Source organism: Aegilops tauschii, chromosome 6 (genome assembly GCF_002575655.3).
Source record: "Aegilops tauschii subsp. strangulata cultivar AL8/78 chromosome 6, Aet v6.0, whole genome shotgun sequence".
Lineage (NCBI taxonomy): Eukaryota > Viridiplantae > Streptophyta > Magnoliopsida > Poales > Poaceae > Aegilops > Aegilops tauschii.
This window is the reverse complement of record NC_053040.3, coordinates 2141855-2213943: the sequence shown is the minus strand read 5'-3', so window position 1 is coordinate 2213943 and position 72089 is coordinate 2141855. Positions and strand designations below refer to the sequence as shown.

At 44.9% G+C, this 72089-nt stretch overlaps 3 protein-coding genes across 3 annotated transcripts; 2 read left to right on the top strand and 1 right to left on the bottom strand.

Moving 5' to 3' along the window:
• The first annotated feature begins 32478 nt into the window (after window positions 1-32478).
• Window positions 32479-34623, top strand: LOC120966421 (uncharacterized). Its single transcript, XM_040392447.3, has 3 exons — window positions 32479-33375; window positions 33495-34414; window positions 34584-34623. The coding sequence occupies exons 1-3, from the start codon at window positions 33166-33168 to the stop codon at window positions 34621-34623; spliced, it is 1170 nt and encodes a 389-aa protein (XP_040248381.2). The 5' UTR covers window positions 32479-33165.
• LOC109780636 (ubiquitin-like-specific protease ESD4) lies at window positions 34395-36186 on the top strand. Its single transcript, XM_073500690.1, has 7 exons — window positions 34395-34800; window positions 34943-35120; window positions 35237-35335; window positions 35435-35569; window positions 35678-35781; window positions 35898-35970; window positions 36082-36186. Exons 1-7 carry the CDS (start codon window positions 34703-34705, stop codon window positions 36184-36186), a joined length of 792 nt encoding a protein of 263 aa, XP_073356791.1. The 5' UTR covers window positions 34395-34702.
• Window positions 36187-37085: 899 nt separating this feature from the next.
• On the bottom strand, window positions 37086-39944 carry LOC109780629 (protein FAR1-RELATED SEQUENCE 5-like). Its single transcript, XM_073500564.1, has 2 exons — window positions 38285-39944; window positions 37086-38198 (listed from the first exon to the last, which is right to left on the bottom strand). Exons 1-2 carry the CDS (start codon window positions 39763-39765, stop codon window positions 37220-37222), a joined length of 2460 nt encoding a protein of 819 aa, XP_073356665.1. The 5' UTR covers window positions 39766-39944; the 3' UTR covers window positions 37086-37219.
• Window positions 39945-72089: the final 32145 nt, after the last annotated feature.

Below are 72089 nucleotides of genomic sequence, written 5' to 3'. Positions count from 1 at the left end.
CCCACTTTAGTTGGATCAGATTCGATGAAAAGGGTCCTTATGAAGGGTAAATAGCAATTGGCATATCACCGTTGTGGCTTTTGCGTAGGTAAGAAACGTTCTTGCTAGAAACCCATAGCAGCCACGTAAAACATGCAACAACAATTAGAAGACGTCTAACTTGTTTTTGCAGGGTATGCTATGTGATGTGATATGGCCAAAAGGATATGATGAATTATATATGTGATGTATGAGATTGATCATGTTCTTGTAATAGGAATCACGACTTGCATGTCGATGAGTATGACAACCGGCAGGAGCCATATGTAACGCCCACGATGCGGCTATATCTCCCACGTGTCGAGGCACGACTTAGAGGCACCGCATTGTGGTTTTGTCGCAAGAAGGGTCATCTTCACACAATCCCATGTAATGAATAAGAATGGGATAACGAGAGTTGGCTTACAATCGCCACTTCACACAATACATAAATATAATTCATACATCATCCAAAATACACACATAGACCGACTACGGTCAAGATCCAAATGAAAATAAGACAACCCCAAATGCTAGATCCCCGATCGTCCCAACTGGGCTCCACTACTAATCATCAGGAAAAGACACATAGTAACGACCACGTTCCTCATCGAACTCCCACTTGAGGTCGATCTCATCAACTGCACTGGCATCGTCGGCACCTGCAACTGTTTTGGTAGAATCTGTGAGTCACGAGGACTCAGCAATCTCACACCCGCGAGATCAAGACTATACAAGCTTATAGGAAAGGATGGTGTAATGAGGTGGAGCTGCAGCAGGCACTAAGCATATATGGTGGCTAACATACGCAAAAGAGAGCGAGAAGAGAAGCAACGGAACGGTCGTCATCTAGCAATGACCAAGAAGTGATCCTGAACTCCTACTTACGTCATTCATAACTCAAACCGTGTTCACTTCTCGGACTCCGCCGAGAAGAGACCATCACGGCTACACACACAGTTGATGTATTTTAACTGGGTCAAGTGACAAGTGCTCTACAACCGGACATTAACAAATTCCCATCTGCCTCATAACCGCGGGCACGGCTTTCGAAAGATAATACCCTGCAGGGGTGTCCCAACTTAGCCCATCATAAGCTCTCACGGTCAACGAAGGATAAACCTTCTCCCAGGAAGACCCGATCAGTCTCGGAATCCCGATTTACAAGACATTTCGACAATGGTAAAACAAGACCAGCAAGACCACCCGCTGTGCCGACAAATCCCGATAGGAGCTGCACATATCTCGTTCTCAGGGCACACCGGATAAGCTAAGCGTACAGGTACCAACGTAACCCAAGTTGCCAAGGGACAGTCCCGCACGGTGCTCTAGTTTGGACCAACACTTGGAGGAGCACTGGCCCGGGGGTTTAAAATAAAGATGACCCTCGGGCTCTAGAAAACCCGGGGGAAAAAGGCTTAGGTGGCAAATGGTAAAACCAAGGTTGGGCCTTGCTGGAGGAGTTTTATTCAAGGCGAACTGTCAAGGGGGTCCCATAAATCACCCAACCGCGTAAGGAACGCAAACTCAAGGAACATAATACCGGTATAATAGGAACTAGGGCGGCAAGAGTGGAACAAAACACCAGGCATAAGGTCGAGCCTTCCACCCTTTACCAAATATATAGATGCATTAATTAAAATAAGAGATATTGTGATATCCCAACATATCCATGATCCAACAGGGAACAAACTTCAACTTCACCTGCAACTAGCAACGCTATAAGAAGGGCTGAGCAAAAGCGGTAACTTAGCCAAACAACGGTTTGCTAGGAAAGGATGGTTAGGGGCTGACATGGCAATATGGGAGGCATGATATAGCAAGTGGTAGGTAGCGAAGCATGGCAATAGAGCGAACAACTAGCAAAGCAAAGATAGAAGTGATTTCGAGGGTATGGTCATCTTGCCTGCAAGGTTCTCAGAGTTGTCGAAAGCTTGATCCTCGTAAGCGTACTCAACAGGTTCCACGTTCACGAACTCGTCTCCCGGCTCTACCCAAACAAGAACACAAGCAAACGGAACCACAATCAACCACGAGAAATGCACAAGCAACATGATGCAATACATGAATGATTTGCAAGATATGATATGCGATGCATATGCGTGCTCCGGAAGAAAAATGATGAACAAGGCAGTAACTTGGCAAACCAAGCATGCCACTGGAAAGATGAGATGATTTTGGTCGAAAGCGATATAAAGATCACCGGAAACGGATGCACGGTTTGCAAATGGCAAGCAAAACAAGAATGACACGAATCTGCGATTAACAGCATGATAGCACCTAGAATGCAACAAGTAACAATGCTACAGCACTCCAACATAGCAACAAAGCATAAGGCAGTAATCTACAGGAGATGCTTGACAAAAGATGAACATTGAGCTACGGCTAGATTACACCACAGCAGGTTCAAACAAGCATGGCAAAAGTGCAAAAGATAACAGGTTCACAGACTTAGAGAAAATTACTGGACATGACTGAAACAACATCAGGTAGCAATGTTCAGAGCACGACATCAACATGCTACAGGAACTTAACATGGCAAAACGAGGCATGGAAGTATTCTACTAAATGCATATAACAAAAGTCCCTTACTGACCATAAGCCAAAAAGGACCAGAAGATATGATGGCAACCATGTAAACATAGCAAGTTTCGTTAACAGGTTTCAGACTTGGCAGAAAATAGAGCATGGCAGAAACAATAATATGAAGGCATCTTGGTGAGCTTGATGCACTCATCACAAAGCAATGCATGACAAAACAAGCATACCTACAGCAAGATGGCATGTTTATGAAGCTATCTGCTAGAAATATTTTATAGCAAAAGTAGAGCAAGATTGAGTCATGCTATGGCACTCCATAATTGCAAAAAAAGCAGGAATGGATCAATTACAACAATATCTACAAAACATCCTTACTGAACATCACCAAAATATGCATGGATCTCACTGTAGCATCAAGTTTACATGGCAACAAAATAACAGCAGACAAAGACTTAGAGAAATCACCAAGTCTCTGAAATCAGAAACATTATGGAGCCTAGTTTGCATGCTTGTGCTAGTCACCACAGAGATCACAAAAATACATGGCATACACCACGACTGACCTTAGTTTGCATGCTTGTACTAGTCACCACAGAGAGCCTAGTTTGCATGCTTGTGCCCGGACCGACCTTACACGTACTCTTACGTGAGACAGGTTCCACCGACTGACATGCACTTGATGCATAAGGTGGCTAGCGGGTGTCTGTCTCTCCCACTTTAGTCGGATCGGATTCGATGAAAAGGGTCCTTATGAAGGGTAAATAGCAATTGGCATATCACCGTTGTGGCTTTTGCGTAGGTAAGAAACGTTCTTGCTAGAAACCCATAGCAGCCACGTAAAACATGCAACAACAATTAGAGGACGTCTAACTTGTTTTTGCAGGGTATGCTATGTGATGTGATATGGCCAAAAGGATGTGATGAATGATATATGTGATGTATGAGATTGATCATGTTCTTGTAATAGGAATCACGACTTGTATGTCGATGAGTATGACAACCGGCAGGAGCCATAGGAGTTGTCTTAATTTATTGTATGACCTGCGTGTCAATGAAAATGCCATGTAATTACTTTACTTTATTGCTAACCGTTAGCCATAGTAGTAGAAGTAATAGTTGGCGAGACAACTTCATGAAGACACGATGATGGAGATCATGATCATGGAGATCATGGTGTCATGCCGGTGACGAAGGTGATCATGCCGCGCCTCGAAGATGGAGATCAAAGGCGCAAGATGATATTGGCCATATCATGTCACTTTATGATTTGCATGTGATGTTTGTCATGTTTACATCTTATTTGCTTAGAACGACGGTAGCATAAATAAGATGATCCCTCACTAAAATTTCAAGAGATGTGTTTCCCCTAACTGTGCACGGTTGTGAAGGTTCGTTGTTTCGAAGCACCACGTGATGATCGGGTGTGATAGATTCTAACGTTCGCATACAACGGGTGTTGACGAGCCTAGCATGTACAGACATGGCCTCGGAACACAAGCAAAACACTTAGGTTGACTTGACGAGCCTAGCATGTACAGACATGGCCTCGGAACACAAGAGACCGAAAGGTCGAACATGAGTCGTATAGTAGATACGATCAACATGGAGATGTTCACCGATGATGACTAGTCTGCCTCACGTGATGATCGGACACGGCCTAGTCGATTCGGATCATGTATCACTTAGATGACTAGAGGGATGTCTATCTAAGTGGGAGTTCATTAAATAATCAGATGAACTTAATTATCATGAACATAGTCAAAAGGTCTTTGCAAATAATGTCGTAGCTTATGCTTTAGTTCTACTAAGATATGTTCCTAGAGAAAATTTAGTTGAAAGTTGATAGTAGCAATTATGCGGACTGGGTCCGTAAACTGAGGATTGTCCTCATTGCTGCACAGAAGGCTTATGTCCTTAATGCACCGCTCGGTGTGCTGAACCTCGAGCGTCGTCTGTAGATGTTACGAAACATCTGACATACACGTTTTGATGACTACGTGATAGTTCAGTGTGTGATGCTAACGGTTTAAAATTGTGGCACCAAAGACGGTTTTGAAACGTCGCAGAACATATGAGATGTTCCAAAGACTGAAATTGGGATTTCAGACTAATGCCCACGTCAAGAGGTATGAGACCTCTGACAAGTTTCTTAAGCCTGCAAACTAAGGGAGAAAAGCTCAATCGTTGATCATGTGCTCAGATTGTCTGAGTACTACAATCACTTGAATCGAGTGGGAGTTAATCTTCCAGATGAGATAGTGATGGTTCTCCATAGTCACTGCCACCAAGCTATTAGAGCTTCGTGATGAACTATAACATATCAGGGATAGACATGATGATCCTTGAGCAACTCGCGATGTTTGACACCGTGAAAGTAGAAATCAAGAAGGAGCATCAATTGTTGATGGTTTGTAAAACCACTAGTTTCTAGAAGGGCAAGGGCAAGAAGGGATACTTCATGAAATGGCAAATCAGTTGCTGCTCTAGTGAAGAAACCCAAGGTTGAACCCAAACCCGAGACTAAGTGCTTCTGAAATGAGGGGAACGGTCATTGAAGCAGAACTACCCTAGATACTTCGTAGATGAGAAGGCTGGCAAGGTCGACAGAAGTATATTGGATATATATTATATTAATGTGTACTTTACTAGTACTCCTAGTAGCACCAGGGTATTAGATACCGGTTCGGTTGCTAAGTGTTAGTAACTCGAAATAAAAGCTGCGGAATAAACGGAGACTAGCTAAAGGTGAGATGACGATATGTGTTGGAAGTGTTTCCAAGGTTGATGTGATCAAGCATCGCATGCTCCCTCTACCATCGAGATTGGGGTTAAACCTGAATAATAATTATTTGGTGTTTGCGTTGAGCATAGACATGATTGGGTTATGTTTATCGCAATACGGTTATTCATTAAAGGAGAATAATGGTTACTCTGTCTATTTGAATAATACCTTCAATGGTCTTGCACCTAAAATGAATGGTTTATTGAATCTCGATCGTAGTGATACACATGTTCATGCCAAAAGATATAAGATAGTAATGATAGTACCACATACTTGTGGCACTGCCACTTGAGTCATATTGGTATAAAACGCATGAAGAAGCTCCATGTTGATGGATCTTTGGACTCACTCGTTTTTGAAAAGATTGAGACATGCGAACCATGTCTATTAGTATATATGCATGAAGAAAGTCCATACAGATCAAGTCACTACCAAACCTCATAGGACGACAAGGATGCGTACTACTTCAGAGTGGTGCGTAATCCTGTCTTGGAAGTCATGTTGCTAGACAACAATGAACCTACGAGCTATGGAGAAGCGATGGTGGGCCCGGATTCCGACGAATGGCTCGAGGCCATAAAATCCGAGAGGATCCATGTATGGAAACAAAGTATAGACTTTGAAAGAACTACTTGATGGTCGTAAGGCTGTTGGGTACAGATGGATTTTAAAGGGAAGACAGACAATGACGGTAAGTGTCACCATTAAGAAAGCTCGACTTGTCGTTAAGATGTTTTCCGGCAAGTTCAAGGAGTTGATTGCGATGAGACTTTCTCACTCGTAGCGATGCTAAGAGTCTGTTAGAATTATATTAGCAGTTACTGCATTATTTATGAAATCTTGCAGATAGGATGTCAAAACATTGTTTCCTCAACGATTTTCTTGAGGAAAGGTTGTATGTGATAAAACCAGAAGGTTTTGTCAATCCTGAAAGATGCCAACAAGTATGCAAAGCTCCAGCAATCCTTCTAAGGATTGGAGTAAGCATCTCGGAGTTGGAATGAACGCTTTGATGAGATGATCAAAGATTTTGGGTTTATACAAAGTTCATGAGAAACTTGTATTTCCAAAGAAGTGTGTGGGAGCACTATAGAATTTTTGATGAGTATATGTTGTTAACATATTGTTGATCAGAAATGATGTAGAATTTCTAGAAAGCATCCAGGGTTATTTGAAAAGTGTTTTTAATGGAAAACCTGGATTAAGCTACTTGAACATTGAGCATCAAGATCTATAAGGATAGATCAAAAACGCTTAATAGTACTTTCAAATGAATACATACCGTGACAAGATTTTGAAGGAGTTCAAAATAGATCAGCAAAGAAGGAGTTCTTGGCTGTGTTACAAGGTGTGAGTATTGAGTAAGACTCAAGACCTGACCACGGCAGAAGAAAGAGAAAGGACGAAGGTCGTCCCCTATGCTTTAGACGTAGGCTCTACAATATGCTATGCTGTGTACCGCACCTGAAGTGTGCCTTGCCATGAGTTAGTCAAGGGGTACAATAGTGATCCAGGAAGGGATCACATGACAGCGGTCGAACTTATCCTTAGTATCTAGTGGACTAAGGAATTTTCTCGATTATGGAGGTGGAAAGGGGGTTCGTCGTAAAGGGTTACGTCGATGCAAACTTTGACACTAATCCGGATGACTCTGAGTAGTGAACCGGATTTGTAAAGCACACACGGATCTAAATGTTGCAGACCCGTTGACTAAAACCTCTCTCGTAAGCATAACATGATCAAACTCTAGAACTCATTGAGTGTTAATCACATGGTGATGTGAACTAGATTATTGACTCTAGTAAACTCTTGGGTATTAGTCACATGGAGATGTGAACTTTGAGTGTTAATCACATGGTGATGTGAACTAGATTATTGACTCTAGTGCAAGTGGGAGACTGTTGGAAATATGCCCTAGAGGCAATAATAAAATGGTTATTATTGTATTTCCTTGTTCATGATAATTGTCTGTTGTTCATGCTATAATTGTATTAACTGTAAACCGTAATACATGTGTGAATACATAGACCACAACATGTCCCTAGTAAGCCTCTAGTTGACTAGCTCGTTGATCAATAGATGGTTATGGTTTCCTGACCATGGACATTGGATGTCATTGATAACGGGATCACATCATTAGGAGAATGATGTGATGGACAAGACCCAATCCTAAGCATAGCACAAGATCGTGTAGTTCGTTTGCTAGAGCTTTTTTAATGTCAAGTATCATTTCCTTAGACCATGAGATTGTGCAACTCCCGAATACCGTAGGAATGCTTTGGGTGTACCAAACGTCACAACGTAACTGGGTGGCTATAAAGGTGCACTAGAGGTATCTCCAAAAGTGTCTGTTGGGTTGGCACGAATCGAGACTGGGATTTGTCACTCCGTATGACGGAGAGGTATCTTTGGGCCCACTCGGTAATGCATCATCATAATGAGCTCAATGTGACTAAGGAGTTAGCCACGGGATCATGCGTTATGGTACGAGTAAAGTGACTTGCCGGTAACGAGATTGAACAAGGTATTGGGATACCGACGATCGAATCTCGGGCAAGTAATGTACCGATTGACAAAGGGAATTGTATACGGGATTGATTGAATCCTCGATATCGTGGTTCATCCGATGAGATCATCATGGAACATGTGGGAGCCAACATGGGTATCCAGATCCCGCTGTTGGTTATTGACCGGAGAGTCGTCTCGGTCATGTCTGCATGTCTCCCGAACCCGTAGGGTCTACACACTTAAGGTTCGGTGACGCTAGAGTTGTAGAGATATTAGTATGCGGTTAACCGAAAGTTGTTCGGAGTCCCGGATGAGATCCCGGACGTCACGAGGAGTTCCGGAATGGTCCGGAGGTAAAGATTTATATATGGGAAGTCCTATTTTGGCCACCGGAAAATGTTCGGGATTTTTTGGTATTGTACTAGGAAGGTTCTAGAAGGTTCCGAAGTGGGGCCCACCTGCATGGGGGTACCCACATGAACGTGGGTAGTGGGGGCAAGGCCCCACACCCCTGGTCAAGGCGCACCAAGATCCCACCTTAGAAGGAATAAGATCATATCCCGAAGGGATAAGATCAAGATCCCTAAAAAGGGGGGATAACAATCGGTGGGGAAGGGAAATGATTGGATTTCTTTCCCCCACCTTTGCCAACACCCCAATGGACTTGGAGGGCAAGAAACCAGCCCCCTCCACCCCTATATATAGTGGGGACGCACATGGGAGCAGCACCCCAAGCCCTGGCGCCTCCCTCCCTCCCGTGACACCTCTTCCTCCCCGCTTGCGCTTGGCGAAGCCCTGCCGGGATCCCGCTACTTCCACCACCACGCCGTCGTGCTGCTGGATCTCCATCAACTTCTCCTCCCCCTTGCTGGATCAAGAAGGAGGAGACGTCCCCGCTCCGTACGTGTGTTGAACGCGGAGGTGCCGTCCGTTCGGCGCTAGGATCATCGGTGATTTGGATCACGACGAGTACGACTCCATCAACCCCGTTTTCTTGAACGCTTCCGCGCGCGATCTACAAGGGTATGTAGATGCACTCCCCTCTCTCTCGTTGCTAGATGACTCCATAGATTGATCTTGGTGATACATAGAAAATTTTAAATTTCTGCTACGTTCCCCAACAAACAGTGGCAAAAGTAACAGTAGCAGTTTTTGTAGTAATTGTAACAGTGGCAACAGAAAAGTAACTAAGCAAAGATCAATATGTGAAAAGCTCGTAGTCAATGGATCAGTGATGGATAATTATGTCGGATGCGATTCCTCATGCAACAGTTATAACATAGGGTGACACAGAACTAGCTCCAGTTCATCAATGTAATGTAGGCATCTATTCCGTATATAGTCATACGTGCTTATGGAAAAGAACTTGCATGACATCTTTTTTCCGACCCTCCCGTGGCAGCGGGGTCCTATTGGAAACTAAGGGATATTAAGGCCTCCTTTCAATAGAGTACCGGATCAAAGCATTAGCACTTAGTGAATACATGAACTCCTCAAACTATGGTTATCACCGGGAGTGGTCCCGATTATTGTCACTTTGGGGTTGCCGGATCATAACACATAATAGGTGACTATTGACTTGCAAGATAGGATCAAGAACTCACATATATTCATGAAAACATAATAGGTTCAGATCTGAATTCATGGCACTCGGCCCCTAGTGACAAGCATTAAGCATAGCAAAGTCATAGCAACATCAATCTCATAACATAATGGATACTAGGGATCAAACCCTAACAAAACTAACTCGATTACATGATAAATCTCATCCAACCTATCACTGTCCAGCAAGCCTACGATGGAATTACTCACGCACGGCGGTGAGCATCATGAAATTGGTGATGGAGGATGGTTGATGATGACGACGGCGACCGATTCCCCTCTCTGGAGCCCCGAACGGACTCTAGATCAGCCCTCCCGAGAGAGATTAGGGCTTGGCGGCGGCTCCGTATCGTAAAACGCGATGAATCCTTCTCTCTAATTTTTTTCTCCCCGAATGTGAATATATAGAGTTGGAGTTGATGTCGGTGGAGCCTTAGGGGGCCCACGAGGCAGGGGGCGCGCCCTCCACCCTCGTGGACAGGGTGTGGGGCCCCTGGTGTTGATTCTTTCGCTAGTATTTTTTATATATTCCAAAAATATTCTCCGTGAAGTTTCAGGTCATTCCGAGAACTTTTATTTCTGTACAAAAATAAGTGCCGAAAACAACGTCAATCCGGGTTAGTTCCATTCAAATCATGCAAGTTAGAGTTTAAAACACGGGCAAAAGTGTTTGGAAAAGTAGATACGTTGGAGACGTATCATAGTCCTTGGTGACTACTGTTGCAAAGTGACGAATCAGTGTTACATAGACCTTTAGGCATGCCTTGATGAGTGCAACAAACCTGCTGGCATGGTGGTGATGGCAACCCCTCCGTCACAAACCCGTCGAGATTTGATTTTGGGAGCAGTAGAGAGTAGGAATCTTCGGGAATAAAAATTTACATTTTTCTTTTTTGTTGGATACAAAATCACCACCCGAGAATGATTTTCTTTCTTCATACGAGCAAATATTTCCGTGAAATAGGTCCGCTAAATCATCCATCTTTAGAAATTGTGAAGCCTGCATTACTATATTGGAAGCATTTATTAGCTGTGAATAATAGAAATATTTACTTTAGGAAACTACAGCTTGCGCGTAGTATCTATCTATATCTTTATACATAGAAATATGAAAATACTCAGAGACCAGTTAATCTCAACCACCAAACCAGGTCAATCCAATGAACGAGAGTGCTCCAATCGTGAGCACTAAACATGTTTAGCATGCATTAAAATATTATACCAAATATCATTGTCGACTCTAGTTATATAGTTAGCGCCTAAATAATATTCTACCTAAAATATGTGAGGAATCAATATACTACCGAATATCAAATGCAATGCATGTACACATTTAATAGTTTGGGAAACAATCATATAAATCATGGTCTATTCACAACCAAACTATGACTCCATATATTTTCACATCATTCTTCCATAGAAGAAACATTTTAGTTACTGAGGTTTTCTTTGATACAACTACTAAGGTTCGCTTTCATATTATGGAAACAAAGCTTAAAAAACTAGTTATTTATGTGGACTCCACAACTTTCTTCCACGACAACTAATACATGTATGTGTCCAATATTTTCATGGTGTCAATCTGAAATATTTTCAACAATTTGTGTCAACGTTCCCATGACAGTACAATTGCTTCTTGCATAGAAAAAACTTTCTTCCATTTAAACAGATTGTTCTTGTAGTATTACATTTCTATTGGATGTAGTAAAACTTTGAGAAAAAATAAATAGCTTCTGTCCTTCAAAATCTTGCTGCCAACTATATAAGAGCAGTGCTACACACACTACGCTTGCTAGCCGAAATGTGCACGACACTATATCACAGACCACCCACTGGCAAGTCTGAGCAGCCGTAGGCGCTTGGATCAGCTATCGTGCATGCGTCGTTCAGCAAAAAATCGTCCGTCAGGTAGTTCCGACTATATAAACCCAGAAGATTTACACATCTGGTGCTCATCATTACATGGGTAGATGAGAACTAGGAGGATCATTGGAATCATGCACTACCAGATTCCGATAATCTGCTCGTATAACTTTCTTCTAGTACACAATGGAAGCGGTTCGTACACAAGGGTCATGTCTCCACTTCCGATAACCTATGTTCACAATATATTTGCGAACTTCCAGGCTATAGTCGCGTGACAATTTTAATTTCCTATTTGTGATGGCATCATATTTTCACAAAAAGATAAACTAAAAAGACTTTGCATCATATTTTCACAACTATTTTTGTGGAGACAAACGCCCTGAGCAAGGCCGGCGACGTTGTCCTCCAGCGGCACATGGTCGTGGTGCCCCTAGACCCTTGTCGATGAGCGCATCTGGAGTAGAATGGTGGTGGTGGTTTCTAATCTATATCTATATCTATATCTAATATTAAGGACGGATTGTTTCTGCACTATTTTTGGTCCATTAGATGTTTTTCGTACGTTTTATGTTTCTCGTCCGTCCGTCCGTCGTCGTTTTACGTTAAGAAATAAAAATAATGCTTTCGCCGAGACTCAAACCCTTGCCCACATATGTTCAGCCACAATGCAATCAACCTAGCCACAGTGTTTTGCAAAGACAGAGGAATATTATCTTATATGCTCCTCTCCCGCGCGCCTATTGGGACGACCCATTAGCAGGGAGGGACTCCCCTTTTTCTTATTTCAATTTTTTTATTTTTTTTATTTTCCTTACTTAAAATAATTTGGGATTTCAAAAAGTTCCAAATTTCAAAAGAAAATGTGAATATTGAAAAATGTTTTAGAAACTGTGCACCCTATTAGGCCGGCCCATGATTGGGGAGGGACGCCACTGTTTTCTTATTTTGTTTTTTGATTTTTTTTCTTCTTTAAATAATTTGGGACTTCGGAATAGTTCCAAATTAAAAAATGTGACTTTTGAAAAATGTTTCATAAGTAGTAAAATGTTTATAAATTCTAACAAAAATTCTACACATTCAAAACATGTTCATGAATTTTTTAAACAATGTTCACAAAAAATAAAAATGATCATGCATTTCAAAAAAAGTTCATCGATTCAAAAAATGTTCGCTGATTCAAAATATTCATGCATTAAAAAATAATGTTTGTCAAACAAAAAATGTTCATTAATTTGGAAAAATGTTCACCCATTCCAAAAATGTGTGCCTACTTAAAAAAATGTTCACAAGTTATAAAAAATGTTCATTCATTCAAAAAATAATCATCGTGCTCTGTAAGAAAATTTTCCAATTACTCACAACAATATTCGTCGAGATGCCGTCAACCTCCTAGATTTTGTTGATGGTTTGATTGTTCTTGTTGGCTGCACACAACATGATCCGTGCCATCCATGGTCATGAACCAGATGTTGCAAACTCCATCATGGCCTCCGAACCCGCCCTCGCCCAACCAGCAGCAGCAGATCGGCCTCCCCTGGCTGCACCCCATGCCCTTCGTCGACTCCAGCCACCTTGCCGACGTCACCCAATTTCAGGTGGATTTTCTCGCTCGACGACCTCCCCAGAGGGGTGCTCTCAAACTGTACTTACTAATCTGCTCGACCCTCACTCTTGTTGAAGCAGCACGACTCACGGCGCACTGGCGATCACTGGAGACAAGGAACTACGGCGAGAGGAGGGATGCCGTGGCGCAATCCCGACACACCCCACTCACGCACTCTACACGTCCCGCGCTCCACGGCTCGCGCGCCCGACGTGCACGCACGCGCTCGACACGGCCAGGTCCAGCACCTGACGCGGTCACTCCTCCGCACACTTCGCCAACTAACACACACACACACACGCGCACGCGCGCGCGCACACACACACACGACCTGCACGAACCACACCTGGCGCACACGCACGCCGGTCATCATCATGCCGGTCACGGCTTATACATTCACCCCCTAAGCCGTGACAACAGGAACGTCGGGCCCTCGACATCGATGTCGGTAGGAAGAGCCTTCTTCGCCTCATCCGCCTTCTTCGGTTTCGTCCAGTCCCGCCAGAAATGCCCGCGGTGCCCGTGGCTGTAGCAGCGGCCACTCCGCTTCCCTCCGCCGCCCAATGACGTGCTGCTGCCACCATCATCGCCGTGGTCGAAGACGCCGCCGTGCTGACGCCGTCGTACCGCCCATTGAGCCGCCGTGAGAAAGAGCTGGTCGCCGCCATGTCCGCCGCCCTCCTGGGTACATCACCACGTGCGCTCGTCGAAGGCCTTCAGCCGATCGAGCGCCTCCTCGAATGGGATCGTCTCAATGTCGCAAAACAGCTCGATGCCGGCCACTACAGCGTACAGCCGGTCCGACACCGTATCGAGGAGCTTCTTTACCATGGCCGTGTCACTGAGTGTCGCCCCGAGGCTCGCGTACCTCGCCGCCATGACTCCGATCCTCCCGGCATATACGTCCATCTCCTCGCCATCGTCCATCCGCAGCCGATCGAACTCGCCGCGTAGGGTAGAGAGTCGCGCCGCCTTCACTCGATCAGCGCCTACGATTCGCACCTTGATGATGTCCCACACCTCCTTCGCCGTCGCCATGTCAGTTCTATCCAAAATTACATGTGACGGGCTGCTATAAGTGTCCGCCACTGCTAACTCAGATAGCAGTGGTGGCTGTAGTTTTATGCCCAGCATAAGTTAATTTTTCTGCCCTCCATTGGTAAGTTTCATGAGCATTTTTCTCTCTTTGGCCTCCGCGCGCGTTTCATTTTATTTCGATGGGCTGCTATAAGTGTCCGCCATTGCTAACTCAAATAATAGTGGCGGGTGTGATTTTATGCCCACTGTAAGTTAATTTTTCTGCCCGCCACTACTAAGTTTCACGAGCAGTTTTCACTTTGTGGCCTTCGCACGCCTTTTCAATTTATTTTGCAGTCTTAGCCTCAGCCCGCTCCATGCATGAGCTCTCTCCCTCTCTATCTCCCGCGAGCTCTCTCCCTCGACACCGCAGGCCGATTCTAGCAGCTTCCGGTGGCCGTCGACGGCACAAAGCACACCCCCATGACCGCCTTCACCCGCTCCGTCCGCCCCTCCGACTAGATTCATCGCGTGCGTCCTCGAGCGGTCACCCGCGACCCTCCCGTGGCTAGGGTTTCCTCCTCCGCATCGCCTCTACGTCGCCTTCGACTCCGGAGTGGCTCTAGTAGATCTCCCCACTCTTCTTCCACGCGATCTACTGTACCACATCCTCTCTTCCTCATACCATCTTCTCCGTTTCAGATCCACCATGCCACGGTCGCCGGGACAGCAAGGGTAAAGTGCTCTGCTCTGTGTCCCCGGTGCCATGGAGGACACCGCTCATCCCATCTCTCCTCTTCGGTTTCTTCTTTTTCTGTTTGCTCGAAGCTGATTCCATGACTGAATTTGCTTGCCTTAAATGATTAAGGAGATATAGTCATTGTGACACTGGTAGAAAATGGGCCTTTAGTCCCGGTTCGCAAAGGCCTTTAGTCCCGGCTGTGCAACCGGGACTAAATATGCGCGACTAAAGACCCCCCCTTTAGTCGCGCCTCTTACGAACCGCGACTAAAGGCTTTAGTCCCGGTTCTCGTGGCTAACCGGGACTAAAGGCCCGTCCACGTGGGCGCCAGGGGTCCGTCGGGGCGGAGGACCTTTAGTCCCGGTTCTCGTGGCTAACCGGGACTAAAGGCCTCCTCCGCAGGTTTAGGGTTTTAGCCCCCCTAAACCTGGTTTCTTTTTAATTTGTAGTGTTTTATTTCTTTTATATTTTATTTTGTGTTTTATTTTAATTTTGATGAAGTTTTAGTACACATATTCTACGCTACTATATACATGCATATGAAATTTCAAACAAGAAGAATTCAAGAGGAATATATAATATATATTCAATCTCGGGTGACCATATACAACTTCGAACAAGTTTCCATACACAATTAGGATGGATGACCATATACAACTTCGAACAAGTTTCAATCTCGGGTATGCATATAAATTTCTTCGTCCTCGGTATAGTGTTCTCCTTTAGGATTGATGACTTCCCTCATGAAAAATCCTGCTAATTCATCTTGAATTGGTCGGAAGCGAGCTTCTAGACTAAGCCTCCTCCGCAAGTTATCCGTCGCCTTGCGCACGCTATCCGATGCGTTCCGCTCAGAGGTGTGTCTCCGGATGTTCTCACAAACATAGTATCCACATAGATTGGTCCCCGGTGGCTGCTTATCCACATTAACTAACCTTCTAAAATCTAGCTCATGTTTGAATTCACCGACAATTTCTTCTGAGAACCGTCTCCAAACCCTACAGGGCAAAGAAAATTAAATGAATAACGGAGTTATTAGTTACTTGATATTAGGAAATGAACGAAAGAGACTGATCGATATAGAGCTCAAATGATTGAAAATAATTACTTTTGCAGCATTTTTCTCATGTCGGCCCAACGCTTTGGATCCGAATCCATAGAGTCCATGATTAGAACTCTGGAGGTGTGAAGTTCAATATTTAGCAGAATCCAGTGGAACCTGCGGACACGTTACATGCACAGTCATGCATAACTCATCGATTAGACATACCATGCATGGAGTAAACAAAAGAGAATGGGCACAAGAGAGAAACACTCACCCAAAATGGTAAGGAAATAGAATATGACTTTTGAGTTGATGCTTTCTAAGAAACTTGTACAAGTCTTTCTCCACGTCTTCGGGGTGATTTTGTAACACATGTCCATTAACGATATGTGGGTCAATGAACCCAACATCATGGATGTTTCTTATTTTGCATTCCCAAATCTTCAATCTGCATAATAGCGTACGCAACAATATAGTTAGGACAATATATATATATATATATATATATAGTGCAGGCAATGAAGAACGAGATGAGGTAGAAATAAATCACTTACAGAACGTAGCAACTCAGCATAGATTTGTCGAGGTCGCGCAGATTGAACAGCTGGAACAATTCACTCATATGAACTTGTACAGAGTACCGTTTGGTGTGATGCTCCTCTGTAACATCCGCATAAACATATTCTTTGTCGGCCCATGTTATGAATTGCTTGTACCAACGTAGCATATTTCGCATTTGTGGTGGTAGACTCTTTTCCCGCGCAGGCTCGACGAGAGGCCCATTCCGCACATATTGTAATGCTATCTCACATACTGGCGCATCCTCAAGGCCTAAGAAGGCACGAAGAGTCAAACCCATCTCGGACACTTGTTTCATGGCACTCGCTACAGTCAATCCAAGTGCTGCCGCAGCTGCTATGATCTCGGGGTCCTCTTCCGGACCGGCTTTCACTATGAGCAGGGGGATCGATTGTTTATTCTGCATCCCGAGCTGGTCAACTTGTTTCCCGCTTTTTTACTTTCTTCTTTCTCCTCCTTCAATATTTTTGCTTGCCTACGAAGTTCATGCCCATAGTCGTCAGGCATATTCAGCTCGGCTTGGGACGGTGTCGTCAAAAAATCCTTAGCCCACTTCTTTTGCTTCTCAGTGAATACTTGCTTGGGCTCAGGCTCTTTTATCGCCTTCATATCCGCCTTCCATTTCTCATAATGAGCAGACGCGGCCAATTTGGTTTCAGCTTCACTAAGTTCCCAAGGCCTTGGGAGGAGAGGCTTCAGTGATGGCTCCGGTACCCTTGTGGTCTTAGGTACATAAGGGTCCGGGTTAATAGTCCAGGAGCGGGTTTCCTTGCTGTCCGCCTGCTTCTGCTTCTTCGCCGGAGGTGGATTGGGGGGCGTCGTACCCGCCGGAGGAGGATTGGGGGGCGTCGTACCCGCCGGAGGTTGTGGATCGGGGGACGGCGTCGAATGGCGTGAAGGAGGTGTAGGTGAACCACCACGACCACGACCACCGCCACCACCACCACCACCACCATCGGAGGGGGGTGGACTTGTTAGCCTTGGCGCCTCGCCTGGAAACACTATGTACTTCTTTTTCCATAGAATGATCTGGCGCTTGACATCTCCAAGTCTTCTCTCCCCTTCGGGTGTAGCTTTGTCAATCTCCAGGTCCTCAAACCCTTGGACTATGTCTTCCACCGTGACACGAGCATAGCCATATGCAATGGGGTCCTTTTCTTCTTTATTTTCTTTTTCCTTTTCTTATTCTGTTTTTCCTTTTCTTATTTTCTTTTTCCTTTTCTTATTCTGTTTTTCCTTTTCTTATTTTCTTTTTCCTTTTCTTCTTCCTTTTCTTATTTTGTTTTTCTTTTTCTTCTTCCTTTTCTTTTTCCTTTTCTTATTTTCTTTTTCCTTTTCTTATTCTGTTTTTCCTTTTCTTATTTTCTTTTTCCTTTTCTTATTTTCTTTTTCCTTTTCTTATTTTCTTTTCTTATTTTGTTTTTCCTTTTCTTTTTCCTTTTCTTATTCTGTTTTTCCTTTTCTTATTTTCTTTTTCCTTTTCTTATTTTCTTTTTCCTTTTCTTATTTTCTTTTCTTTTTCCTTTTCTTATTCTGTTTTTCCTTTTCTTATTTTCTTTTTCCTTTTCTTATTTTCTTTTTCCTTTTCTTCTTCCTTTTCTTTTTCCTTTTCTTATTTTCTTTTTCCTTTTCTTATTCTGTTTTTCCTTTTCTTATTTTCTTTTTCCTTTTCTTATTTTCTTTTTCCTTTTCTTATTTTCTTTTCTTTTTCCTTTTCTTCTTCCTTTTGTTCTTCCTTTTCTTTGTTTGAGGAGGACGGCGGCGGGCGGGCGGTGGGAGGCAGGCGGCGGCAGGGGCAGGGGCAGCGGCGGGAGGCAGGCGGCGGCGGCAGGGGCAGGGGCAGGGGCAGCGGCGGGCGTTGGCGACGGCGAGGAGGAGCGGGCGACGACGGGGCAGGGCGTCGGAGCTCACTGGGGCAGGGCGTCGGAGCTCACTGGGGCAGGGCGAGGTCGAGGAGTCGTTGACGACGGCGAGGTCGGGGAGGCCTTGGCGACGGCGAGGAGGAGCGGGCGGCGACGGTGCAGGGCGCGGCAACGGCGACAGCGACGAGGAGCAGCCTGGCGGCGTCGAAGCGTCGGGGGGAGAATGTGGAAAAATCCTAAGTGCCACACTTATATAGGAAAAGCATTAGTCCCGGTTGGGGACGCCAACCGCGACTAAAGATACCCTTTAGTCCCGGTTGGGGACACCAACCGCGACTAAAGGGTACCTTTAGTCGCGGTTGGTCTCCCCAACCGGGACTAAAGGGTATTTCGCGCCGCTTTCGTTCCCGCGCGGAAAGAGCCTTTAGTCGCGGTTCGTGTCACGAACCGCGACTAAAGGTCCTTTTTCATATACTTTTCAGAAAATAAAACTAATTCATTTTAAAATCTTAAAAATACAATTATATATCAAAAAAATCAGAAAAATAAAACTAATTCATTTTAAAATCTTAAAAATACAAATAATATATCAAAAAATTCAGAAAAATAAAACTAATTCATTTTAAAATCTTAAAAATACAAATAATATATCAAAAAATTCAGAAAAATAAAACTAATTCATTTTAAAATCTTAAAAATACAATTATATATCAAAAAATCAGAAAAATAAAACTAATTCATTTTAAAATCTTAAAAATACAAATAATATATCAAAAAATTCAGAAAAATAAAACTAATTCATTTTAAAATCTTAAAAATACAAATAATATATCAAAAAATTCAGAAAAATAAAACTAATTCATTTTAAAATCTTAAAAATACAATTATATATCAAAAAAATCAGAAAAATAAAACTAATTCATTTTAAAATCTTAAAAATACAAATAATATATCAAAAAAATCAGAAAAATAGAACTAATTCATTTTAAAATCTTGAAAATACAAATAATATATCAAAGAAATCAGTTCATCGATCCCTTGAAGGTGTGACAAAAGGTTTGATACATCATTCAGTTCATCGACCAAATACAAATCATCCGGATTCGCCATCGTACGTTTTAATTCACATGATCCATTCAACAAAGTTTGGGACAATAAATTATTATAGATCAATTCTTCCCTTGTGTCCCTGCTTGCTTACGATTGTGCCGTATCCATGGAGCATCCTCATCATTTAACTTAATGCTTGGGTCAGTGTTCACTTTGAAGGGCGGAATTTCACCAAACATATTATAATCTTCTGACATGTCTGTCTTGTCCTCCACTCCCACGATGTTTCTTTTCCCTGAAAGAACAATGTGGCGCTTTGGATCATCGCATGATGTACTGATCGTTTTCTTATCTTTCCGTTTCCTCGGTTTGCTACTCATGTCCTTCAAATAAAAAACCTGAGCGACATCTTTGGCAAGGACGAATGGTTCGTCAAGGTAACCAAGATTGTTGAAATCCACCATTGTCATTCCGTATTGCTCGTCCACCTTAACCCCACCTCCTGGTAGCTTGAACCATTTGCACCGGAACAAAGGGACCTTAAATGTTTTCGCAACCAACTGCCGAAAGTCTTGATCCCTTATTTGTCTGTCCCGAAAGGTTACTGAGAGCAGGCCAATCGTTGATGGTCACAAAAAGCAACGCTCGTAGGTCAAATTCCTCTCCTTTGTGCTCATCCCAGACACGTACACCAGGTCTGGCCCACAACTGTAAAAGTTCATCAACTAATGGCCTTAGGTACACATCGATGTCGTTCCCGGGTTGCTTTGGACCTTGGATGAGCACTGACATCATAATGAACTTCCGCTTCATGCACAACCAAGGAGGAAGGTTGTAGATGCATAGAGTCACGGGCCAGGTGCTATGGCTGGAGCTCTGCTCGCCAAAAGGATTCATGCCATCAGTACTTAGACCAAATCTTATGTTCCTTGCGTCAGCTGCAAAATCTTTGAACACTCTGTCGATCTTTCTCCATTGCATTCCATCAGCGGTGTGTCTCAACTCCCCGTCGGACTTACGGTCCTCTTTGTGCCATCGCAACGACTTGGCATGCTTTTTGTTCCTGAACAGACGTTTCAACCGTGGTATTATAGGAGCATACCACATCACCTTGGCGGGAACCCTCTTCCTGGGTTTCTCGCCCTCAACATCGTCACCAGGGTCATCGCCTCTGATCTTATAACGCAATGCAGTGCATACAGGGCATTCATTCAAATTCTCGTATTCACCGCGGTAGAGGATGCAGTCGTTAATGCATGCATGTATCTTCAGAACCTCTAAACCTAGAGGGCAGACAACCTTCTTTGCTTCGTACGTACTGGCGGGCAACTCGTTATTCTTCGGAAACATATTCTTCAACATTTTCAGCAAATTTTCAAATGATGAGTCACCTACACCTTCCTGTGCCTTCCATTTTAGCAAATCCAGTGTGCAGCCCAGCTTTTTCAGACTATTATCGCATCCTGGATACAACGACTTTTTGTGATCCTCTAACATGCGATCCAAATTCTCCCTATCCTTGTCAGTTTCGCAGCGTCTCCGTGCATCAGCAATGGTCCGACCAAGATCATCAGCGGGCTCATCATGTGCCTCTTCTTCACCTTCACCTAACCCTTCCCCACCTTCAGCATCATCCTCCATGAAAGTATCACCGAAATGATCATGATAGTTGTCATCGATATCATCCCCTTCTTCATCTTCTTCCATTCTAACCCCTCTTTCTCCATGCTTGGTCCAACAATTATAGCTTCGCATGAAACCGTGCCGAAGCAGGTGCATGTGAACGTCTCTTGAGGAGGAGTAACCCTTCTGATTCTTACAGACAGCAAATGGACAGATAATAAAACCTTGCTGCTTGTTCGCATTTGCCACTACGAGGAAATCTTTCAAACCCGTAGTGAACTCGCCGGAGAGTCGGGGACCGTACATCCATTGCCGATTCATCTGCATTATTATTATATAAAGTATATAATTAACCATCATGCATTTGTTAAACTAACTAGCTAGAAATAATACAAATTAAACAATGAACTACACACATGCATATTTTATCAATGACACATGAAAGGTTCAAGTTGCTAACCGCGATCGCGGAGGAAAAATAAATGAGAAAGCTCAAGTGTGGCTCGGACACTTCATATCATGTTTGTTTCAGGCTCTCGGGCATTTCATCGAACACCTTGTGTGCATAGGAGGAACCAAAAGCAAACCCACCACCCCTTCTGAAAATTGTGAAGTGAGCTGAGTGAAGTGAAGTGAGCTGAGTCCTATATATAGGGATGGGCCTTTAGTCCTGGTTGGCCTGGCCAACCGCGACTAGGATGGGCCTTTAGTCCCGGTTGGCCTGGCCAACCGCGACTAAAGGCCTTCGGGGACCTTTAGTCCCGGTTGGCCAGGCCAACCGGGACTAAAGCCCCTCCCATCCGCCAGCTGTCGACCGAGCGCGCTGGGCCCAGATAGTTGGTCGCGGGTCTCCTCCCGAACCGCGACTAAAGACCCCTTTTGTCGCGGTTCGATTATTTTGGGGACTAATGGGGGCGTATGGAAGCCTCTTTTTCTACTAGTGTGATGTTCTATCCATAGCCAATTAGAAAACACAACTGCAATAATTCTAATCCGAGTAACCATATGTTGGTAGAAAAACTTAATATTAAGTCTGCACATGACATGGTAATTCCAATTCAGAGTTTCCATATGTCGGTACCAAAACAGGATATTAGGTGTGCGCATTGCATGCAGAGAGTACAACTTGCACTAGTTTCTACTGGACAAACAGGATATTAGGTGTACAAGATAGCATCATTTTCTTATCAACAAATAAAGTGAAAACACAACTTGCACTAGTTTCTACTGGACAGAACAACATGTTCCGTTCAATATAAACATGTTGGGGGCCATTTTCTCCATTGCTGATTTGTATCAAGATAGCCTAGTATACCAGTTTGCTGCTGCAATACGTTACCTGAGAGTTAAAGCACCGTTGGTAGCTAATATGCAGTGTTTGTTTTTTCAGTTTGCTCGAATCTGATTTGTGTGTGTGTGTGTGTTTTGCAGTTTCCTTTACACCCATCTGGTCTGGTGAAGTTGGACGACACCATCAGCACGGTGTTTGCCGCAGCCATGGACAAGGTGCTGTTGCTGCTGCAGCCTCCATGCCCCAACAAGCAACCTTCAACTGCAAATAGTATGTTCGTTTCTTCATCACGGTGGTACAAATGAATCCATATACTGAGCTGCTCAACTGATGTGATGTTGCTTGCTTGATTGATGACTGCTTGCTTGTTAACTAGAAGAAGAAAACCTTAATCTAATTGATGAGAATCATGTATTTTATTCATTTTAGACAAGTACTACTGCTTTTCTTTGCTTGTTTGCAGCAGCCATGTTTTTTAAAATTTAATTGTTAGTTTGGGAAGTTATTGGTTCAATCTAGTATGTCTCTACTCATCAGTCTTTTCATTGTCTCTTTTCCAGTCTTCATGCTCAGTACTTCTTCAGTCTTTTTGTTTCAGTATATGAGTGTTTACTCTTGGTGCAGTCTGTTGTCTTAGTTCAGTATAGTTGTGTTATAGCTCAGTACTTGTGTTGTCTTTACTTTTGTGTTATAGTTCAGTATAGTTGTGTTTTAGTTGGCCAGCGGTCCATTTTATTGTCATCTGATCAGTGTTAGGTGGACATGTGTTATAATATCATGGCCTCTTCTTGGTTCAGAACTTAAAATCCCCCAGGAAACCATAATGTATGCACATTTAACTAATGTCAGATATCAGAGTAATTGAGAATTTCTTTGCTTATATTTTGGTATTATGATTCAGAGATCATAGATGTTTAGATTGTTTATGATTTTTTCAGTTTTTTTCCGACGGCTAGGTGAAGAAGATGACCTCCCGTGCCATTGCTACGCAAAAACCATGCCGAAGATGGCCTAATTTTAGCTGCTCTTCGCCGGTGGGACGGCTGTGGTTGACCACACCGTAACCACTGAGTGGTTGCGTTCTGTAGCTGCCACCCTGCTCGGTGAGCTCCATCTCCTCAGAGGATTTCCCTGTGGTATGCTAGGTGGTTTGTGGCTATGTTGCCATGGCTTTGTTTTGGAATGTGCTCATTAAATTAGTGTGATGCTAGATTTATAAAGATTGTACTGTTGTTCCTATTGGGGTAGTTGTCACTGTTTTAGCTTATGGACTGGTTTTGATGAAATTGGTGTTGTCCATAATCTATTGGTGTTGTCCATAATCTATTGGCACTTGTGGTTATCTGCTTTCAAATTTGGGTTTCCCCAAATCCTCGCGTTCATAGTTGCTGTACCGGTATCTCTTGTACTTCTCATGGTGTTGTTGCTACTGGGTTTATATATTGCTAAGTCATAGCAATAGCCTTCTAGTTTATTGCTTTAATTGTTGTCCCTTGCTGTACTGGCATGTTTACACTTACTAGTTGCCAACCCGTGCTTCCGCACGGGCTAGCTTAGTTTAGATAGATGTACATAAGTTATACTCCCTTCATTCCATAATAAAGTGTGTATAGGTTTTTTTAACAGCTGGACATTGCAAACTTTAATCATGTTTAGAGAGAAAAATATATACTTTTAGAATACTAAATGCATATCATTGGATACATCATGAGTTAAATTTCCATATTGTATATGTTTGGTACTGTAGATATAGATAGTTTTCTCCATAAACTTGGTCAAAGTTAGCTAAGTTTGACTTTTTGGAAAATATATATGCACTACATTATGGAATGGAGGGAGTACTTCTATTAACATTTGTTATCTACAATTTTTGTTTGAAACAATCATTTAAATAGTAATTAATCATTGAGACTAATAACATACAATAATCACTAGTAGAAAAAGGACCTAATGTGAGACACATTAGTCCCGGTTTGATTTTGGCCCGGTACTAATGGTACCATTAGTGCCGGTTCGAACGGCTATGCATTAATGCCGGTTCGTGTTGAACCTTTAGTACCGGTTCGTGCCACGAACCGGTACTAAAGGGGTGGTGGCAGGCTGGCGTCAGGCCGGGGCCCCACAATCACCTTTAGTACCGGTTTGTGGCACAAACCGGTACTAAAGATTCAACACGAACCGGCATTAATGCATAGCCGTTCGAACCAGCACTAATGGTACCATTAGTACCGGGCCAAAATCAACCTGATCTCACGGCGGGAGAAAAAAAAACTATTCTCATGCATCTTCCTCCTCATGCATCATCCATCGAAGTAGATCTTACCAGTTGGACAATGAGACCCAGTCTCGTAGATTTTCCCCCCATATTTTATGGAAGAGGCGTGAGGAGAGGGAGGAGAGGGAGGGGGAAGATGCGTGAGGAGGAGGAGGAGGACCAGGTGGTGGCGCGCCTGCTAGATCCGAGGCGCATGGGCGCGGAGGCAGCCGCGATGGGCTCTGACCTCTTCTTCACGCACGGCGGCAGGAGCAGCTCCACCTCTCCACTCCCTCCATGCGTGAGCCCTCCACAACCCCACCCCCACGCCGAGGCAGCAGCCAGAGGCGGTCGGCGGCGGCGGCGTAGGCGAGCTCCCTCCCGCGCCCTCCTCTTAATTTCCTCTCCCCGACGGCGCCGGTGAGATCCATCCCGTGCCTTCCCACCCGTCATGTTCCCCTCCCCCACAGCAGCCCTCCCTGCTGATGGAATCCATCTCTTCTGCGCTCTTCTTCTTTCCCTTCCCTGCCTCCCCGGTTCTCCCATATATTTGCACATACTAAGCTCGCTCAACCACACAGGCAGCTTGATTGATTCCTATACTAGCAGCAGTAAGTTTGTGTCTAGGCGGCCTCCTGTATGTGTGATTTCGTGTAGTCATCTAGCCTAGTTAGATGCCACTGGACTCCCAGGTTCTTTCCTGTGTGGAACATGACTAAATTTTGTAATTTGCAATAGTTGTTTGGGTGACATCTCAGATTCCCTTTGAGGTCCTGTAGAGTAAATTGCACAAAACCACCACTTTGAAGGCTAGGTTTGCGAAAACACTACAATACATTTTTTTTTGCAGAAAACACCACGTCTATGGTAATCTTTTTGCAAAAAACACTGATTGGCGGATCGGGCTGAGTTAAGTGAGTTTATGACAAATGGGGCCCGCCAGTCAGGCTGACGTGGGGGTGGGGTTAATAGGATTGTCAGCTTACATTTGTCAGGAAAATAACAAGTGCAGACTTGGAAAGTAGAGGGAATAGAACTCTGAAGTTAAGCGTGCTCAGGCTGGGGGAGTGAGAGGATGGGAGACCGGCCGGGAAGTTAGACGATTTGGAATGAGTGATCCACACTTGAGTAGTTAAGAGGGATGATTAGAGACTAAATCATCAAATAATTCAAAAAATTAAAAATAAAAAAATTCAATATTTTTTTTTAAAATTTTCAGAAAAAATAAAAAAAAACCTTTAGTACCGGTTGGTAACACCAACCGGTACTAAAGGTCCCCCATACCACAGCGCGAGCTCACGCCACGTGGTGGGCCTTTAGTGGCGGTTCGTGCCGAACCGGTACTAAAGGGGGGGGGGGGCTTTAGTCTCCACTCTTTAGTGCCGGTGGCAGAACCGGCACTAAAAGCCCTTACGAACCGGTGATAAAGCTTCGTTTTCTACTAGTGAATGCATATTTGCTACCATGTGTCAAAAATGTTCTACTCTTTTGAATAAATTTTTTGTCATATAACTTACATATATGTATGGTTTACCAAATATGTTACACTAAGATTGTATTATCCTATTATATATTATAGAACTGGTCGATTCCTATACTCACACTGTACATATGTCAATGGAAGGATAAGATAGTACACAAAAATATGTCAATATTCACTAATATCTTCATTTGTGCATTTACTAATTGAGTCTTGCCGAGCCACATCAACCACGTAAACTTTCTTGCAAAGAAACTAACAAAGCAAAAGATATATCACTACAGCACGGATGACATTACGAGGCATTCTAAAACGCCTCCTTAGGACGCAAAAATGCCTCCGAATGTTTTTGTCAAAAATGCTAGAATTGGTCGCGAAGGGAAAGGCCACTCGAGGCATTTTTTTTATAATGCCTGAAAGATCTGGCATTCTGAAGTCGCCTGTACTGTTCTCGGGCGTTTTCTTGATTGAAATGCCACTAAAACCACCAACGGAAGTTGTATTTTCTTTGCTGTCCTGCGGCGCCCGTTGCCTTGCGCGCGTGCCTCTGCCTGCGTCCATGTATGTTACTGCTCTGAATCAATTATAACTGTATAATACATGTACACGCCTACACGCATCCTCCCGTCCATGTTTGTTGATCTGCTTTCCGAAACGGTACGGTACCCATCTTTCCTCCTTTTAAGTACGTTCAACTGTTACTTTCTATTTGGTATGGGACTAAAATTTAAGTTAAAATGTCGCGCTAGCAAAAAATCAAAGCAATCAGGATAAGAGAAATGTTGTTTCTGAAGTACAGAGCACACAGTTTTAACTAGTTTTATACGGAGATAAAAGAAAACCGATCTCTTCTCCAACGCCAGCGTTCGGCTGCCCCGGCGCTGAGATTAAACGACGACGCCCAGGAGCGCGAGTCTCGCGCGCAGCAGCAGCTCGGTCACCTGCCGCCAACGCACCAAGCTGCAATACGCGTCCAAAGCTGCATGAATCTGAGGCGTTTCCCAAAAATGCCTCCAAAGCTGCATCAATCTAAGGCGTTTTCTTAAAATGCCTTCAAAGCTGCATCAATCTAAGGCGTTTCCTTAAAACGCCACCTTAAAGCACGATTTTGAGGCGTTTACAGAATGCCCTTACAAAAACGCCTGCAATTGACTACTGTGGTGTACGTAGTGTATGATGGACAGAGTTACTATCTTTAGGACAATAGCTGTCCAACGGACTCAACTGGTACAGATATGAAACTCGACAGTATATGGAGGAGCTGAGTACCTGCGGTGAGTATTAAAATGTCAGCCACATCATTGACATCAACATACATGCATGATTTCGGCGCCGGACAAAACAGGGCTGATGTTACTATGTTACTCCGGCAACAGGGCATCAATTTTAGCAACTGTCACGTACAAAGTACTGCTTGTCTGTTGTAGTCTTGTTCGTCCTAATAAAAAGAAATTCAGCACTGGCCAGTACACGGTGGTGTACACATTGCAGTGCATCATCATCGTCTGTGCAGGGCCAGCACACACAACTCATGTTTCCTCCCCAAGCAAGCTAGATTCTTTCACAGTTACCCTGTGTTGTTGCACCTTGAGTCTCAAAGGTTGGGCTACCCCGTCCGTGATGCCACGATGACGCAAGCAGGCTATATTTCAGAGGACAATAAGGCATAAAAGTAAACAACTGAATTTTACCTCATTGCAAGATAGGTCAAAAATGTTAAGAAGACAGATTCAACATACAAACTTGTTACTTGAGCCAAATGTGCAGAAAATTTGAACAAAGAAGTTGTTAAATGTACCTTTCAGAATATCAGATCCAATGCATGGGAGTTCATGCCATACAAATTAAAAGGCTACTTATGGTACTCCTCGGATCACCCATGGACTTTTTTTCATAGGTATATAATATAACTATCTCAGAACCTGGCATGTGTGCATAATCATAAGTAAAAAAACTAAAAATACACTAATAAGAAAAACCTTAAAGGTAGAAGCTGTTTTATGTTGGACAGTTGGAATGTCATGTTTAGTTGACGTTTGAGTAACTACTACTTGCAAATATCAGGACACTGAATCAATACATATGGTACAGTAGAGTCTATGACCATGATCCGTAGCCAACAACAAAGCCTAGAGAAAGCCTAAAAATAATACAACAGGGATATTACTTTCAGTAATATAATATAAATCTCAGTATCCTACTATTATAGCAAACCCAGGATAGCATGGATAGCATGCCATCTTTTCAAGTTCAGACTGCAGCTCAATCTGTGACATATTACAGCAAATAGATACCAAGTTAGCTGTATGCAAACATGTGAAGAGGGAAGACCATGAGACCTACATTCATTTGATAACAAATATATAAAATCTGAAAGATGGCAATACAGAGTTGCAATATCAGTATTAGCAGAGTTACAATTAGACTGGTTTTCAGAATAAGAAAACACTAACGAACACAGGACTATAGGGACTTCAAAGGTACAAAATTTTGAACATAAGATAATTAAAACAGACTGAATATCACTCGTGAGCTTGTTTGGCATTGCCCTCCAAACACTAGGTGATGCTGCCGTCAAACACGCAAGAGTCCCCAATCGTGATAGGTAGCGACATGACAGTGCTAAGTATTACAATTATAACATAAGCATATCAAGAAGTGATACTGTGTATAAATAACTAATAGTGCAATAACGGATGGACACTCAGATTCAGAACGCCATATAACAGGTTAGCCATGTTTTACGGCCATGAACCACTCCAAATCTAGGTGTGGCGCTGCTGAATCCTGCATCACAAAACAAAAAATATAATTTTGAGGAACACACCATTCCATTGAAAATTATACATCATGCAAGGAAGTTTAATCTGAACCAAAACCGACACAATAGAACGAAAAGTTAACATCACATACCTGCTAGTTTCTCTTGCTTTACCTTGCAATTCGATGTGGTAAACTACTTTTATAGTCAGTTTATTTGTAGATCATTTTGGTATTCGCCTCACATAGTAGGTAGCTCCTAAATCTGATCTGGTAGATCTTGAAAGAAATCCTAAAAACCATGACATCATAATATATGTGAAATCAAATCAGTACACAGTTGAGTTTATTTGTAAGTAGAGTTAGCACTTGCTGCATGGTATAAAGAGAGATAGAAAGACATGAAGATGAAAAACCCTCTCTTGCCGCCGCCGCCGGCCTCCTCGCCTCCCTCCGCCGCCGTCGGCCGCCGGGCGAGCACCTCCAGGCTCTCCCCGCTCTCCCACCCCCTCCCCCTCCCCCCTCTCCTCCCCCACCCCCCCGCGGCGCGCCCGCGCGCGCCGGGGGGGGAACCGCTCCTGCTGCGCCTCGGTCCCTCCTTCCTCCCCTCCACCCCGCCGTCGCCGGTGAGCTCCGTCGGGCAAAGCCCGGTGGGCGCGGCGGCGGCGGGGCCCCTCTCCCCCCTGCTCGTGGGACGCCGGCGCGGAGCGGCCTCCTCGAGCTGCGGTGCTGGACTTCGCGGGGTTCAGCAGCTCGGCGGCGGGCTCGCGGGGCAGCCGGCTGGTGGCGGCGCGCCGGTGCCCTGGGTCTCGTGCGTGGCGGGGCGGCTGCGGCGCTCCCATCTCGGGAGGTGGCGCGCGGTCGGCCCCTGCTGGATCCAGCCGGATCTGGTGGTGGGGGTCGGCCGGCGACGCGTGGTGGTGGGGGTCGGCCGGCGACGCGTGGTGGCGGTGGTGCGTGCCCGGTGACTCCGGCGCTATGAGCTCGCCGGGCGACGCGGGTAGGGCAGCGGCCGGGTGTGGCCGTTGCTCCGGCCGTGGGCGGCGACGTGTGGAGGTCCGGCGGTGATGGACTCCCGGTGTCGTGGTGGTTCCATGGTGGCTTGGAGGATCTGCTTGCGGCGGCGGCTAGCTTCTCCGGCGTCGGCTTGTCTGCGATCGGACCGTTTCGGCCTTCACTCCATCTCCTCCGGGCTCGGTCGCTTCTCCCTTCAAAGGGCTGGCCCTTTCCCAGCTACGGTTCATCGCTCGTCTCGCGCCCGGTGCAGCAGGACCGAGCTCGTCTCGCGCACAGTGCCGCCGGACCGAGCTCGTCTCGCGCACGGTGCAGCAGGACTGACCTCGTCCCCGCCCCACGGTGCTGCAGGACCGATCTCGTCTCGCGCTTCGGGCTGCAGGATGGGTCGATGGATGCCAGTGTTGGCCGACCTGTTGGGTCCCGATGCTGGGGGTGGGCCAGGGGTGCAAAGGCGGATCCTTTTTTGCTCGTCTCTTTGGTTGGGGTAGCGGCGGGTCTCGGGTGCATTTGAGCTACATTTAGAAAATTGGTTCCATTTATTATGTAAGATACTGAAAGTAATAAAAGCATGAATCAAAATAGAAAATGAACCGGGCAAGATAATATGAAAGTAACCCAAGAACCTTCCTGTACTTCAAATAAGTTATCATTTGGCAAACATGCCATGGATAAGATGTAATCCTGAATATATCATATTCCCAATATTGAGCAGCGCATAGCATTTACTCCCTGCGTCCCAAAATAAGTGACTCAACTTTGTAGTAACATTAGAAATTAGTACAAAGTTGGAAGTTAGTACAAAGTTGAGTCACTTATTTTGGGACGGAAGGATTATAAGTTAGCGTTCACTTGCATGACCACTATTGATTGTGTAAAAAGACTACAAATAATTGCAACTCATAACTGAATTTGTGAAATTAACATTTAGTTGGTAAAAGCTTGGCAATCTCCAGACTTGAAAAAAATATATTACTTGTGCTGGAGCAGGCAAAGAATGCTAGAAGACAGAGCGAGGCTTTATCTTGACAGGTCCATTAGTGTGGCATGTAAATGCGAGTTAAATGAAGCATAGCTCTAGTTGAGGAAATGTGATGCTTGAGGTAATGCCAAAGGATTTATGTGATTTATATTACTGTGTACTTTGGTTGCCATTTTACTTTGGAAAATGCTTCTTTCCAACCGACTGATCTCTCGCTCTCGTAAATCTCCTCGCGCGCCGTCCGATCGCGAGAGATCCGACGGACCCGGTGTAGCGCCTGACGCGAGAGATCTATCGGGTCGGCCGTTTTCCCTCACCCGCACCCCCTTCCGAACACCGCAACATTTCCCCTTTCCCCTTCGTTCCTCTCGCCCTCGCTCCAAATCTCCGATGCGACGGTCGTCGCGGCGTCCAGCTCCCGGGGCGGCGAAGCTGACGCGAGGTCGACGAGGGGAGGCGCGTGAGGAGGTCCGCGAGGAGGCGGCTGAAGACATGGACGGCGACAATCTGCAGGACAGGTACCTCGGATCCTTCTCCAAAATAATACGGAAATCCGCAGCAGAAATTCGTAGTAGAAAGGCCAGACGATCTATTTTAGGGGAGGCGGATCGCCGGCTCGCCGGAGTTTTAGGGGCGGGCTCGTCGGTAGACATCTATTTTTGGGAGAGGCGGGGTGGTCTTTGTTCTGGATTTGGAGCAGGAGTTTTGCCAGAGCCCATACACTCTCTCCGGGATCTCGCGCTCGCAACTGCCTCTGTTTCAAGCTTGTTGCAATCTTCCACGTCTTTTGCACTGCACCTTGCTGAAGGTCATCAGTGATGGCATGTGTGTGTGTGTTGCTGCTTTTTTGACAGGTTTCGGTGGTGCTCACGACTAATGCTGCAATCTCGTCGACTGCATGTGGATTTATGCAGACGGTTGCTGCTGTTTTTATGTGTGTAGCAGGTCTGATGATGCAGAGATATGATTAGACGGTTTTTTGCATTTGTAGTACTTGCGAGTTGTAGATTTTAGTGTAGTTTTGTCTGTTGTTGTGTTTGTTCAGGAGGCAGTTGTGTTGCATTGCAGTACATGTTACCCCAGGATTTTTACCCATATTGCATGGAAATTGCAGAAGTAGTTGTTTGTGTTTGTTTTTATTTGATATCTGTTAGTGATAGCTATATAGGTTTTCCCTTTCAGAAGTTAGTGAAGATGCTACATTGCATTTTTTATGTGGCCTCCTAAAATGAATGACCAACCAGCATTTTCATGCAATGACCAAGTATATTTCAGATTTTTTTCACGAGTTTCAGATTTTCATGCATTCCTTCTCTATAGCTTTTAGTGTTGTTAATGGGTGTTCTGAACATTTCCTTTTTGTTCTTTTTTTTTGCAGTGATCCAAAAAGGATGATGATGAATCTTCCGATGGGTCGTTTTCAACGCGCTTTTCAGCTAGCCGTTTGCGTGAGGTTGCAGAGAAGGAGCTGAATGCTAACAAGAGGGCAGTGCTAGAGAAGTCGAGTTTTGGTTCGTTGTTGAAGATCAGACCATTTTCTGTACCTCTTGAGCTGATTGACTGGGTAGTTATGAGAATTGACACTAAGCATTCTTTGTTCAGGTACCTTCAAATCACCCTCTGGCCCATTTCATTTTGTTTGTGTCTCTGTTGCAATGTTCTTTATTTGGAATTGCATAGCAATGTTCTTCGTCCTCAAATTTGACATGTGCCTTTTGGTCAGCCATAAAAAGAAGACTATATTGTTCACTAGAGACATGGTGCAAAATTTTTTTAATGTCCCATCCGGACCAAGGGTAGTGGAGCTGCTGAAGAGGAACGAACGTTGCGAGCTGCGCGACATATATTGAGAAGGCACAAGGGCTCCAATTAAGAAATCCATTTCTGTAATCAAGAAAGCATCGGATAATGATGTTGTTACTTTAGAGAGGACTTGGGTTCTTTTATGCCTTGCTCTCGTGCTAGTTCCTGGCACCGGCAACATGGTCTCGTTGGACTACCTTGCTAGCTTGAAGGACTTGGATGAACTGAATGAGTTTGCGTGGGACGAGCATGTGTTGGCAACTGCGTTGAGGGAGGCGAGGAATTACCAACTAAAGAGGGAGGCTGGGGCAAGTGGCTTCTGGATAGGGGGCTGTCTACCTATGTTCGTGGTATGCCAAACGCAAATCATTTTTGTCTATGTTTTCATTGGTTCATATTTTTGCTTTACTTTATTTTATTTTATCCTGCTCGCAACAATCATATGTACGATACAACCTTCTGATTTGTTTTCTTTTTCAAAAATATATGTAGTTAATTTACATGGATTTCCTGGATGTGCCTCGGTCATTGATTAGTGAGGAGACGTTCAACTACTCGCTGCCCAGGGCTTGCTTTGTGTGCAATGCAGATTTTGAGCTTGTTAAAGAATTTGACAGGAACAAGCTCACCCTCGAGAAGGTTGATTTTGGAAAGCGCAATGTAAGAGCAGACCCAATCTTCCTTTTTTTAAAGATTTCTTTCGGTGATAAACATCTTATTTTCTTCTTTTTGGTGATTGTTGTATGCAGCATCGCCCTTTGTCTCAAACGCCATATGCAGTACTGAAGGCGGACAAGCAATGTGAGGGTCAGAATCAACATCATCCGGCAAATATCACTAATAGAGCTGACAAAGCCAACACTCAACTCAGTGTTGAGGGTGATTTAGGTGCCAAGTTTCGCGTCTCTCTGGATGAGTGGTTGCAGCCGCTCCCTTCCTGCCAAGAGTTAGAGGTAGAAATGCACTACCTTTTGTTAGTGCATGATTTTGCTTCTTTGTGTTCTTTTGATCTTCTTTTTTCATTTTTATTTATGCTTACCCCCATTTGTTTGTTTCTTATTTGCTGTGCCAGATACCTTTGCACTTGAAGCCTATATATGAGAAGCACAAAAATCTCTATACGGCAGAGTTGAAGAATGTTGTTACCTCTTTTGGGCAGGTCCTGCAGTCAACTTTCTGCAAGCGGTTGGGTCTCATGTTGATGGAAGCGCACTCCAATGCAGTGTCAAACCATGAGCACAGGAGTGAAGGTTTTGTCGCCCCAAGAGTCATTGCAACAAGCAGTGTCGAGCGCACGGGAGCGGTGACTTTTGGCACCCCAACAGCCACTGCAGCAGGCATTGCTATCCACTCTTCCAAGTGTCCATTATCGGATCCTGATTCCCGGGCAGAAGCAGGTGCTGATGATCAGAACAAGGCACAACCTGGTGGTGTAGTTGCTACTCCCAAAGTAGTGGAGACCGGTGCATTAGCTGAGAAGGTTGGGGTGGAAGCGGAACAGGGGGCGGGTCAAAGCACAAGCGTTGCTAAGCGTTCCAGGGCTGCTGCGTTGCAACAAGGTGAGAGTAGCAATCATTCTCATGGGAAGGATTGTGTGGAGCAGGAGGAAGTTATACATCAGGGCGGAAAGGTGACCCCCAAAGATGCTTGCAACATGGATCCTTCGAGAGCTTCTGATAAGGTTGAAACACCAGTTCTTTCCCAGGGCACGGTGCAGGCAATGATGGTAACTGCCTTGGAGTGGGAAGATGGCCCATCTTGTGCTCTTTTCTCGGAGGGGACCGAAGACTATGAGTGGATGAATCAAAAAGTAGACATACCAGTCAAGCATGTGCAGACAGCAAATGCTTCTAGCTCTGATGTGCAGAATTCAATCCCATCAGTGCCAAACTTTGACAACACTCCTCAAGTTGAAAGGCCTAGCAACCTCCCAATCGCAACATTTGACACAGCTCCAAAGCTCCCTAGGGCAAACGACATTCCGGGGCCTGTGTTTGATGTGTCCCCCATCTCATTCAAAAACGCTTCCTCCGATGGACCTCAAGGTTTTTTCTTGCTTCAGAACACAAGCTCCTTTTTATCTAAGAGTTTTCTCAGTGCGTTTCCTTTTTGCATTCTCATGTTTTCTTTCTGTTTTTTGTGTTGTTGCAATGTTGTGCAGTAGTAGTGGATTTGCACGAGACAACCGAGGCGAATGTTGAGGTCAGGGGTGAGTCCAACAGTCTTGGTAAACAGACAAAGAAGAAAAGGGTGGCTGTCTCCCCAGACAATGTGCCAACGATGAAGAAGATTAAGGTTGATGCACACGGTGATGCCTTACACCATCAGTATGTAATGACCAGATACAAGACAAGAAAACCAAAGAAAAACGAGCTTCTGTGAGTCATATGATGATGCTTTTCTATTACTCATTTTTGCCTGAAATCTTTTTTTTTGTATTTCCATAGATGAAAGAGTTTGATATGTGAGCATATCTCTTGCTGTTTTTATCTAAAATCAACACAAATTTTCTTTTTGCAGGCCCGACTTCATTGAAATAGATGGCTTCCATACATCTCTCGAGAATTTTCATGCATCTCTAAAGCCAAGAGCGGAGATTGACAATGAGGTCATGACCTTATACCTGAAGACATTCAAGTATGATGAGTCAGTGAAGAAGAAGAAGCCAAAAAAAATTGTTTTCTCAGTGTTGATGAGTGTTAGTGTTCAAATCTGTTTTTTTCTATCTGTTTGTTTCAATGCTTTTTTGATTTATCATATAGTTGTGGTCTGCCCTCTAATATTTTTGTTTTGTTTTGTGATTTTCTCCATCAGTTGAAACTCAGTGCTGAGCCAGATGTGTTTGATCCGAAGGTGTGCGAAAAAGAATTTAAGAATGCTTGCTTACAAAATCACATTTCAAAATCTGACCTGGTAAGTTCTTATCTTGTTCCATCTTTCATTCTTTTTCTATTTTTTTACCTTTTTTTCTAAATGGATTTTCTGGTTCTGCTTTGTTTTGATGCATTGCAGCTATTCTTCATGGTTGTACACAAAAGGCACTGGGCAGTAGTAGTTGTTAACATCACCCAAAAGGAGTTCAATATCTTTGACTCCATTAGGAACTCGGAAGACCTTTTTGAGATGGACAGGATCACTAAGAATGTGGTAATGCTCCTGTTGGAGTTTGGCGCAACAAATCTTTTCCTTCTTTTTGCTTTTCCACACCGCACACTTATGCATTTTGTTTGTCCATGTTTTATCGGGTTTGATCAGGTCGCAAACATCAAGAGTGTTGCAATGAGGGAGCCACTTTTTAAGCACAATCTCGAGTCTTACTCGCTATTCACCCCACTTGATTACCCTCAACAAAAAACTTAGTAAGCATTTTTATCCCAGCAGAATATGTGTTTATTTTGCATTTAGAGACATTTTTCTCTTTTTTCACCTAAAGCTGCTTTTGCATTTTATAACTATATACCTTCTATTTTTTCAGCTATAACTGTGGCTACTATAGTATTTTATACGTGGAGAATTGGGATGGCCTTGTTATGCTGTCATTTGGCGAGGTATTTTCTTTAGATAGCAAACCATATTTTTTGTGTGTAATTCTTCTCAACTTGATTGGGATCTGTTTCATGACTAAATTTTTACTTGTTTCCTGTCTTATTGCTTCCTAGGATTACATCCCAAACCTTCAGAAACGCATTGCAGCAGATCTGTTGAGACACCCAAGCAACAAGTTGGACCCCGCGCATCAGCTGAAGCTGCTTCTTCAGCGTTAGATGGGTGTTTTCGAGCTTCTGCAACAGGAGGAGTCATGGCAGCGGTGGCCTAGTACTGCTGACGCGAGTTATTGTAGCTAGCTAGAGTGTAGTTGGGAGCATGTTCTTGTCGCCAGCTCGAGTGTAGTTGAGAGCTTGCTCTTCTAGCCAGCTCAACTGAACCTTTTTCACAATGCAACTCTGAATGAATCACAGGAATGTTTCAGTGTGTGACTGTATGCAAGGATTTGTTTTTTGTGAAGCCTATTCAAGATTGTTTGTCAGCTTATGCAGGGATTATTTGTTTTTTACTTGCCTTTTCAAGAAGATTGTTGATATACTTTGACTGTACCTGGCTTGAGATCTTTTTTTTCTCACAAGTAGTTACAGTGTATCTGCTAGTATCTCTATTACTCATATGGAATTAGTAATTACAGTGAATATACACCTTTTTTATATGGATTTAGTAATTACAGTGAAGTTCGACATCATCAATGAAAGTCAATACATTGTACTCACACATGTAATCGTGTGTGAAGTTGAATAATCGCAACAATAGGGTGGGGTTGGGGCGATTGTCGGGCTGTTGTTTCTCTTCATCTTCATAACTTTTCAATCTCACTAAAACAAAAGGAAATGTAATGCAATATCCTTTCTATGTGGCAACGGGCATGTCAAAAGTTTTTGCTGCAGTTTCTCCAGTGTGTTTTTTATGGAAAAGTTTTTAAAACAGGATGCTTCAATGTACTTGTATGTTTAAGTAGCCAGCAACAACATCATGCATTGTTGTCCCAAGGAAACCTTTCAAAATAAAAGCTACAATGGTGGAAGTACAATGAGCCAGCAACAATATCATAAGCAACAAGGGGAATTGTAATTTCAGAAAAAGAAGAACATTATATCAGGCACAACTCAATGCATGATGAAATAACTACTTTTTGTCCTCTAATGTAAATTGCACCATTCTCTTTGTCAAGAAACTAATCTATGTAACCAATATTACAAATGTGTAGTAGCAAGAGAGTTTTCTTTTTCTTTTTCTGGTCGAAGTTGATCACAGCCTAAGCTCTGTTGCTCTAGCCATGCTAGCATCTGTCTTCATTGCAGCTTTTAGGTAGGGACATTCTTGCACAGCATGACCTTGCTCTTCACAGTAGGGACATTTTTTGACCCCCATTGCAGCCTTCAAGTACTGGCATGTTTGGACACCGTGACCTTCTTCGTTGCAGTACGAACAAGGAGGCGCTTTCTTCTTTGGTCCAGGTTTTCCTCTGGCCTTGGTTTGCTTCTTTTCATCTTTCTTAGCTTTATTCTTATGTGCATCTTCTCGTTGCTCAAGCAGAGTCTTTCTCCTCTTTGATTTTTCAGTCGGACGCCCTTTTTTTGGAACACGTGCGGGGTTCTGAAGCATGGCATCGCCATCAGGTTGCGGCACAGTGGTTGGCTCGGGGGTTTGTTGTTGCTGTTGCATTGCTTGCGGCTGATTTGCTTCCTGTTGTTCTGGGAGCGCCCCTTGCTTTGCTGCAGCTATGAGGGGCTCAAGTTGGTGAGCTGCATCATTCATTATTTTGTAGGCAAGATCGTTGCTGCAAGCTTGTGAAGCCAACCATGTATACTTTCTGCACAAGGCGTTGTACTTGAGAGTGTTGGTTGCAGGGTGCCCAAAATCTAGGAGACATCCACCACCACTCATTGCCGTTGTCGCAGCTTCTGACCACCTCTCTAGCATGTATCTTTGTGGAATTTTTTGGACATTGAGATGCACCATTACCCTTATGATGTGTGCACAAATAATCCCATTCATCTCAAAACAGTTGCAGCTGCATTCAAACTTCTCCTCTGCCAACACAACATTCACTGAAAATATTCGGGGGTTCTCAAAGTAATTTGAGTGCAGCTCAAACCTCACGCTTGCATTGTCAAGAGCAGGGGCCAGGTTCATGATGAAGCCTGTTGATGCCATGACCTCTTTTTGAAACTTGAGAAACACGCTTCGGGTATAGAAGTGAACTGCTTGGCGCTCAAAGTTGTACCTGAATGTTGCAATGAAAAGGTCAATGATTTTGAGTTTTTCAAGTTCCCTGTTCTAACCTTTTCTCTCTACAAAGCACACACATACCTTGAGTAAAGTGGTGCAGTTGTTGCGTGGCCTATGAAAGCTTGATTGTCTTCACGGTCCAACATTGTTTCTTGAAGCACCTCATATTGTTGTACAAATCTCCAGACAGAGTCTTGAGGGTTGACAAATGTCTTGAAGTAGGAGTTGAGACTCTCAGACCGCCCTGTAGTGCTTGTAAATGGGAAGAAGTTCTTTCGGAAGTATGCTGGAGCCCATGTCTCTCGCTTACGCCACATGTTGCTTAGATGTCTGTTGTCAACCAATTCAAAGCAATGCAGCATATGCTGCCAATTCTCCTCGAACTCATCCACCGTCTCCGAATCATTGATAACCCCATAGAAAACCTGCTCAAAATTTTCATCCATGCTCAGGATCCTACCCAACTTTTCCCTTGCTTTTCGCTGGACGTGCCATTTGCAGCACCTATGCACTGTGTTTGGGAAGACATCTTTTATTGCTGTTTCCATTGCCTTGTCCTGGTCAGTCATTAGGTTCAACGGGTGCTCATTATTCATTGCAATCATCCAATGTTGAAACACAAACTTGAAAGTTTCTATTTGTTCATTTGGCACCAAGGCACAACCTAGCAGCACGGTTTGCAAGTGGTTGTTCACACCAACAATAGGAGCGAAAGGCAGATTGTACCGATTTGTGCAAAATGTTGTGTCAAAGAACACACAATCTTTGTACTTTGGGTACAATGCTCTTGTCCTTCCATCCACCCAAAACAGAGCTGTCACTTCGTTTGTTTCTTTGTCAACTTCTGTTGCATAGTAGAATTGAGCATTCTCAGCTTGACGCCTCTTAAAGTAAGCAACCGTCATATCCATGTCCTGAAATGACTGATTTTGTCGCAGCTTGGAACGCGCATTTGAAACATCCCTCTTCACATATGGCAGTTTCCTCCGGTCTCCGCCATGGACCATTCCAAGCATTCCCATGCAATTTGTAGTTGACAAGTTTACATCATGCATTGTCATCAGTAGTTGGTAATCTTCTTCTGGAATTTTGCGATGTGAGCGGTAGAACCTCACAATCTCCTCATGCTGCATCAAAGGGTGTGTATGCTGTGCAACAAAGTAGGTAACAACCCACTTATTGCCCCTGAGGCCAACAATCATATGAGCTTTGCAATCATAACGCATAATCCGATTCCTCTGACGCTTGACTGTCACATCCATTTCAACCCCGGCCTGCTTGCTTGATGAGCTTCCCCCTGCTGCAATTCCTTCCGAGTGGCTGCTTGTCTCACATGTAGTCTCCGGTTTGCCAGCATGCACACATTGGAAGACCCTCTTGATAAGTTGTTGTGGACCTTTCTTCTGGCTGTTCTTTGAGGAAGCTATGCGTGAGCCAAAACCCGTTCCAAATGCGTAGTCATTATAGAACTTTTGGGCATCTTCAATTGAGTCAAATTCCATGCCAACATAGGGCAGAAGTGGCTGAGATGAAATATCATCATCCTCATCTGCATCATGCATTCCACCGTGAGTGTTTAGGACACCACCTGAATCCCCACCACCATGACTTGTGAAAGGTTGCTGAACAAAACTCTCCTCATTTGCCGCCCCATCTTCGGTATGCTACATCATTGCAACAACAGTAGAACAACACCATCAGTAGCAGTTGAACAGTATTTGAGGTCAACATTTCTTTGCAAGAGAAACATTTTTCATAGATGAAACATCAACATGTATATCAGTAGTATATCATTGCAGCATGTTTATAAGATCTATAGGTAGTACTGTAGTAGTACATTTTACGACATTTTTTGGTGCTGCATAACTTTTTTATCAACTTCAAATAACCTTTTTTTTTCATCATAGAGTTTTTGTGCTTGCTGAAATCCATAGACTAACACCACTATAACATGCATAAGGTCTCTAATCTACTACTGTTTTTTGCTATTTTCAGCAGCAAAAATATTTTTCTGAAGCTGAATTTTCAACATTTTTTTTGCAATATCTGAAATCTAAAGCAAAGCAAACATTCAGTAGTCTTACATCCTCTGAATTTAAAGCAAGCAAACATGCAGTGCTGTTGCATTCTCTGAATCAAAGGAACATTCAGGGTCACTGAAAGTAACCTTTTCCAATTTTACACAACCTTTTTTTCTTGTTACTGAACTGAACCAAAGCAACATAATGTGTAGTTTCAAACATTTTTGTTTTTTCTACTTTTTGTGAATTAAAACCAATTAGCATAGCAACATCCAATGAGCATAACTGGCAAATGTCAATGCAGCACATAAACAAGTGGAGGATTTCAGAGGATTTGGCAGCAGGGGAAGCTCACCCAATTTGCAGTGGATCCAGCCGGAGGAGCATCAGAGAAAACAATTGGAGGATCTCGGTACATGCGCGTAGCAGAACTTTGTCGCCTGAGATCGAAGGCGCTCGCCAGAGCTGAAGTCGTCCGCCGGGGAACAGCCGAACCCTCGCCGGAGCTACCACCTATGGCGGAGTAGGCCATGTCTCTGGCGATGTGGTGCGCCATCGCGGGCAGGGGGTGGGGGGTGGGGTTGGGGAAGAGGTGGAGGGAAGGGGAGGCGGCCGCCAGATCGCCGCCGGATCGCGACCGATCCCCGGTGGGGCTGAAGCGCCCGCGATCTGCGGGTGGGGATCGACCTATCCCCGTTTCATTGCAACCGCTCGCGTGGAGGTGGGAGCGTGCGCGTGGTTCAGCTCGCGTGGATCGGACGGACCAGCTTTGTTCGATCGGACGGACGCGAGGGCGGTTTACAAATCCAGCGTATCACCCGTCCTACGCCTAGCTGCGGCCTTTTACTTTACCTGCGCATTGTTCCTCAAACAATGCAATGGACACATCGCTTCAAATCTCAGGAAGCTTAAATGGGACAAAGAGTGACAAAACTCACATGTTCATGTATATGAACAACAAAACATTTGGCGTGTACAGCACAACGCTAGTAGTACATACATAGTTGAGCTGTAGAAATTAGGAGAAATTTTAAGCCAGGTGTCTTGTTTATAATATATCCATGCATATGCACATGGTTGTACCGAATGTCAGAGTATTTTTGCAAGAAACAAAAGGTGTCCCAGATGACCATTTCTGTGTTACAATGGAAGCTCAAGAAAATGGGCATGAAAAGAAGGAAAATTGGCCATAGGAATTGAAGGTTATTTTCTGTCCGTAGCATGGTGGAAGTTCTCCCGTGTGTATTGCAAAACATAGCATTGTTAAAGCTGGAAGTAAAAGAAATAGGTAGATAGAAAAGTTGGAATTAAAAATTGAAGTACCTATTTGGCCTGCTTATTTGGTTTACTACTGTTATTCATGGTTGGTTGCTGGATATTTATTGTCTGCATTGCTGTGTAAGGAGAATATCTGGCATTATAAATACTTGAAGGAAAAACATTGTTTTGTGAGATTTTTGAAGTAATACATACTCTTGCTTGCATGTTTTGGAAGGATTATGGTCATCTTCCTTTGAGCTGCATTCAGATAAGATACTTCTCTTAGGGGGTAAGCCAACCGACCAATAAAAGCAGAAAATGTATAAACCTTGTGCATTATAGGCACGTGAGTATTGTCATACCTGAATGATTTATTGCCATCATTGTTGCTGAAATCTATTCTTCTTTTTGCTCCAGATCTGATGAGAAAGGAAGTTTAATCAGAGTAGTGCAATAAGCTTTGAGGTTTACGAAGCACTACAGACGGGAAGCATAAGATTGATCAGAGTGGTTAAATAAGCATGTAGCTTTATGAAGCATACCTGGATTCATTTCCTTTTATGTTTATAGGTGTTTGATTATCAATTGGAGGTATATAGTCAGAGGAGTCATTTGGCTTTTTTGCAATTGAACTAAAGATAATTAGAATAAAAATGATTAGAAAATGTGGATGTAATAATTTGTCAATATATTTTACATGATAAATTTGAGAAATGGTTGGTAACCACTGAGCACTTATGTTGGATGAAGTTGAAGAGGGCAGTAGGTTTGTATCTTGAACTGTCTGAAAAAGCTTGACATGTCAAGTTAATAGTCTGATATACTAAGGGATTAATATTTAAAAGTTGCTAACCTTTGTTGAAGGTAACAGAGGCACTGAATTACAATTGTCGACAGAGAAACTTCTCTTTAGAAAATATACACCTATCTATCACAGGGGGAAATGCAAGGCGTTTGTGTTTAATCGTCTCATGCAAAGAATTACAACAATGAAGCAAAATTAAAATCAGGTTGATATTGAGCAAACAAAATCCAGAATTAGCAAAGCAACCGAGGTGGAGACTATGTACCAGTAGGACGCACAAATCGAATGCGTTTGTGTAGGCAGAGAGGGAAGACGAATGAACAGTACTTGGGTGTAATCGAGCAAGTACAAGGCACAAATCGAATGTTGAAGTGGAGCGTCGACACCAACATTATTAGGATAGGGAACGCCAAACATCAATTAGGGACCTGCAATAGAAATTGTTTTGTTTTTATTTATAGGGAGTTCGGTTTTCCATAAGAAATTGGCAACAAAATAAAAGAAAGCAGGTTCAAAGTAATGGGCTGTAGAGGGGCCTTTTCCATAAGAATAGAAATTGCCTCAACAGACTGATACCATGATCGATTTTGTGCGTAGCTTAATAGGTTTTTTTTTTGCGAATGACGTAGCTTAATTAGGTTCACCGCACGTTGCGGCAGGAAGTCAAGAGAGAATCTTATATCTACAATGGAAGAAAGATGGTTTAGCTACAGTGTTTGAAAAATGCATTACTCCATGCATGATATAATAGTGACGACCAAGGGATCTCATCTAAGTCGTCAGGACATGTGGCGTCCATGGATGCGTTTGTCACATCAGATGAAAGTAAATGATGGTTTGAATCATGAAAATCCTGTGTATTCTGAAGTAGTCATTCCACTCGCTATTCCACTCACGAAAAAGACGGTATATTTTTACTCTACTCCCAAGTGCTGCCCAAAGCTATCCCAATAAAACAACAACTGCTGTTCAAAAAATAAACGACAATTGACACATCTTTTCTATTTCATATAACTTTTCCGCACATCACACATTATTTCTTCAATCGAAAGGTCAATTTGACAGGAATAATGGAGATTGGGTAGCTAAAGGAGGGGTTGCCATCGCCGCCATGCCTGCAGGCCCTTTGCACTCCTTAAGGCATGCCTCGACTGTTATGTAACACTGATTCGTCACTTTGCAACAGTAGTCATCAAGGCTTTCTTTGTAAACACACAATGATACATTTATCTTCTCCTTATCGATGCCATCGATGACTCGACCTATGGAATCACAGATAAATAATTATTTGAAATTAGTATGATTTTCGATTGATTGACAAACAAGAACCACATGCATGGGACAAAAACGAGAAAAGAAAAGACAGTGGTCGTGCACTAGCAAAAAAGAAAAGACATATTTTAAAGACTAGCGATTATCAGACGTAGACAAATAACTATTGCATGTGTATCCCCTGCATACGAGGAGAAGAAGTAGAGCCTGCAGCACTACTCTTGCACGGATGGGAGCCGTGTGCTTGTCCATCTAGATAATGCGATGCACCACAAGCACTTGTTTCAAGAGAAAAGAGATTGACAGGAGAATATTTATGTGTTCTAAGCAAAACTAGAAGTTGATTTCTCTATCCACTCGTAATCCTGTATATATAGAGGGTCAGAGAGAGATCCTGTGATCGGGAAAAGATCAATCAATAATTTGTATAATAAGCAGGTTATCGTACCTTTCCAATTATGGTATATTTAGGGGGAATTTCTAAAATACGGTGGCGAAAATGAAAAGCTGATTGTCAAGTTTTGATAAGCTTGATTACCGTCCTTCTGATTTTAGATGTGTTTCCCAACTCTACTCCCAGTTTACGGATCTGCGGCAAACTGCAATCTAGAAAATTATCTGTACCGGGAGTTCAAAATTACAGCTGCATGCTTGAACAGACTGATAGTACTGTGAGTTCAAACTGTACTCTCTTTTTACGGAACAATTTGAAGTCTGACATGCGTAGCTTAATTACGTTCATGATTACATTTTCATTCAAGAAGTGGTTCATTTCTTTACTAACAATAGCATGTTGCGGTGACAGACCGGGAGGTGACCGACCGCTGCAAACTGCTTCACGCAAGGCTGCCAGGCAACGGTGCCGAGACCTCCAAGCCAGGACCGTTGGCATCAACGAACGAGGCCACCATGTTTGTTCACTGGGAAGAAACGTTCCCGTCAACTGTAAGACTTCTGTTGTGATGTCGTAAAATCTCAAGATGGAATGTCGGCTCAATCTCTCGGAACTACTCATAGAGGTGAGAATATGCTCGTGTATGTAAGCTACTTCGATTGTACTGTGTTCAAAAAAAAAAATAACGAGGCGATGGCTGAAACAATTTGCTAATGTGCAGTCTTGTCTCGAAAACAAAATGCTAATGTGCAGTCTAGCGCAGGCGCAGCTATACCTCGCTCCCTTTCCCCTCCCCTCCCTCGTGCCGCCCCACTTGGGCGACCCGAGGGGCGAAATCCCTAGCCCCGCCGTCCCCCTCGCCGCCGCCTGAGACACCTGCTGCCGGGCAAGCTTGGCGCGCTGCCGATGAAGGTGGCGGCGGGGCCCTCGCTGCCTCGCCTCACCTGCGGGGGGCCTTTGGATCCGGGGCGGCGCCCCGGCAGGTGTGGCGTCGCCGGCTCTTCGGCTCACGGTGGCTTGGGCGCGGGTCGGCGTTTCTCGGCCGTGCGGGCGGCGAGATCCCCGGTGGATGCGGGCCTGCGTGCGGCGGCGGTTTCAGCTCCTGCTGCGTCAGATCTGGCCGCCTCCACTGCCCTTCTTCTCCAACGAGCTCCTCCCCCCTCAGATTTGGCATGCTTCGTCGTGGGGCTCTGGTCTTATTCGTGTGGGAGTGGGTGACGAGGATGCAGGACCGGGGGAATCCCCTAGCCAGCCGTGCCGGCTACGACGCCCGCGGGCGCTGCTCACCTTCTTGGAGGCGTCGGTCAGGTCTTGCCCCCTACGCCCTTCCCCTTTGTATCCCGGGTGAAATCCTCAACATTGTTGGGCTGCGGCAACGCCCATGGCACCGTAACCTTCTTGAAGGCGCTGTTTTGGGAACAAAGATGGGTTGTGGGCTTCGTTGTGGTGTAGGTGGAGTGTGTCGGCGGCAGCAGCGTGTCTCCAGCGGCGGCGGTGTCTCCCTGGGTGTGTGGTCAAGCTGTTGTGGTGCTCTTCGTTGGGCTGCAGTGTGTTTCCTCCGTTGCCCGTGGATTTTCCAGGACGAGAGGGGATAGGGTTCCCCTCCTCCGGTGGCTGTTCTTCAGCTCGTCGAGCGAGCTAAAGATCCCGATTTGGTTTTGGCCCTTACTGCTGCCCATTTCTGCATTCCGACTGCTTGCCCCCTTTCAAGCCTGAACTCTGGGAATTGGCGTCGCTCTGCTCTAGGTGAGTCGTCGTCGGCAGGCTGGGAATGCCTGGTTCCACCCCTGTGGTTTCCTTCGATGCCATACATCCAGGTTCTAGGTTGAGCATGTCCATCGTTCAATGGTGCGGCGCCTCCGACCCAGGCGAGGAGGCAGGGGCCTTCTGTGACCATGGATCTCGATGGATGTGTCTTCTTCAAGCCCAAGTGTTTGGCAACGGCGTGTTTGCATCGTCGTCGGTGCCCTTTTTCTAAGCCGGTTAGCGCTTTCGCCTTGGTTCTCAGCGTGTAAGGGGTCCCTGGTATCCCCAAGCTATATGTTCTATGTCCATCTTCTAGCTAGCTTCTTGTATGTCCATTGTGATCTGCTCCTAGACGCCCTGGTATCTTTGCCGTTCGTTTTCCTTTCCTTTTAGTTGGTGTGTGGTTGCGATCCGGAGTTGTAATCCTGGCCGGTTGATGGCTTTGTTAATTCAAAGCCGGGCTCTGCTTGAGCCTTCGTTCTAAAAAAATGTTATACCTCGCTCGGCGCGAGTTGGACGCTAGCCTCGCCTGAGGGAGCCCCATACTGGATCAGCCCAACTTGCGGGAGGCCACGTCCTTATTTGTTTCTGTTTCTTCTCATGTTTTTTGCTTTGTTCTTTTAGTTTTTTTATACTTTCAGACAACATTCTAAATACAAATATTACAAAAATTACTCTGCATAATTGTTTTGAAAAATGTTAATCTAGCATTTGTAAACTGTTAAATCTGTATAGAAAATGTTTCTTGTGTATATGTAAACTCTATACAAAAAATATACATTTTTTTATGAAAAATTTGCTCATGTATATCAAGCATTTGAAAAAATGCTGATCATGTATAAAAAATGTTAAGCATATATTTCAAAAATGCTAAACCTATATAAAATAATGTTCCTGATTTGTACCGAAAATATAAAATGTGTTATAAAAAGGTAGTCATCAATCACAATTTTATTAAAAAATCATGTATTTCGAAAATGTTAAAAGTGTAGAAAATATTGTCCCTGATTTATACAAAGAATATAGAGTGTGTCGTAAAAATGTGAACATAAAAGTAAAATACTTATAAAAATGTTGATCATGTATAAAAAAAGGTAATCATATATTTGAAAATGTTAAACATGTATTAAAAATGTTCGTGATATATACCGAAAATGTACAATGTGTATGAAAATGTAGTCATCAAACATAATTTGTTTTTAAGATGTTAATAATCTATTTCAAAAAAATCAAGGTGTACAGAAAAACATTCCTGGCATATACAAATAGTATAGAAAACGTATTAAGAAAGTTGAACATAAACATAGAAATTTATAAAAAATATTGATCCTGTATAAAAAAATTAATCATATATTTCAAAAATGTTACACTTGTATTAAAAGACATTCCTGATATATACCAAAAATGTACACTGTATATGAAAAAAGTAGTCATCAAACTTATTTTTTTAAATGCCATTGTGCACTGGCCCAGGACTGAAGCCGTCAAACGAGATATGGTTCAACGCATGAACAATGCCCTCCCTTTGTGACATATCAGCACATTTGGGCCATCCTAGTGTTTGGGCAATGCAGGATTGGGCCCCACGTCTCTATGTCATCACCAGCTCATCCCCACCCGGCAGGCGGATGTGATTTTGAATGTCTGTATCCGCCATGTTTGTCAGACCAGGATCATGATTCGCAGTTATAGCTATAGCCAATGTAGTCCTCGATGAAGGGAGTGCTGACAAGAATGTCACGAGGGCTACCCGGCTACAATAGATGCTGGCATCGATGAGGCCCCTTCCACCGACAAATGTGGACCCCTTGGCAAGATGCGGTTGACATCCAATCGTCGACCTTGATCTACGGAGTAATGATACCATATGACGAGGGTTTAGAGAGAAAGCAACCGAGGCTCACTTGGCAGTAGGACATATTTTTTATGCGAATACCCAATGCACAAGCTCCTCCTTCGATTTCTTCCGTTGAGTCACATTGGACCACGGATCACCTTGATCATCGTGAACGACATTGGAAAGGACCACATTTGCCTCCTAGAGAGCCCCCTCCTCCACATCAGGTAGATCAGCGTCATCATTGATGACTAGGGGCTCGAATCATGATCCAGAAGTTGGCGACTTCGCCGCCGGGGTTAGAGCACCAAGCAGGAGAGTAATAAGCCCGTGATCCACTAAGATCCAAGCTCCAACACGAACCATACAGTCCATGATCACCATCAACATGGATGCTCTCCCCTCCCATAGATATCATCCTTCCTCGATGTTCTAATCGGAGTCCCGATGGAGAGTCACGCCATACAACTGATCAAACTTGAGAAGGCATGGGCGTAGTGGCGGCGGGGGTTCTGGCGGTCTCACTATCGCCTCAGAGCCTTGGAAGGTTGAAAATATTCATAAGAAAGTCTTTATGTGGGGGGTATGTCCTTATGTAACTTGACGCAACAATAAAAAAGTCTTTGGTTTACTATTTAACACGGTGCACACAAGAAGTGTGAACCAAAACCTATAACTGTTGTGCACCAACTATTTGGGAAAGAAAACAAAGGATATTCAGACAGTGTGACATGGTTTCTTCCGTGCCGACAAGGGAGCAAGCTGAATTAGGCATCTCCCTCCATGGAGCGGAAACGGTACATGGATCCCAGCGACGTGTCATGTGCCTTGTGTCGAGAAAAGACGAGTAATAACGAGGACAATAGAAATGAGTAAAGCAAAGTTGAAAAGGATGGGGAGATCATAAGTGGGATCACGGTTGGCGGAAAGCGCATATACGAGCTTGTGTCCAAATAATGAAACAGGGGAGGGGAGTGCAGAAGGGTCTACGTCGCGACATGGGTGACCGTTGTGTATTAAGGTTGAGTTTTTTGTACAGTCTGATATGTGTAGTTTCAAAGTCAGAACGAAGAATCTTTGCGCGCCAATTTTTCGCAGAAGGATGCAAAGGATACCGAGCTTGTCGATAACAAGCCATATGGTTTCTTTGGTACCAAATTAAGGAGCAATAAAGGTTTGGGAGAGGATATGAAGGACACCGAGCTAGGCGATGATGTCATCAAATGGTTTCTTTGGTACCAAATTAATCAATGCCAATAAAAGAAAAGGTACGCCAATTTAGCAGAAAAGGTACGTGTCATGTTCCTGCGGTCGTAGCTACGGGCAGGGGGCCGCGCCGAGGGCTCCCGCGCCGTCGGGTTCGACACCTAGACCGGCTCCTCCTCCCCACGTCGTTGCTCGTCCGTCTCAGTCGTCCCAGACCAACGGCACTGTTACTGCGCCCCGGGGTCAGTGGGGGGACGACGGGTACGATGCCTACGGCGTTGGCCAGCACCGTGGGTCTTCATCCTCGGGAGGTGGCCGTGGCTATGCATGGCAAAGTGATGGCTCGATTGAGAGGCCATTTTTGGGGCCTGCCGGGGGCTTCGTTGAGGGGTCTTCGGATCCGGGTCATCGGCAGCGAGGAGGTTACCGTGGCCATCGTGGTGGTCGGGGCGGGCGAGGAGGCCGATACCGTCCACGACAGCCGCCACCACCGGTTGTTGTCGAGCAGATGTCTGATAGCGGGGCGGCAGAGGAGCCTGTGTTGTCTAATCATGCTATGGAGGTAGTGACGGCTCTTGCTTCTGCTCCGGTTCCTGAGGTTATGTCTGATGTCTCTGCGGAGATAATGGACAGGGTTGACTCCGATCGAGCGTCCAAGTGGGCGCGTCGGAAAGAAAAGATGCTTTGTTATCGTTGCGGTGATAAGGGTCACTTCATTGCCGAGTGTGTGGCGCGGCTGTGTGATACATGTGGTAAACTGGCTCATGAATCGGGGGAGTGTCCATTATTGCGCGATCAGGCACCGTCTCTCAAGATGTATGGAGTTTACTGTGCTGAGCTCACGTTTTTCGAGTCTCCGACGGAGCCTGAGGTGCCTGCCGAGTCTCCGAGTCTGACCACGGGGATTGTCAAGGTCACCAGAGGGGAGGTGTCTGAGGCACAGATTGTGCAGAGGCTTCGAGAGTTGGCTCCTGGGGAGTTCCAGTGGGACCTTGTCGGGCTTGCTGACAAGATGTTCAGGGTCGAGTGCCCGTCTGTGGAGGACTTGCAGCGATTGGGAGTTTTGGGATGTGTAAGGTGCCGGGTACTGATGGTATCCTTGAGTTCCAGGAATGGAAGATTGTTGAGCCTCAGGGTGTACCGCTTACGCAAGCGTGGCTACGCTTTTCCGGGGCACCTTCCTCGCCGCTGCAGGATGCTCGGGTTGTGGCCAGTTTGGGCATTCTTTTGGGGAAACCCGAGCGTGTGGACATGGCTTTCACCAGGGCTCATGGAATTGCTCGGGTGTTGGTCAGTATACTGAATGTTGAGTATGTGCCGGAGGTGGTTAAGTGGGCTTACCGAGGCAGGATTTATAATCTGGTTATTGAGTTTGAGGACGAGAGCCTGCTGTCTGCACCGGATCACACGTCTGACGTTGATATGCATGAGGGTGACGGTAACGCGGGAGTTCAGGAGCCGCCGGCTGAGGACTCTGGACGACAGCTGTCCATGGGGCCGGGGTCTGAGACCGCGATGACCGGGGATGGAGCTACCCAGCCCTCCTCGGTGCCTTCGCAGTCGTTGAGATTTGGATCCTTTCAGCCTTTTTCTGCACCGCCGCGGTTGTGGAGCGACCGGGTGGAGTCCGAGGAGGCCTTTGAGCTCGCCTTGCCGGCGTTGGATTTTATGGATGCTCTGGACTCGGGATTTGGGGCTCTCGGGGCTTCACCTCTTTTGGTCAGGGGGGCGGAGGAGGTGAGTCGGCCGGTGGCCACACCCTCTTCTGGTCAGCGCATGGTCCCCCCTATGGAGATGCCGCAGTCTACCGGATCCCGTGTGCAGGGAGGAGTCATAGACCAGGCGGTCTCAGGTTCTTTTTGTGCTGAGGATGGGGAGGCGGGGAAGGTGGCTCCCGTGTACTCTTCTACACTGGGAGGAGGTCTAGGTCAGGAGGACTTGGATACTTCTTCTCCCGTTGTGATCTCGTCTCGGACGGTGTCGACTTCGCCGTCGGGAGTGGGCTCGGGGCAGGTGGCCTCGGTGCTTGCTCCTATGGTGGCGGCCTCCCCGGTGCAGGTTGGGGAGTCAGGACGGGAGGTCCTGGCCATGTCTCCACCACCATCGGTGATGCCCTCGTCTGGTGGGCCGTGCCAGGCGTCCCTTACTCCTACTGGCGCGCCCGTGGGGAGGCCCGGGCAGGTCGCTCGGGCTGCGGGCTCGGGTGTGGCAGGAGGCCGTACCCCATCCGTGATCTCTCGGGAGGAGGTGATTGCGTTTGGCGGGATCCAGGATCCCATGTCTGAGGGGCGCCGGGTGAGTGCCCGCCTCCAGGCACATCCGGAGGTGGACGACATTCAGCAACGGTGCGCTATGAGGGCGGCCAAGCTTCATGATGTTGAAGTCAATACTGGTATGTCGGTCAATATTTCCAATTCCATATTGCATTTTTCAAATGATGAGATTCTTGATAATGCAAATCAATTAGGAGTTTCTCTTGGTAGTAATGAACATGAAACTACTAATTCTATTAATGATCTCCTTGACCTAGAGGCTGAGCGGGCCTTAGAGATGATTCGCAATATTGCCGCTGTTAAACCCATGTGTGATTCGGAGGTTGATGCGCTTGGGGTTAGGGTGCTTGGTAATTTTTGTGAGGATTTGTTGCCTTCTAGTTCCGAGGCGGGGGTAGAGGATGTGTCTACTGAGATAGGCTTGGCAAGCCCCTCTGACACTGGGCATGAGGACCAGTTGCAGAGTCAAGTTATTCCAAAGAGCAAGTGGAAACGGAAGGTATATCCGGTGTCCGCAGTGCGTAGGAGTGCTAGGTTGCGTTCGGCAAAAAAAATTCTACGATGAATTATGAAAGGAATCTTTTGGAATAGCAGAGGTCTGAGAGACTTGGCTAAAAGAAGGTTTCTTGCTGAGGCGTCAGTCGAACATCGCTTAGATTTTATCGCTCTTTTGGAGACAGGGAGAGATAATTTTGCACCTCAGTTTCTAAATTCTTTGTCGGGAGGTATTGCTTTTGATTGGCACTGCTTGCCGCCGCGAGGGCAATCAGGTGGAATCTTACTCGGCGTTAGATGCGAGACGCTTGAGGTTCGCACTGTGGTTATGGGAGACTTTGCAGTCAAGTTCCGGGTGCGGTCGAAGGAGGATGGGTTTAACTGGGCTCTGGTTGCGGTTTATGGGGCTGCGCAACCCGAGCTCAAGCCCGATTTCCTGGCTGATCTAGTTCGGATGTGTGGCTCCGAGCAGCTGCCGTACCTGGTGGGGGGTGACTTCAATATTATTAGGAGGCGGGAGGATAAGAACAATGATAACTTTGACGGCAGATGGTCGTTCATGTTTAATACTATCATTGAGAGTTTGAACCTGAGAGAAATTGAGCTCTCGGGCAGAAAATTTACCTTCGCGAATGCGCTGCCAAATCCGACGTATGAAAAGTTGGACCGTGTGTTGGCTAGTGTCGATTGGGAACAGAAGTTCCCTCTAGTAACAGTTCAGGCCTTATCCCGTGGTATTTCCGACCACACGCCGCTTTTTGTGGATTCTGGACAGCCCTCCCACTTGGGGAATAAGAATGTATTCTCCTTTGAGATGGCTTGGTTTGAGCGTGAAGGTTTCTTTGATCTTGTGGCTAGAGAGTGGGCTAAGGATTCAGGAGGCAAGACTGCGCTCCAGCGATGGCAGAATAAGATTAGGCACTTGCGGAGTGTCCTGCGTGGATGGGCTAAGCATCTTAGCGGGATCTATAAGGTTGAAAAGGAAAGGCTCCTTTCCCTTATTCAGTCCCTAGATGTAAAAGCAGAAACCACGCTGCTGCCAGTAGCAGAGCTTCAAGCCAAGAGGGATGCGGAATTCAGGCTGAAGGAACTTCTTAGGGAAGAAGAGTTGAAGTGGGCGTTGCGGGCCAAGGTCCGGAGAGTAGTCCAGGGGGATGCGAATACTGAATTTTTTCATATGATTGCTAATGGTAAGCATCGAAAGAAGAGGATCTTTCAGCTTGAGCAAGATGAGGGTACAATTGTAGGACATGAGAACCTAAAATTGTACATTACTGAATTCTATAAGCAGTTGTTTGGTCCTCCAGACAATAACTGTGTGTCTCTGGATGAGTCCAGGGTTGAGGATGTTCCTCAGCTCACAGTTGTGGAGAATGATGTTTTGACGGCTCCTTTTACCGAGAAAGAGGTATTTGATGCCGTCTCCCAAATGGAAACTAACAAAGCGCCTGGCCCAGATGGATTTCCAGCGGAGTTTTATAAGAAATGCTGGTTTATTATTAAGGAGATTTGTTGCCTTTGTTCCATGATCTGTTTGCTGGGCAGCTTCATATTTTTCAGCTAAATTTTGGAACGATTACCCTTCTTCCTAAGAAAGCAGAGGCAGTGAGAATTGAGCAATTCAGGCCAATCTGTCTTCTTAATGTTAGCTTCAAAATTTTCACCAAGGTCGGGACCAATAGGCTCTCACAGATTGCGCATGCCGTTGTGCAGCCTACTCAAACGGCCTTCATGCCGGACAGGAACATTCTTGAGGGTGTTGTGGTCCTACATGAAACACTCCATGAAATCCACACGAAAAAGCTGGATGGGGTTGTTTTCAAAGTGGATTTCGAAAAAGCGTATGACAAAGTCAAATGGCCTTTCCTTCAACAGGCTTTATGCATGAAGGGTTTTGATGAGGCCTGGCGACGCCAGGTAGAATCCTTTACGCAAAAAGGCAGTGTTGGAATTAAAGTCAATGAGGATATAGGTCACTATTTCCAGACACACAAAGGCCTGAGACAAGGAGATCCAATGTCTCCTATATTGTTCAACATTGTAGTTGATATGTTGGCCATTCTTATAGGTAGGGCAAAGGACGTCGGTCAGGTAGGTGGCTTGGTGCCTAACCTAGTTGATGGGGTGTCTCCATTTTGCAATACGCTGATGATACAATCATCTTCATGGAGCATGACTTGGCAAAAGCGAGAAACATGAAGCTCGTGTTGTGTTTATTTGAACAGTTGTCCGGTTTAAAGATTAACTTTCATAAAAGTGAGTTGTTTTGCTTTGGTCGAGCCAAGGAGGAACAAGAGGCTTATAGGCAATTGTTCGGGTGTGAATTAGGGGCTTTACCTTTTACTTACCTAGGTATACCCATTCATCATCGTAAGCTCACGAACAGAGAATGGAAATGTATCGAAGATCGTTTCGAAAAGAAACTTAGTTGTTGGAAGGGCAAACTTCTATCTTATGGAGGCCGGTTGATTCTTATTAATTCGGTGCTCACAAGTTTGCCGATGTTCCTACTATCTTTCTTTGAGGTTCCAGTTGGGGTTAGGAAACGACTGGACTTTTATCGGTCACGATTTTTTTGGCAGAGTGATGATCTAAAAAGAAAGTATAGACTCGCCAAGTGGGATATTATTTGTCGTCCCAAGGATCAGGGGGGGTTGGGTATTGAGAATCTTGAGGTAAAGAACAGATGCCTGCTTAGTAAGTGGCTATATAAGTTATCAGATGGGACTGATGCGACTTGGGCATAGATACTTCGTAACAAGTATTTGCAATCCAAAATGTTGTCACGGGTGACAATGCGACCAACTGATTCGCCATTTTGGAAGGGGCTTATGAGAGTTAAGACAGCCTTCTTTAATAGAACAAAGTTTATAGTCGGCGATGGTAATGATACTCGCTTCTGGGAGGACACCTGGCTTGGTGAGACTCCGTTGGCGTTACAGTACCCAACTCTATATCGTATTGTGCATCGCCGTGATGCGCTTGTGGCAACGAGTATGCAAGCCACACCCCTTAATATTCAGTTTAGAAGGGTGCTTATTGGTAATAGATGGGAAGCTTGGCTTCATCTGGTGCGTAGACTGATGGAGGTTCAGCTACAAAATCAGCCCAATCAGTTGTGTTGGAAGCTTACTAGGTCTGGACATTTTACCGTTAAATCAATGTACATCGATGTTATTAACTCGAGTGTCATTCCTAACTCCAAACATGTTTGGAAAGTTAAAGTTCCTTTGAAAATCAAAGTGTTTATGTGGTTTGTACATAAACAGGTCATTTTAACAAAGGATAACTTGGTTAAGCGCAATTGGACAGGATCTACTAGGTGTAGTTTCTGTGATCGGGATGAAACCATTAAGCATCTATTCTTTGAGTGCCCGTTGGCAAAAATTTTGTGGCGCTCCGTGCAAATTGCTTTTAACATTACTCCTCCGAGTTTGGTCGGGTCGTTATTTGGAACGTGGCTGGATGGGATAGAGTCCGGTACAGCTAGACATATTCGTGTAGGAGTTTGTGCGTTGTTATGGGTAATTTGGAACTGTAGAAATGATCTGGCTTTTAACAGAATAACTACTATTCATTTTTTGCAGGTTGTATTCCGAGCTACGGCGTTGATCCGTATGTGGTCCCTACTCACTCCGACGGAGGCCAGGGAGCGTTTGGTTACTGGATCTGTCCGGTGGGAGATGGTAGCGCGGGATATATTCAACCGGTTTGGATGGCGGTCATGTAATAGGATTAGCAATTAGTTTCCATCCCTAATTTTCTGCCAGCCGGTTGTGGCTTTATGGCCTTTTATTGTGTATCCTCCTGACAAGGTCTATGTGAGCTCGACGTAGTTTTCTTTTACGACTTTCTTGATATTGTGGAACCTATTTTATTTATCAAAGTGGCCGTATGCATCCTCCTGATGCAGAGGCCGGGGTATCACCCCTTTTCCAAAAAAAAAAAAATATTTAGCAGGATACAATGTATTGCGCTGCATCCAAAGCGGTTAATTACATTAATATATTTTAGGATGTAAAACCAACTACAAACAAAAAAGGATGTAAAACCAACCAATGAACGAAGAGCAACTACGTTCGAACCTGATCCAACAAGAGCAATTTTTGGCACCTCATTAAACATTGACCAGACCAGCAGCTACAAATACCCATCCATTCCCCATTGACTCTTCATCCCAGTCTCGCTCCCGACGGTCATCCATCCATCACCAAGCTAACGAGAGCAAGCTCCGGATGGGGTCGGCCACTATGACCGTGCGCGAGGTGCTGTACATGTACAGCATCGCCCGGGAGGCGTACGAGCGGTTCATCTCCGTGGGCGACAACCTGGAGCAGGCCCAGAACGCGGTGGCGCTGCTGGTGTGGCTTGACCAGGGCACCATCTCCGCCATCCACCATGTCCCCGGCCTTGAAACCAGCGCCGTGGCCATCGTCGCGGAGGAGGCCAACGCCGTCCTCGAGTGCCTCCGCTACCCGGTGCCCATGCTCCCACCCATCCCGTTCATCTCCACGCTCTGCATGCAAGGCGGCGTCTACATCGAGCCTGGCTTCTTCGCCTTCCACCAGGACTTGGTGGTCCGTGGGGTTGCCCACTTCCTTGATGGCGCCGGTAAGTTGGTCTTCAACGACCGCTTGAATGTATTGCTCAAGAGGTATGAGACTGGACTGGTTGGGAACCCGCCGGAGCTCATGGCGCCCTACAGCCCGCTACCGGTGTTGGTGCCGGAGGACTGCCGCTCCATGTTCATCACCTTCTCCAAGGACATGCATCTCCATCGCGAAGAGATCTTTGACTACTTCAGGGAGTAAGTGCACTACTGAGATATTACTAGATCTACTCATTAAGTTTTGACTTATACTTGAATCTACTAAGATCTGCATGGATGCATGCATGCATGATTCGGATTGATCTTTGTATCATTGATGTTTGATGATTGGCAATTTTTCATGGATGGATGCAGGAAATGGGGTGATTGCGTGGTGAGGGTGCTCATGGAGAAGACGACAGGCGGCAACATGCCCATGTATGGCCGGATCATCTTCAAGACAGAGGCGGTCGTGAAGCTGGTGCTCAACGGTGAGAGGCTCGTCAAGATCTCCATCGACCACCGTGAGATGTGGATGCGCAAATACATTCCCAGGCCAACCAACGTCATCGCCTAGCCAGATCCATCCAGGAATCAATCATCGTCTTGTCTCAATGCTCGTGTTGCTTGTTAGCCAGATCTACCGGATTTTTGACGTGCCATTTCAAAAAAGATTTGTAACCCAATGTTGTGTTGGAGCCAAATTAGGAGAAACTAAAAACTGCTTGACAAAAAGTTTGTTGCTCCTTTCGTTTGGTACTAAACAAACCATATGAGGACATCATTGCCTACCTCGGTATCCTTCCCTTCCTTCTCCCAAACCTTGGCGCACAAAAGTTCTTGGTTTAGATCATCCTTCTCCCAAACCTTGGCGCGCAAAAGTACTTGGTTTATTTTGAAATTGCGCAAACGTTAGACAACGGCCACCAATGTCGCAACATAGCCCCCCTACCCCTCTCCCCACTCCATTATTTGGATATTGATCTCCTTCACGCAATTTCCCCGAACCTGGTCCCATCACCGATTATTTTCCCTATTCATTTTAATTTTATTTGTAATCCTCTCTACAATTCATATATATGTTCCTTTTCTTTTCTTGGTACATGAGCATGTACTATCTCCGCGCTGGAAGGGGTAGATATTCCTAATTCAGCTTCATGCTCCCATGCCAGCATGGAAGAAACTGTGTGTCGGTGCCTCACTATCCTTCTATTTCTTTCCCTAGTTGTTGGTTCATGAAAATTCTAGGTTTTGATTTCACATTGAATATTCATGAACACCCTTATTTTCACTTCTTGCGTACACTACTTCAAATACTAACCGAAGTTTATTTTCTGCAGTGGTTCAAGCCTCGTGCGGACATACCCCACATGCATTGCATGTTTTCAATACTTGCATATGCTTTCTCTTATGAAAATGTTTAGGGCATGGCAATTCTCACAATTTAATGTTGATGTAACATGAAAATTCCCTTCAGTTGGCTTGGCAAGTCTTCGGCAAGGTAATTTTCACCATTTTTGTTTTTTAGTCTGCCAATTGTCCATGCTGCAACCATGGCAATCTCCTAAACCATATGGCAAGTACTCTTCTGCAGCATGGCAATTTTCTGACAATCTTTTTATACAGCATGTTTTTTTTTACTTTAGAACATGGCAAATCCATATACAACAACAATGGCAAATTTATCTATTTCACATGGCAATTCTGGAGCGTTTGCTGAGAATTTTTTGTTTTGGAACAAAAAACGTTCGTTCATTCTTGGCTTGCTAGGAGAACGATAGTTCGCTTGGGTGACCGTCCTGAGGGAACGTCAATGAGTTATTGGAGTCATTATCTTATGTAAGTCTATACTCGCATACACCTTTTCTAAAAGTTCATCTACCACCAGGGACCTCGTCCGGGGCGACGCCAACTTCGTTTAGCGATGACAAGTTCATCTTCGATGACCACCTCCACGTCCTTCTCAGGAAGTCCGAGACCAGGCCGATGGGCATATCAGGCTCAACAAAAAGGCATGGAAATGTTCTCGGTTTTCATTTTGAATTGTGCATTTTTCATGGACGGATGCAGTAAGTGGGGTGACTGCATCCTGAGATGCTCATAGAGATGACGGCGGGAGGAAACATGCTCATGTACGACCAGATCATCTTCAAAGTTAAGGCAATCGTGAAATTGGTGCTCAACAGCGAAAGGCTTGTCAATATCTCCATTGACCATCGTTAGATCTGGTTCCACAATTATATCACCGGGCCAAGCAACACCACCGCTTGATCCATCCATCCAGGATCTCCATCCTCTCAATCCTCATGCTAGATAGCCAGATCTACCAACCAATCGATTTGTAACACAATGTTGTGCCCTAAAGAAGGTGAGATAAAGAATATCTTGTGAAATTTTTTTGTTGCTCCTTTAATTGGTATTAATAAAACGATATAATGACATTGTTGTTATTTGGACATTGACCACTTTCTTGCACCTTCACCCGGACATGGTCCATCTCTACATATTCTCCCCATCCATTTCAAATTTAATTTATACCTCCCTACAATCCATGTTATTCATTATCTTTTCATGGTGTATGACACCATGTACTGTCTCCGCTCTGTAGAGAGGGACATGCCTAATTAAGGTTATTCTTCCCTTCTCGGTACGGAAGAAACCGTCTGTCCTCGCTTCAATATCCCTCGATTTGTTTCCCAGGTTGTTAGCACATGAAAGTTCTATATTTTCATTTGACATTTCATATATACAAGCTCCCTTGATTTACACTTCTTGCATACACTACTTCAAATAGTAACAGTAGAATTGTTTTTGTTGTTGGACATCCACATTTTCTATGTTTGCATGTGCTTTGCTTATGTTCTATACTCACATACACCTTCCCCAAAAGTTGTGACAAATATAATTACAAGGACGTTTAAATGTTTGGGCTTTAGGATATTTAATGGAAATAAAAAATACATGAGACTACACAAAAAGCTTGTTGCTCCTAACATTTGGTGGCACTGGTAAGTCATTGCCAGGCTTGATAGCTAGGCTTGGTATCCGTCGCTTACTTTCCGCAAAATCCTTGGCTTGCGAAAGTTTTTGGTTTTAATTTGAAACTACATATTTCCCAAAAACATTGGCTCGCAAAAGTGTTTGGTTTTTATTTGAAACTACATATTGGACCGGAAAAAGAAGCACAACCGTTATACAACGGTTAACCATGTCGTTGGTAGATCACCAGCTTCCACTATTTGGATATTGACCACCTGTGTGCATACACCTCCTTCAACATTCCACTACCTAATTAAGCTTGTTGTTCCTTTATTAACATGGAAGAAACCACAGTTGAGTTTCTTTACCAAATGTCTGGTGCACGAAAGTTCTAGATTTGTCAGCCACCCTTCTTTGTGTATATTGTTGCTTCCTTACCACCACTACAAAAACTACATGTCATTGGCTTGATGTTATTTGCTTCCTCACCCAAAACCTTGGTGCGCAAAAGTTATTATATTTATTGAAACTGCATACCAAACTGAACAAGAAGCACAATCGTTCCACAATGGCGGCCCATGTTTGGACAATGACCACACCTACATACCTTCCACAACGTCAACTGTTCAAATCGCGCACCCCCCCACCACCACCATGATGAATTTCCGCTTATTCTTGTCCTCTCAATAGTCCATGTTCTTCCTTGTTTTTCTTGGTGCATGACACCTCATTTAGAGCCACATACCACATATGCAGAATCACATAGAGATTTCGGTGGTCATAGCAATCCATAGCAAGGTTGACACCTCAGGCCAGAGTGATCACCAGAATGACCAACACCGATGGTGGAGCATGCCAGCACCGACTACCACCTCACTTGAGAGAGCCTTGCCCAGGCCTATCAGCCCAATGGCTGACATGGCCGGAACTAAAATACGAATGGAAGATCACCACCACTGACACGTGACCAAATAGAGCTCAACCGCCGCTAGTTCAAGAGCACACAACCACCAGATAGGTGCCGCGCCTCTCAACCGGAGCACTGTGACTGCCCCGAGCATGCCCACTGTCACGCCTTAACCATGCCGTCACGTCATCGTCTCACATCAGCGCCACCGCCGGAAGCTCACGATCGAACTATTGTGCACCATGGCGAGGCCCACACCCACGGGAAGCCAAGACATACCCCGCGAGAGGCAACAATGAGGGAGAGGATGGGATGTGATGTGGTCGTGCTTTGGCGGCACTAGGAGTAGATTTGTCTTAAGTATTATGATTCAGTATTCTGCAAATTGTCCTATGTGATTTAGTAAAAAAAATTGTGACTGCAAGTAGACTGATTAATTACCTGTTTGGAAATGTGCCGCGAATTTTCATGTTCTTTAACATGGTTGCCTTGTTGGACCCAATGAAAACAACTTGTGACATTAGTAAATGGCTTGATTGTATTTGATATGTTTGCTTGATAATTAATGAAATAATGGTTGTTTCGTTTAACATATTTACACAAGTGTGCCATATTACCACCTCAAAATGTTTAGTTTGGATGTTCATGTGTAATACTTAGTTTCAACTGATATCATGTGATGTTAAAGAACTAATACTAGAGGCATGTCCACAACTTTATATATCTCAATCATTTTGCTAGCATCTTTGGTACACAACTTTTCCTGCAAGTTATGATGCTTAGATTCACCTATGATGGTTTTTATGTCACTAGATCGTGCCAGCAAGTTGTTTCACCTGTTATAACTCTAAACCGGTGAGCACGAGGATGGTAGACTAGGTTATCAGCGGGGAGGACTTAGATTTAGGATCACATGCATTGAACAGGTTTTAATGCCTTCTCCGATGGTTTCAAAGAAGAACAATCTTATTACCCATAATTACCTAATTATTATGTAAGGTTCCTAGACATGTTTCAAAGAAGAACAATCTTATTACCCATTATGGATCCTCCAACTACATATAGAACCCGTTCCTACAGAAGTAAAAAAGCTTAAACTTAGGGTATTAGCTCATCTAGATAAGCACTCTGTCATCAGTGATATCGTCAGTGCGGTGTCTCAGTATCCACTACCAAGCCTACTCATTTAATACTAATAGATTTCCTCACTACTTGCTACTTGCAACTATCAGGTAATTCAACTCTCATTTACTTTACTTACAACTATCACCGCTGTAAAAACTACTAGCTAAATACCTGCGTGTTGCTATGGAACAAAAAACATCTTGACAGATTGAGTGGCGGTACTTTCGTTATGAGCATGTGGGTGAAGCTAAATTTTTTACCACCTCACAACAAGTGGCCATGTCCTCATCTCTATCGACCATGTCTCACCTCTTTGCATTTGTTCTTCTAGTCCTACATCTTATTCCTGAAGGAAATATGCCCTAGAGGCAATAATAAAGTTGTTATTTATATTTCCTTATATCATGATAAAAGTTTATTATTCATGCTACTATTATATTAACCAGAAACTTGATACATGTGTGAATACATACACAAAACAGAGTGTCCCTAGTACGCCTCTACTTGACTAGCTCGTTAATCAAAGATGGTTAAGTTTCCTGCCATAGACATGTGTTGTCATTTGATGAACGGATCACATCATTAGAGAATGATGTGATGGACAAGACCCATCCGTTAGCTTAGCATAATGATTGTTAAGTTTTATTGCTATTGCTTTCTTCATGACTTACACATGTTCCTCTGACTATGAGATTATGCAACTCCCGAATACCGGAGGAACACCTTGTGCGCTATCAAACGTCACAACGTAACTGGGTGATTATAAAGATGCTCTATAGGTGTCTTGGAAGGTGTTTGTTGGGTTGGCATAGATCGAGATTAGGATTTGTCACTCCGGTTTTCGAAGAGGTATCTCTGGGCCCTCTCGGTAATGCACATCACTATAAGACTTGCAAGCAATGTGACTAATGTGTTAGTTACGGGATGATGCATTACGGAAAGAGTAAAGAGACTTGCCGGTAACGAGATTGAACTAGGTATGATGATACCGACGATCGAATCTCGGGCAAGTAACATACCGATGACAAAGGGAACAACGTATGTTGTTATGCGGTTTGACCGATAAAGATCTTCGTAGAATATGTAGGAGCCAATATGAGCATCCAGGTTCCACTATTGGTTATTGACCGGAGATGTGTCCCGGTCATGTCTACATAGTTCTCGAACCCGTAGGGTCCGCACGCTTAACGTTCGATGACAATTTGTATTATCAGTTACCGAAGGTTGTTCGTAGTCCCGGATGAGATCACAGACATGACGAGGAGTCTCGAAATGGTTGAGACCTAAAAATCGATATATTGGATGGCTATATTCGGACATCGGAAATGTTCCGAGTGATTCGGGTATTTTTCGGAGTACCGGAGAGTTACGGGAATTTGCCGGGGGAAGTAGTGGGCCTTAATGGGCCATACGGGAAAGGAGAGAAGGGCCTCAAGGGGTGGCCGCGCGCCCCCCATGGGCTGGTCCAAATTGGACTAGGAGGGGGCGGCGCCCCCCTCCTTCCGTCTCCCCTCTTCCTCCTTCCCTTCATTCTCCTTGTTGGACTAGGAAAGGGGGAAACCTACTCCTAGGAGTAGGAATCCCCCCTTTGGGTGCACCCCTTGTGGCCGGCCCTCCTCCTCCTCCCCTCCTTTATATACGGGGGAGGGGGGCACCCCATAGACACACAAGTTGATCTTTAGCCGTGTGCGGTGCCCCCCTCCACAGTTTTACACCTTGGTCTTATCATCGTAGTGCTTAGGCGAAGCCCTGCGCCGGTAACTTCATCATCACCGTCACCATGCCGTCGTGCTGACGGAACTCTCCCTCGGCCTCAATTGGATCAAGAGTTCGAGGGACGTCACCGAGCTGAACGTGTGCAGATCGCGGAGGTGACGTGCGTTGGGTACTTGGATCGGTTGGATCGCGAAAATGTTCGACTACATCAACCGCGTTACTAAACGCTTCCGCTTTCGGTCTACGAGGGTACGTAGACACACTCTCCCCGCTCGTTGCTATGCTTCTCCTAAATGCATGACCGTAGGCAAAAAATTTGAAATACTGCGTTCCCCAACAGTGACATCCGAGCTAGGTCTATGCGTAGATGTTATATGCACGAGTAGAACACAAAGAGTTGTGGGTGATAATAGTCATACTGCTTACCAGCATGTCATACTTTGATTCGGTGGTATTGTTGGATGAAGCGGCCCAGACCGACATTACATGACCGCGTTCATGAGACTAGTTCTACCGCCGTGCTTCGCACACAGGTGGCTAGTGGGTGTCTGTTTCTCCAACTTTAGTTGAATCGAGTGTGACTACGCCCGGTCCTTGTTGAAGGTTAAAACATCACACTTGACGAAAAATCGTTGTGGTTTTGATGCGTAGGTAAGAACGGTTCTTGCTAAGCCCGTAGCAGCCACGTAAAACTTTCAACAACAAATTAGAGGTCGTCTAACTTGTTTTTGCAGGGCTTGCTGTGATGTGATATGGTCAAGACGTGATGATATATAATTTGTTGTATGAGATGATCATGTTTTGTAACAGTTATCGGCAACTGGCAGGAGCCATATGGTTGTCGCTCTATTGTATGAAATGCAATCGCCATATAATTGCTTTACTTTATCACTTAGAGGTAGCGATAGTCGTAGAAGCAATAGTTGGCGAGACAACAATGATGCTTCGATGGAGATCAAGATGTCAAGCCGGTGATGATGGTGATCATGACGGTGCTTTGGAGATGGAGATCAAAGCCACAAGATGATGATGGTCATATCATATCACTTATTTTGATTGCATGTGATGTTTATCCTTTATGCATCTTATTTTGCTTAATACGGCGGTAGCATTATAAAATGATCCCTCACTAAATTTCAAGGTATAAGTGTTCTCCCTGAGTATGCACCGTTTCTACAGTTCTTAGTGTCGAGACACCACATGATGATCGGGTGTGATAAGCTCTACGTTCACATACAACGGGTGCAAGCCAGTTTTGCACACGCAGAATACTCGGGTTAAACTTGACGAGCGTAGCATATGCAGATATGGCCTCGGAACACTGAGACCGAAAGGCCGAGCGTGAATCATAGAGTAGATATGATCAACATAGTGATGTTCACCATTGAAAGCTACTCCATCTCACGTGATGATCGGACATCGTTTAGTTGAAATGGTCACGTGATCATTTAGATGACTCGAGGGATGTCTATCTAAGTGGGAGTTCTTATGTAATATGATTAATTGAACTTTAATTTATCATGAACTTAGTCCTGATAGTATTTGCATATCTATGTTGTAGATCAATAGCTTGAGATGTAGCTTCCACTTTATTTTGATATGTTCCTAGAGAAAAATAAGTTGAAAGATGATAGTAGCAACGATGCGGACTTGGTCCGTGATCTGAGGATTATCCTCATTGCTGCACAGAAGAATTATGTCCTTGATGCACCGCTAGGTGACAGACCTATTGCAGGAGCAGATGCACACGTTATGAACGTTTGCCAAAGCTCGGTATGATGACTACTTAATATTTTAGTGCACCATGCTTTACGGCTTAGAACCGGGACTTCAAAAACGTCTTGAACGCCACGGAGCGTATAAGATGTTTTAAGAGTTGAAATTGGTATTTCATACTCATGCCCGTGTCGAGAGGTATGAGACCTCTGATAGTACTTTGCCTACAAGATGGAGGAGAATAGCTCAACCAGTGAGCATGTGCTCAGATTGTCTGGGTACTACAGTTGCTTGAATCAAGTGGGAATTAATCTTCCAGATAATATAGTAATTGACAAAGTTCTCTAGTCACTATCACCAAGTTACCAGAACTTAGTGATGAACTATAATATGCAAGGGATGACGAAAGTAATTCCCAAGACCCTCGCGATGCTGAAATCGGCGAAGGTAGAAATCAACAAATAGCATCAAGTGTTGATGGTTAACAAGACCACTAGTTTCAAGAAAAGGGCAAAGGAAAAGAAAGAGGAACTTCAAAGAAGAATAGCAAGCAAGTTGCTGCTACCATGAAGAAACCCAAAGCTAGACCCAAGCCTGGAACTGAGTGCTTCTGCTACAAAGGAAATGGTCACTGAAAGTGGAACTGCCCTAGATACTTGGCGGATAAGAAGGATGGAAAAGTGAACAAAAGTATATTTGATATACATGTTATTGATGTGTACTTTACTAGTGTTTATAGCACCCCTCAGTATTTGATACTGGTTTAGTTACTAAGAGTAGTAACTAAAAACAGGAGTTGCAGAATGAACACAGACTAGTTATGGGTGAAGTGATGATGTGTGTTGGAATTGATTCCAAGGTTGATAATATCACCATCGCACACTCCCTCTACCTTTGAGATTAGTGTTGGACCAAAATAAATGTTATTTGGTGTTTGCGTTGAGTATGAATATGATTGGATCATGTTTATTGCAATACGGTTATTCATTTAAGTCAAAGAATAATTGTTGTTCTATTTCCATGAATAAAACCTTCTATGGTCATACACTTAATATAAATGGTTTATTGAATCTCGATCATAATGATACACATATTCATAATATTGATGCCAAAAGAGCAGCCGCCAATCCCTAATCTCCCTCGGGTGGGCTGATCTGGAGTCCGTTCGGGGCTCCGGAGAGGGGAATCCATCGCCATCGTGATCATCAACCATCCTCCATCACCAATTTCATGATGCTCACCGCCGTGCATGAGTAATTTATAATGTAATCGAGTTAGTTTTGTTAGGGTTTGATCCCTAGTATCCATTATGTTCTGAGATTGATGTTGCTATGACTTTGCTATGCTTAATGCTTGTCACTAGGGCCCGATTGCCATGAATTCAGATCTGAACCTATTATGTTTTCATGAATATATGTGAGTTCTTGATCCTATCTTGCAAGTCAATAGTCACCTACTATGTGTTATGATCCGGCAACCCCGAAGTGACAATAATCGGGACCACTCCCGGTGATGACTGTAGTTTGAAGAGTTCATGTATTAAGTGTTAATGCTTTGGTCCGGTACTCTATTAAAAGGAGACCTTAATATCCCTTAGTTTCCAATAGGACCCCGCTGCCACGGGAGGGTAGGACAAAAGATGTCATGCAAGTTCTTTTCCATAAGCACGTATGACTATATTCGGAATACATGCCTACATTACATTGATGAACTGGAGCTAGTTCTGTGTCACCCTATGTTATAACAGCTGCACGAGAAATCGCATCCGACATAATTATCCATCATTGATCCATTGCCTATGAGCTTTTCACATATTGATCTTTGCTTAGTTACTTTTCCGTTGGCACTGTTACAATTACTACAAAAAACTGCTATTGTTACTTTTGCCATCGTTACCGTTACTTCCATATTACTTTGCTACTAAATACTTTGATGCAGATATTAAGTCTGTCAAGTGTGGTTGAATTGACAACTCAGCTGCTAATACTTGAGAATATTCTTTGGCTCCCCTTGTGTCGAATCAATAAATTTGGGTTGAATACTCTACCCTCGAAAACTGTTGCGATCCCCTATACTTGTGGGTTATCAGGATTATTTTCTGGCGCCATTGCCGGGGAGCATAGCTCTATTCTTGGAGTCACTTGGGATTTATATCTGTTGATCACTATGAGGAACTTGAAAGACAAAAAAAAACCAAGATTTATTCACCACGAGGGGAGGTAAGGAACTGCCATCTAGCTCTGCACTTGATTCACCTTCTGTTTTGAGTAAACATGCGACACCTAAACCTACTCCTGCTATTGATTCTGATATGTCGCATGTTATTGATGATGCCACTTCTGCTATGCATGATGCTTATGATGAAACTACTTCTATGCTTAATGATACTGTGCCATTAGGTGAATTTCATGATGAACAACTTGCTGGGGTTAGAGAGAATGAAATTATTGAAACAGATAATATTGATGAAAGTGATGATGAAGATTCTCCCCCTAGATATGAATTGCCTGATGTGCCTACGGGTTATGTTATGGATGAAGAAACAGCTAGAGACCTTTTTGCTTGCAAGGATAGATATGATCTTAAGAAACTGTTAGCTAAGCTGAAAGAAAAGTCTTCGAATGCTAGAATGAAATATGACCTTGCTATCGCTACTTCACCTATTTGTATTTCTGATAATGTTGGGGATATTACTACTAGGTGTAAACCGGCCAAGGAAGCCGGGTTATCCCCATAATGGATTGTTTATACTTAAAAGCCCATGAAGACACGGAATAAACCAGTTTACTATAGAGACTCAAAGGCCCAAGGCCCAAAGGTAGATTAAGGCATGTAGCTATAAACCGCCATGTAGTACATGACTTGTATTGTAAGGTATGACAAAGTAGAGACCGGGCCGGTATGTGTATAAACCGGCATCGGGACTCTGTAAGCCGGCGGGCGTCGACCTGTGTATATAAAGGCATGACCCGGCGGCGGTTCAAGGACAACACACAACACCTCGAGACTCAGGCAAAGCGTATTCGCTCCCTGGTCATTGAAACCCCAGCAATTCCATCACAACTAGACGTAGGCTTTTACCTTCATCATAAGGGGCCGAACTAGTATAAACCTCTCGTGTCCCTTGTCCGGTTTAACCCCTTTAAGCTAACCCGTTGCGATGGCTCCACGACTAAGTCCTTTTGCTAGGACATCTGCTGTGACAAACCCACGACAGTTGGTGCCCACCATGGGGCTATCGCGCGATGGTTTCGAGTTCTTGAAGGGCAATTTTGAAGGGCTCAAGGGATACGCCATGGGCCGGATGACTAAGAGTCGTCGCGGCAAGCTCTACATCGACGACGCAGGCTGGGGCCCTGAGGCCAGCTCAATCGAGTACGGGTACCGGGTCCCCTTTGGAGGAATTCACGTCTGCATCGGCAAGATCGGCGAACCGGGCCCTGAGCCGGACATCTGCACCGACCTCGTCGAGAACAGCGTGCGAGCCCTGCCCGGGTTCAGCCCGTCGGGAAGCGTGCGTTCGTAGGATTCATCAATGGTGCGGAACTTGAACCGGCGTCCGATGGCGAGACCGTCGTCTACTCAGATGACGAGTCGTCCACCAGGGAGACCGAGTCATTGTACCAACTGCAAGATGGCCAGTTTGGGGGCTATTCCGACGGTGACAGTATTTCGGACCCCTTTGAACCGTCGAACCGGGTTGCGATCTTCATGGCTGGAACTCAGCCCACATTGCAATCTTCAACCGCGGCAGCAATAATTTCCGGATCGGCAGCTGGGCGGGAGGCCCCGCGCGGCGGCTGGCCCAAATCTTGTCCGATTTATTGGACGCCTGGACGACCTTACTGACCACACAAGTTACCGCCGCCACCCAAGATCAGCATAATGCGGAGGTGGCTAAGCTGCAGGATCAGATAGCTCAAGCTAAGGAGGACTTAGCGGGTGCAGAAACCAGTATGGCTGAGGAGCGGGCCGCTTTAGAGGCACAAGCACAGCGGATTCTGGCGAAAAATTATCAACTCCTGTTGGATCAGAACGCTTCAAACGACGTGTTAAGGAGAAGACATCGGTCACGACTACCACCGGTTTATGAGGCAATGAATCTCTTTGGCACGCCAGGAGCAGGAACCAGTAATCTGGCAGCGGTGAACCGGATTGAGACGCCGAGGACCGGAGCACCGGATCAGCCACGGGTGACGGATCCCCCTCGACGGACCCATAACCCGCTGCAGTGTGTACCGGCGCCGCCGGGTCACTTCTCCACCCCTTTGGATAATATGATCGCTGCCGCATCACGATTAGCCGCTATTCCAATGGAGGGTGAATCCCCAGCGGCGGTTGAGACGCGGCGTGCTAGGGATCTTCTTCACACGGCTATGGTGCAGCAGCAGGCATATTCATACAGGCGAGACATAATTCATTCAACCCCACGCCCGAGCCGGAGTTATAGTAGGCACATCGATGAACCGGCTGTGTCAAGCTGTGCGCGGAACCGAGACGCTCCTCGAGGACCTAATCCGGCGTGTGGTGGGGCAAATGCTCAGGATGTGGTGAACAATGGAGCACGTCAAGAAGCCGAGTTAGTAGCGCAGGACCGTCAGCTCACTCCGGTTCGTCCGGTGGCTTCCGTAGAGCAAGGCCTTACTTTTAGCTCTTGGGGGGTGCCCTGCCTCGTCCCGGCTTTGCACAAAGTCCGGCTGCCCAAGGACTTCAAGTGCCCCCGTAAGGTGCCTAATTACACCGCTGATGTGCCTCCCGAGTCATGGATTGAGAGTTATGAGATGGCTATGGAGATGTTAGATGTGGACGAAGCGGCCTGCACGAAATATTTTGCTATGATGTTGGATGGAACAGCTCGCACGTGGTTTAAAAGCTTACCAGTTAATTCCATTGGGACATGGGCTGAGTTAAAAGCCCGGTTTATAGCAAACTTCAAAGACACGTGCAAGCAACCTGTGTCAATTGTGGACTTAGCCGCCTGCGTCCAGGGAGAAGGCGAGTCAACAACCCGTTGGGTGCACCGGGTTTCAGAGATCTTACATTCTTCGGATCGCATCAATGCCAACTCGGCGATTATAACATTGGAGGGGAATTGTCGGTTTCAGCCTTTAAAATTGAAGTTGGGACGGTTCAAGCGTCACTGCAATGACATGGGAACACTTATAGCTGCTCTGGTTAAGTATGCTGATTCTGATAGTACCAAGGACGACCCCGAGTCTGACGATGACAAACCGGGGAAGGGAAAGAAGAGCGGCAACGCCAAGGGGCAGTAGCATAACCCGACGGGCCACAATAATAATGGTAAGCGGAAGGCAGATCATAATTCAGATTTTGTGGCTAACACCAATACTCAGGGTAATGGTCAGCATCGTAAAGGAAAGCCGCCCCCAAGAAGGGCAGAGCCTAGTCCTAATCCGGAGCGCCTGAATTACCTGTTGAACCAGCCCTGCCCGAAGCATGGAACGCAGGACAAACCGACCACGCACATTGTTATATCATGGGAGAATTCAAAAATTCAGATTTCCTCCGGAATGATCATGGACCATCCGGCGGTTCAGGATCCGGGTCCTATGGGCCGGGTTATGGACGAGGCAACTCCGGTTCAGGATTCCAAGGCAACCAGGGTGGACATGGCAATCAAGGCAATCAGAGCTACCAGGGTGGTTATAACCAACAAGGACCGCAGCAGCAACAGTCAGGGTGCCAAATTCACCCAAAGCAGTTAAATAGTGGACAGTACCACGTTTTCACCACCAGCTTATGCAAACGCGATCAGAAGCTTCATAAACGAGCAGTGAACTCAGTTGAACCGGCAGTGCCTTGTTATTTGCGATGGTCTGAGCAGCCTATTGTCTGGAGCCGAGAGGATCACCCGCCCCGGGTTGACAATCTGGGTCATTTGGCGTTGGTGGTGGCGCCTCAGGTTGGAGGTTATAAGTTTACTAAGGTGCTCATGGATGGAGGCAGCAGTATCAACATCTTATATTATGACACCTTCCGTCGTATGGGGTTGACAGATAAGAATCTTAAACCGTCGAACACTGTTTTCCATGGTGTGGTGCCTGGCAAATCAGCCTATCCGGTTGGTAAAATAGCTCTGGAAGTCGCTTTTGGAGATGAGTATGAGTCAAGATCAGAGACATTGACTTTCGAAGTGGTGAAAATCCAAAGCCCGTATCATGCCCTGTTTGGACGGCCGGCTTATGCTAAGTTCATGGCACGAACCTGTTATGTTTATCTGTAGCTCAAGATGCCGGGTCATAAAGGGACTATCACAGTACATGGAAGCCACACGATCGCTTTGGAGTGTGAGGAAGGTGATGCGGCCTATGCTGAGTCGGTTTGTGCAGCAGAGGAGTTGAAGTTCTATAAGGACAACGTTGATCCGGCGGACATGACTTCTTTGAAGAAACCAACCATGGAGCATGATCCGGCCTTGAAGTTTAAATCGGCTGATGAGACCAAGATGGTTGATTTTGTGCCCGGCGATTCATCCAAACAGTTCATCATCAGTGCAAATCTGGATCCAAAATAGGAAAGCGCGCTCATCGAGTTCATCCGTGAGAATCGGGATATCTTTGCATGGAAGCCTTCTGACAAGCTAGGTGTACCAAGGGAACTCGCTGAGCACACCCTTAATATTGATCCCAAGTTTAAACCGGTCCGACAATTCCTTCACCGGTTCAATGAAGAGAGGCGCAAGGCTATTGGTGAGGAGGTAGCCCGGCTCTTGCCGGCAGGGTTCATTGTTGAAGTTTTTCATCCGGAATGGTTGGCTAATCCGGTGCTGGTGCTTAAGAAGAATGGCACCTGGCGTATGTGTGTGGATTACACGGATTTGAACAAAGCGTGTCCGGCTGATCCTTTTGCCCTCCCCCGTATAGATCAAATCATTGATGCTACGGCGGGTTGTGAGCGTTTGAGTTTTCTGGATGCTTATTCAGGTTATCATCAGATTAAGATGGCAGTTAAGGACCAGGAGAAGACAGATGCCCTTTGGGCTCAAGAGTGCCCAGGCAACTTATCAGCGTTGTGTTCAGAATTGTCTTCATAACCAGATTGGGCACAACGTTCATGCTTATGTGGATGATATTGTGGTGAAGTCCAGTAAGGAGGAAACATTAATAGATGACTTAAAGGAGACCTTTGATAACCTCCGGGTTTATAAGATGATGCTCAACCCGGCCAAGTGTGTTTTTGGTGTGCCAGCAGGCAAGCTTTTGGGTTTTCTGGTGTCTAACAGGGGCATTGAAGCTAATCCGGAGAAGATCAAGTCTATTACTTCACAGGCTAAACCGAAGTGCATCAATGATGTTCAGCGATTGGCAGGCCGGATTGCAGCATTGAGCCAGTTTATAAGTCGTCTCGGGGAGAAGGCCATCCCTTTATATCAAATGGTGAAGAAAACGGACAACTTTGTCTGGAGTGATGCGGCTAATGAAGCGTTTGGGGCTCTAAAGCGGTAGCTTGCTGAACCACCTATTCTTGCTGCTCCCATGGACAAGGAACCATTGCTGTTATATGTGGCTGCTAATGCTCGGGCTGT

Coding starts and splice junctions, on each gene's coding strand:
- LOC109780636 (XM_073500690.1), top strand. CDS start 34,703: ATGAAGAAGATTAAGGTTGATGCACACGGTGATGCCTTACACCATCAG. Junction 35,782..35,897: donor TACCCTCAACAAAAAACTTA/GTAAGCATTTTT, acceptor CTATTTTTTCAG/CTATAACTGTGGCTACTATA. Junction 35,971..36,081: donor TTATGCTGTCATTTGGCGAG/GTATTTTCTTTA, acceptor ATTGCTTCCTAG/GATTACATCCCAAACCTTCA.
- LOC109780629 (XM_073500564.1), bottom strand. CDS start 39,765: ATGCATGATGCAGATGAGGATGATGATATTTCATCTCAGCCACTTCTG. Junction 38,199..38,284: donor ACTGCACCACTTTACTCAAG/GTATGTGTGTGC, acceptor TGCAACATTCAG/GTACAACTTTGAGCGCCAAG.
- LOC120966421 (XM_040392447.3), top strand. CDS start 33,166: ATGCAGCATCGCCCTTTGTCTCAAACGCCATATGCAGTACTGAAGGCG. Junction 33,376..33,494: donor CTTCCTGCCAAGAGTTAGAG/GTAGAAATGCAC, acceptor TTGCTGTGCCAG/ATACCTTTGCACTTGAAGCC. Junction 34,415..34,583: donor AACGACATTCCGGGGCCTGT/GTTTGATGTGTC, acceptor AATGTTGTGCAG/TAGTAGTGGATTTGCACGAG.